The 72,089-nt window shown below is 40.6% G+C and overlaps 1 protein-coding gene across 4 annotated transcripts; it reads left to right on the plus strand.

Moving 5' to 3' along the window:
- The first annotated feature begins 846 nt into the window (after window positions 1-846).
- Window positions 847-46,412, plus strand: EIF4E (eukaryotic translation initiation factor 4E). 4 transcript variants are annotated; one of them, XM_081085701.1, is made up of 8 exons: window positions 1,027-1,050; window positions 31,784-31,808; window positions 32,844-32,950; window positions 36,142-36,237; window positions 40,236-40,299; window positions 41,097-41,210; window positions 43,144-43,283; window positions 45,145-46,412. In XM_081085701.1, the coding sequence occupies exons 5-8, from the start codon at window positions 40,270-40,272 to the stop codon at window positions 45,257-45,259; spliced, it is 399 nt and encodes a 132-aa protein (XP_080941827.1). In that variant the 5' UTR covers window positions 1,027-1,050; window positions 31,784-31,808; window positions 32,844-32,950; window positions 36,142-36,237; window positions 40,236-40,269; the 3' UTR covers window positions 45,260-46,412. The 4 variants fall into 4 exon arrangements, with proteins under 4 accessions (XP_080941826.1, XP_080941827.1, XP_080941825.1 ...); XM_081085699.1 differs by lacking the exon at window positions 1,027-1,050 and adding an exon at window positions 1,280-1,561 and having other exon boundaries at window positions 45,145-46,411; XM_081085702.1 differs by lacking the exons at window positions 1,027-1,050; window positions 31,784-31,808 and adding exons at window positions 4,563-4,669; window positions 7,673-7,778 and having other exon boundaries at window positions 45,145-46,411.
- The last annotated feature ends 25,677 nt before the right edge of the window (window positions 46,413-72,089 follow it).

A 72,089-nucleotide genomic window follows, 5' to 3' on the forward strand; every position in this document is an offset into this window, starting at 1 on the left:
AGCGTTCTCAAAGCCGGGTTGCCACCATCGCCGCGCGCCCTTGTGAGGTCAGGGCGCTCCCCGCGGCGGTGCAGCCCTCGAAGAGCCGCGGCGCGGAGTGACTCAGGCCCGCTCGGGAGCATGAGTCATAGTCGCCCGGCCTCACGCCTCCGCACGACCGGTCCAGGGCTGAGTCGGCGGGGCCCGCGTGGCTTCCCGGGCCGGCACCTGGACTTAGGCCATTTCCGCTCGCACCGCGAACCAGAGCAGGGGCACCGCGAGGGCGGGCCCTGCAAACACCCTTGACTTCCCCGCGAGCCTCGGCCCTGAGGGCTTCATCTCAGGCTCCGGGGCAGGAAACGCCGGCGGGTGCACCCCCTCCCCCCACCTGCGGCAAGTGGGTCCTGTGCGCGGTCCCGCCACCCCCTCTCGCAGGGATGGCGAGTGACCACCCGCGTTAGCGGGGCCCGGGGACGGTCGATTGCTTCAACGGCCACGCCGCTCCGTCGCCGCCGCCTCTTTGTGAAACCGAGAGAAAATGGTGGGAAGTCAAAAGGCAATGAAATAAGCACACAGGCCTCTCGTCCTAGGACCTCCGCTACACAAATGAAGCGTGATTGTGCGTGCTGAGCCTGCAGGTCCCAACCTTCCGGGGACGATGGGAGGACAGGGCAACAAAGGGCTCAGCAGGCATGCCCGGCAGTGAGCGCCACGGCAGCGACCCGGGCGCCAGGCCAGAGGACTGAGACCACCCGCCCGCACGCGGCCGCGCGCCGCGCGCAGAGCCGCGCACCTGACCCTCCGACCACGTGACCAGCCCTTTTAAAAAAAAAAAAATCTCTTTGCCCTTAAAAAAGACAGCGCGAAAGAGAGCGAGAGACTACATTTCCCAGAAGCCTCTCGTTCCCCACGCTGCCGCAGTCTTGCGCAGGCGCCGCCAAGGCCAAACGGCCACGTCCGTCACGTGGATATTAACCAGCCAACCCGGTTTGAATCTCATTTTTTTCCTCTCGCCCCCCTTCAGGAGCGGTTGTGCGATCAGATCGATCTAAGATGGCGACTGTGGAACCGGTGAGTGTTGCCTTCGGCCCCCACCCCCACCGGGCCCCGCGCTCCGTCTCCCTTCCGACTGCGGGACCCCGCGGGACGGCGTTCCCGGCGCGCACACCATCCCTCGCCGCCCCCTCCCCCTCTTCGTGGGCCTGACCTCCCCTCGGGCAACTGGGGGCGCCCCGGAGGCTGGCCGCGGCGGCGTGGAGCGCACACGTTCTGGCGGGGGCCGAGGGCTGGGGGGCAGGGTGGGGGAGGGGCGGCGCGGCGCCGCCTGCGGAGCCGCGGGGTGGCCCTCCCGGGTGGTCCGGACCCTGCGCTAAGGGTGTGGGGATCGTCTTCGGGTAGAAAGGCGCGGGGCTGGCTCCGAGCGGCCGCCGGGAGCCGCGGGGAGGTTGGGCGGCGTGCCGGCCTGGAATGAGATGGAGGAGGGAGCCCGGGCTGCCTTCCCCTCCCTCCCTCCCTCCCTCCGGCGGAGGGCGCGGGCGTGGGGCGCGCGCGGGTCGTCGCTGGACCGGTGGGCCGAGAGCCGGTGGGCGCGCGGTGCGGGCGGTGCGGGCGGTGCGGGCGGGCGTGGAGCCGCGGCACGCGCGGGGAAGCTGCGACCTCGCCGAGGGGAGTCGAGCGGGGCGAGCGCATGTTCCTCCGGCGCGCCCGAGAGTTGGCGGGCTTGGCGGCAGGGGAGGCGAGAAAGGTTTGGGGTGGGGAGGAGAACCCCGCGTCTCGCGGGAGAGCGCTCCGAGGCGGGGGAAGGGTGGCGGTGGGGAGAAGGGGGCTCACTTTGTTCTCGCCCCTCCGCGCTGGGGACTGGGCTGTCATGGAGGAGGGACGGGGGCGGAGCGAGGCCTTGCGCTCGCCGCCGCGGGTCTGGCCGCCGACCGGACCTCCCGCCGCGCACACACGCCGGCCTCCCATTCATTCATCCCTTCCGCGCCGTGCGCTCGCCGCCGAGCCTGCCGAGGAGTCCGGGTCCAGATCTTCGGAGTGTTTACTGCCCAAAGCATTTTTTTTTTTTTCTAAAGACCCACTTCACTTCACTTTGAAAATTAATTTTCCATGTGTGTTTTCTTTATCCATTTTCCTCTCCAATTAGGTACTATTTTAAACTTAGTTGAAGCAAGCAGATCCCAGAACAGAAAGTTGGGAGTGACCGCCCAAAGGAGAGGGTATCTTGGTCCCAGTTTGGGTTTGCCAGCACCGGCTCCCTGAAACTTCTAGGCCTGCCTGTGTGGCTGTTTTAGGAATGTCACACCTAAGTGACATTGCTTTAGAGGTATAATGGAGTTTATTAGCAACCAGAAATCCTTGACACTCTGGAACCAGTTCTAGACCAGGTTGCCAGATACTTTTGTATATCTAATGCTAGTTTGTGGTTTTGGTAATGGTCTACCAATTTGCTTAACTAGCCATGGGAAAGCTGTGTGTGTGTGTGTGTGTGTGTGTGTGTGTGTGTGTGTGTGTCTGTGTATATATACATATATACACACACTAAAGCTTTCCCCCCCATTACATTGATGTAAACTATTCTTACCTTGTTGCCAGAATTTAGGGGAGTTTGTCTGCTTGATTACTTGTTCTTTTATTGGTGTCAGTTTTCATTTATGTTCCTGGAAATTAGATTGACTGCAAAACTGTCTCTTAGGTTTCTGATACAATTAGCTGACTTTGGGATATTAATGTTACATAGGTAAAGACTTAGGAGAAATCTGTAAAATTTTAATTTAAATCCCTTTTAATGGGTTCTGGTGTTCACTTTTGACCGTATCTGCTGTCCTACCCACTTTACCAGTGTCATTAAAAAAAAAAAAATTACAGCTGGTAATGGTGGCAAGGCTAAAGCTTCTAAACAGTAATAATGTATTCTGTGAAATTTCAGTAACATTTAGGTCCTTCAGATTTTGCAAAATAATGCAGGTTTGTTTCAACAGCACAGCACAGAACTACAGAGTGTTGAAGGACTATTCTGAGTCAGTAAATATTTATAGACCCTGCTTTTAGAATATTGTACCAACAAAGTTATACAAGATGTGATTCTATACCTTGTTTAATGTAAATGCTTAGTGAGCTTAATTCTCAATCAGTGATACAGTATAGTGATTGTTCTAGTGCTGTCCCAGGATGATTTGGATTCTGCATTTAAATTTGGGGAGTAGTGAACCTAAAAACCTAAAGTGTATGAAAGTGGAAAGCCAGATTGAAACTAGAGTAGTTTGAGGATATATAAAATAGTGCAGAATTGTTCATTTTTGGTGAAAATGCAGATTTTTAGTACTTTTAATGCATCCTCGTCCACAAATTATTTATAATTTTTTGGACAACTTTAAATAGTGGTTTTTATTTGTTTTTAAGCAGCTGATTAGTATTGGTTGCAATTGAGGTATGCATGCTTAAGCCTACAAAGTGTTTGTTCATTGCTATTTCAGCTAGCTTCTAACTTTTCTTACTGCTTTTTTGCTGGGCATAACAGATACTTAAAAGAACCATATATTTTTTTTTTTTCCTCCTTGTCCCACCTTTCATAGGGGACTTTTTATCTGTGTACATAAAATATCAGCGATTTCTATTTGATATTGTGTGGTTTTTCTCAAGTTTGTGTATAAGTTCAGTTACATTAAATTTGTTGAGAAGCTTGATAGGGTAAATTAAAGGAAGCGTTTTCCCTCTTTACAGCGAATATCGCAATATTTTGAACATTGGGGTAAACAATACTCTTCTGTTACTCTTTTGGCATTTGAAATGTGGCTGGATTAAATTAGACTTATTAATTGGTGAAGATGGCAAGGCCGTTTCCCCAGGCCATCTTGTCTCCAGCAGGACATGTTTCTTTAGCTTTATCTTCATTCTGTATTCTTTATTATTGGGCTTTTTTTTTTTTACTTGTTCTTTTTCTTTTAAATTGATACATTTAAATGTATAAATCTATACATTTATTGTATTCTAGATGTCCCTTGTTTGTTGTTTTTTCTTTTTCCCATTGGCCCCCCATCCCCCCATACTAGTAGTTCTTTTTAAGGTAAGAGATTACATTTTTTTTTTTTTTAGTTAAATTGAAGGTATATAATTTTACTTGTTTTTACACTGTGTCTCTTCAGTATGTAAAGTTGTACATTAATTTCAAAAGTGGGATCAACTTGGACGGTCATCTGATCTGTTTCTTTTTTTATTCTTTAGAAACATGCTTTGTATTGCAGAGTTTATTTATTAAAAGTAAATAAGGCTTAAATACATATTGACAAATATGTCATATAATTCAGTGTTGTTTATTAACCAAAGACTTGATTGACAAGCAGATCTTGCAAATTAATATGCATGTTCTTGCTTTAATGAAAGAACTCAGTATATAAAAATTCATTCATAAAGCAACTAAATGAATCTGGTATTTATATGCCAAATTTCACTTCATTTTATACTTTGAATTACTAGTATGCATAATTGTTTGACACGGAGAAATTCAACTTAGAAATACACAGTTCACACACTAAAGATGTAAAATCAATTATGTAAACTTACCCAATTTGGACAGAAAACTTTAAGCAAAACATTTTAATAAAATATTCTGTTTAATTTATTGTTAAGAATACAGAAATGCCAACAGTCTTGGACATAACAAGGAACCTGTGAAATAGTTGTTCTAGCAATGGTAATTTCTACTTTTCCTTCCTTGCTACTACTGGAAATTTTCTGGTTCTTCTGGTACCTGTGACTTGTTCTGTCTTTGTCATAGAGACTCTTTTGAGCGGTGGAAACAAATACGGGTTATAGTCTAACTTAAATATCTGTATGACCTTGAAGACTGAACATTCTAAATCTAGCTAAAAAATGGAAATAAGATATCTTATAGTGATTTTGATGTTTTAATGCAGTATTCTGAGATGGCAGTTTGTCATTTATGAAGAACTAAATGAAGTTTATAGTACTCCATGAATATGTTACATGCCGGTGTATCCATGCATACATAGTGTATACACCTTTTCCTCTCTTTGCTAGGAAATTCACATAGCTGCCTTTTGATTATCAGTCCTTGGCCATTAACAAGAAATGCAAAGCTTATTTATGATCCACAATTCTCAGATACTCTTCCTACTCCTATCTATAGTGTAAAAATCACTAGTGTTTCTTCAGAAGTTCCTAATTGTCCGAAAAAAAGAATCTCATTTGTCTCTTATGTGCTGAATAAGTCACTTCCAGGAACTGAGAATATAATCAGAAAAGTAAATTTTTTTGCTCAGTTGGAACTTTTTAAAATAAAATATTTTTATTGATTTCAGAGAGGAAGGTAGAGGGAGAGAGAGATAGAAACATCAATGATGAGAGAGAATCATTGATGTCTTCTGCACGCCACCCACTGGGGATCGAGAGCCCACAACCTGCCAGTTGGGACTTTTGATACATTATCCCACAGAAACAATGGGAAGCTGTACTTCAGTCACACTGTGTTCAGTAAGTTTCTGTGGAATTATGACAAATCTAACCAGCATTGGATTTCAAGCAAATGACTTAATGAAAATGACCTTTTAAACACAGTCTGTTACATCTATTTTTAATGTAGGCAGATCTTTATTTAGCTAAAATAAAGCACTTGCAGTATATACTTGTCAGGCACCACACTAAATGCTTTTTTTTTAATTGTCTAAAGTTTTACATATGTCTCCCTTTTCCACAATTGACCCCCCCCCCCCCAAATGCTTTATATATATTAATCCTTACAAGCAGCCCTGTGAGGTAGGTAATATTCTTATTTCACAGATGAGGAAATCAAGGCACAAAGAGATTAAGTAACTTTGTGTGACTAACTTGTCCAAGATCACACAGCTAGTAAGTGGTGGGGTGGAGTTCAAACTAAAGCAGCCAAGTTCCAGATATGTGTTCTTAACCATGACACTCTTTGCAATAGGCATGCAATGTGCTTTCCTTATGCAACTTGGGAAGATTAGTTTGATAAACACTTCACTAGATATTTTGCTATAGCAATAAGATAAAATGTGTGGATATTTGTTTTTAGGCTACCACAATGTTTGGTAACTGAAGTACAGAATCATATGAAAATAAATAGCAACCCTGCATCTGAGGACTAAACGAGTAGTTATACTGGTCATATTTTAGTAATTGGTCCAGAACTTTATGCGTAGATTTCTCAAAGTGAATGGTCAATTCCTGTCTCCATTTTCTCATTTAATTTCTGGACCTTGTCAATTCAAATGATTTGCCAGTTAAAATATTTTGCTAGTGAAAACTAGTACATTTAAAAAATTTTGAGATTATGAAATTTGTTCTCCACTACCTTAGTTCTTTTAGTAATTTTGGTGAGAGGTTTGGCAAAGAGTTAAATAGTTGTTTTGAAAAAAGTTTTCAGCTATAATATGTTCCTAGTCTTAAAAGCAAAATTGTTTGGGGAAGGTAGTAATGAGACCTAAAGATTTCTCTGAAACGCATGGCTTTACAGTAATTTTTAAAGCTGAAATATACATAAGCATGTTTTTAGTTGTATATTTTAAACTTGTTACTCTAAAATGCTATACAGAAATTAGTTATAATCTTTAAGTATTAATTAAGGCAAGAAAATTTGATATTTTAATTGGAAAGATAAAACATAATTTTTTCCTAATATTCTTAATATCTTAGGATAAATACATTTTATAGGGTTCTGGCCTCAAGCTTTATTACTATTCTTTTCAAAAAAGAAACAAATTCAACCCAAACTAAAAAGTACTTTATCTTCAGTAAAACTCCTCCTACCTTAAGAATAAAGTCAATGTGTAGGTCATCATCATACACAAATAAATTAAATATAAAATCAAAACTAAAAGGATGTACCAGATGATTTATGGGCATTGGCGTAGTGGGGTGAGAAGTGATATGTATGTGTGTGTGTGTATATATATATATATATATATATATATATATATATATATGTATATATGTATATATATATATATGTATATATTTTTTTTTCATTTGAACTTGTAAACTTTTAAAAAAATAATGCGTAGGATTGTGAAATATCTTGGAGTTTGGTTTATAGTATGTAGGTTTTAATTATTTATTTTTTAATCACTAATATGTGCCCATGGCCTAAAATTTAAATAGACGTTTTTAGCAATTGTTGACGTCTGTGGTCCTGTTTTCAGAATGTTTAAAAATATTTCAAATAAAATACTTAGAATTATAAAAGAATTCAGTTACATTTATGTGTATAGTAAGAATTAAGTGAGTTAACATGAAACATTAAGGAAGCTACATGGCACAGGCTATGTGCCATCCAACATGGCAGACACTAGCCACACATGGCTATTGAGTACTTGAAATGTGACTAGTGCAACCAAGGAAATTAATTGTAAACTCTGATTAATTTAAATATAATTTTAATTACTTGAAATTTAATTTCATATGTACCTAGTGGCTACCAAATTGGATAACATAGCTCTAGAATCTACACATATTCTGGTGTATATAAACATATGCATCTGTAGTATATTTGCCTTAATTTTGTACAACGAATATGACCAATTTGGTTGGATAAGTTACTGTTTAATTCTATCCTAGGAAAACTTCTGTCTTAATCTTTCAAAGATAATTGTTTGGTCTTGTATGGAATTAAAATTGTCCTAAGGCTTTTTTTTTTTTTTTTGCTATTTAAAAACAGTGTGAATAGGGCAGTACTCTACATTGTTCAAAACTCAAATTTTGTCCAAAAGAGTATACTGCAAAGTCGTCTTAACTGATCCCATCCAGGTGGATTACCTCTAGAGGTAACTAACATTGTCATTTTGTATCTTTCTGTAGAGATTTGTATATATACTACAAGCAAATATGTATATTCTTTTTTTAAAATCCTAACCCAAGGATATATTTATTGATTTTAGAGAGAGGAAGGGTGGGAGGAAGAGAAAGCAAGAGAGAGACAGACACAGAGACATCATGTGAAAGAGAAACATCAACTGGTTGCCTCCCTTATATGCCCTGACTAGGGATTGAACCCGCAACCTAGGTATGTACTCTGACTGGGAATTGAACCCACAACCTTTTGATGTATGGGGTGATGCTCCAACCAGTTGAACCACCTAGCCAGGGCTGCATATTCTTTAAAGAAAAAGTGGTAGCCAACTGTTATGTACACTGTTCTGGCATATTATGATATTCACCTAATATGTCTTTTAGAGCATTGCATATCAACACATAAAGCTTTCTTTTCTGATGATTTGTATTACATGGTCTCTTTTTTTTCCATTTCAGCATCTTGTGATTTATTTAAACGTTATTCCCAGACACATATGTAGGGTAGCATATGTCCTCATTATTACGTAGTAACACATAACTTGATGCTCAGTGAGAATCTTCACGTGTACATGGTTTGGTCTTGATCATAGTTATTTCTATATTGATCAATGTTTAGATTATTTGCAATCATTTCCTATTTCAGTGCTCTGATCAATAACCTTTTTCTCTATATAGCATTTCCATACTTGAGGTAGTATATCTGTAAGGTAAATGTTTTTGCAACAATGTTAAAAATGTAAAAACTCAAATGGTCAAGTAAAAACACTTCTTGTCTTAGCCAATTTGGCTCAGTGGAAAGAGCGTCAGTCTGCGGACTGAAGGGTCTGGGTTCAATTGCAATCAAGGCTTGATCCCTGGCCCTGGTCAGGACAAGTGTGAAGGCAACCAATCGATGTCTCTCACATCAATGTTTCTCTCTCGGTCTCCCTTCCATTTTCTCTAAAAATCAATGGAAAAATATCCTCAGGTGAGAATTAATAAAACACACACAAAAAACAAAGAAACTCCCTTCTGTGACTATAGTTGGCTGTCAGACTACTTTTTTTTAAAGCTCCTCCCCTTTCAAATTGTGAAATGTTTATATGTAGAAAAAAATATAAAATACATACGTGCAAAAGTGTTAGAGTAATAGACTGAAGAACCATGTATCTCTGATCATTCATATTTCTTCCATCCTGACTTATGTTAATCCTTCCCTTGAATTTTTAAATGGTATAATTACAGTTTAATCCAGTGTTATATGTTCCTTTTAGCAGTATGATTTAGTTAGAAAAACTAAAAACTTACATGTGTAAGAGAAGGTTAGTACTGCTGTTGTTAAATGAAGTTCCCAAGAGAAGGTAAGCTGAACACCTTTTCTGGGTTATTGTTTGGCTTTCACTTCCTGGAATTACTACTAGAGCTCCTCTTGGGGAAACCAGTAGGTAAGATCATGAACGTGTTCTGAGAAACATAAGACTACAGTTACCTGATGGGGCTGTGTTGTGGGCCAGCTAATTAACCTTCACTTAGGAGAGAGGTCTGTGGGAGTGAGCTGCTCTATATATTTTAAGAGTTAGGTTAAAGCTGAACTATTGGGGTGTGAAATTCTTAGCTGTTCCAGGGAGCAGGGCACGGAGGAGAGAAAGCTTCGTGAACACATGGTTAAGTATAGATAAAAGTTCGGGCTAGGAAATTGGTGTGTGTGTGTGTGTGTGTGTGTGTGTGTGTTTTAAGGGTAGAATAATAGGCATCTTTGTCACAGTAGCCTTATCAAGTGAAGGTAGCTTGAATCACATTACTCTAATCTATACCACTGCTCTCTGTATCTGGTGCATACTTGTCTTTCTTGAATCTCCTTTTATTTTTCTCTGATTCTCTCTCATCTGATTTCTTCGTTGCATCTCTTCATTTTCTGTGTCCCTTTTCTCCCTTTTATTTGGTTTCTTGTTCAGTTTGGGGGATCACATCTCCAATAGTTTTTGAAAATAGTTACCAATGAGAGTTAAAGATTTTTGAGACCTTGCATGTTAATGCAGTACACACACACACACACACACACACACATACACACATACTAGTGGCCTGGGTGCATGAAAATTCATGCACTGGTGGGGGGTGTCCCTCAGCCCAGCCCCCGCCCCCTCTCACAGTACAGGAGCCTTCAGGGGATGTCCTACTGTCTGCAGTCTGGCCTCCCTCGGTGGGAAGTGACCGGGCAGATCAGGAGAAGGTGCCGCCCCCATCACCCCGCCTCTGCTGCCACTGCCAGCTGCAACAGCTGCCTGCCCTTGTCTGGAAGGACGTCTGGCTGTCTGGTCTAGTTAGCATATTATGCCTTTATTTTATATATATATATATACATACATACACTAGAGGCCAAGTGCACAAAAATTTGTGCACTCGGGGGGGAGGAGGGTCCCTCAGCCCAGCCTGTGCCCTCTTGCAGTCTGGGACCCTTCGGGAGATAACGACCTGCTGGCTTAGGCCTGCTCCCGGGTGGCAGAGGGCAGGCCCAATCCCTAGGTGCAGCCCCTGGTCGGGCTCCGAGCAGGGCCGATTGGGAAGTTGGGGTGCTGCCCCCTGTAATACACAGAGCAGGGTGATCGGGAGGTTGTGATTCCACCCTCAGTCACGCTCAGGGTAGCGCCGATTGGGGGGTTGGGGCACCATCCCCTGTCACACTCAAGGCAGGGTCGATGGGGAGGTTGTGGCGCCACCCCCTGTCATGCACAGAGCAGGGCCAATCGGGGTTGGAGCATTTCCCCCTGTCACTCACAGAGCAGGGCCCATCAGGGGGGTTGGGGCTCTGTACCCTGTCACGCACAGAGCAGGGCCAATCAGGGGGTTGGGGCGCAACCCCCTGTCATGCACAGAGCAGGGCCCATCAGGGGGTTGGGGCACCGCCCTCTATCACCCACAGAGCAGGGCCGATCAGGGGGTTGGGGTGCCGCCACTGTCACACTCAGGGCAGGGCCGATGGGGAGGTTATGGCTCTACCCCATCACACACAGAGCAGGGCCCGTGGGGGGGAGGGGGCGGTTGGGGCGCCGCACCCTGTCACGCACAGAGCAGGGCCAATCAGGGGGTTGGGGTGCCGCACCCTGTCACACACAGAGCCACAGGGCGATCAGGGGGTTTGGGCACTGCCCCCTGTCACGCTGATCCCAGTGCCGGGAGGCCTCTCGGCTCTGCTGGGAGGCATATTACCCTTTTACTATATAGGGTAGAGGCCTGGTGCATGGGTGGGTGCCGGCTGGTTTGCTCTGAAGGGTGTCCTGGATCAGGGTGGGGGTCCCCACTGGGGTGCCTGGCCAGCTTGGATGAGGGGATGATGGCTGTTTACAGCTGGTCACACCCCCTTCAGGGTGGGGGTCCCCACTGGGATGCTTGGCCAGTCTGGGTGAGGGGCTGAGGGCTGTTTTCAGGCTGGGGGTGACTGAAGCTCCCAACCGCTCCTTTTTTCTTTTTTTTTTTTTTTTTTATTCTGGGCCAGCTTTAACTTTGAGGCTTGGCTCCAGCTCTTGGGCCTCCGCTGCTGAAAGTAGGTTTCTGGCCTTTGCTTACAATGTTGCGATCCTGCTGGCTGAAGCCCGGCAGGTTTCTGGGGTTTTGTTTAGCTTCTATGTTTATTACATAGTTGCTTGCAGCTCAGAGGCCTGCAGGGGCAGGCGGGGAACGTTGGAGTCCTCCGTCACTGAAGCAAACAAGCCTCATGTTAGTTTCAAGCTGCCTGGCTGCCGGCCGCCATCTTGGCTGGCAGTTAATTTGCATATTGCCCTGATTAGCCAATGGGAAGGGTAGCAGTCGTACGCCAATTACCATGTTTCTCTTTTATTAGATAGGATACTAGAGACCTGGTGCATGAAAATTCATGCACTGGAGTTGGGGTGGGGGATCCCTCAGCCCGGCCTGCCCCCTTTCACAGCCCGGGAGCCCTTGGGTGGGAGGCAACCCAGCGATCAGAGGAAGGTGACGATCCATCACATCTCTGCTGATGCCACTGTTGGCAGCAGAAGCCTCAGCTGGCCCTGGTTACCTGAGCCTCGGGAGGCCCTGGGCAGCTGGGCAGCCGCCATCCAAAGCTTGCCTGTGCCTTGGGCCAGCCCTGGGTGCCTGGGGGGCTGAGGAGACTAGGGGTCTCCGGAGGCAGGCACGTGGAGCGGCTGGGCCCGCCTAGGGGCAGGCCAGCCTTGCCATGCACCTGCCGCCCCGGCAAGGCTTCGGGGACTGGGCGCCGCCATCTTGTGGCTGTGGGTACTGCCATATTTGAGGGCGTGATGGTCAATTAGCATATTCCCTCCTTATTGGCTGTGGGCGCCGCCATTTTTGCAGCGGCGTGAGGGTCAATTAGCATATTCCTTTATTAGATAGGTTGTGTGTGTGTGCATATATATATCTCTAGTTTAGTTGGGTGTAGAATTCTTTTAAAAAAAAATATATTTATTGATTTCAGAGAGGAAGGGAGAAGGAGAGAGAGAAACATCAATGATGAGAAAGAAACATCGATCGGCTGCCTCCTGCATGTCCCCCACTGGGAATTGATCTGGCAACCTGGGCATGTGCTCTTGACCAGAATCGAATCCATGACCCTTCAGTCTGTAGGCTGATGCTCTATCCACTGAGCAAAACTAGCTAGAGCTGGGTGTAGAGTAGAATTCTTCAGAATTTGAAGTCATTGCTTCATGGCCAGTTTCTGTTGTGCCTGTTGGTTTCTGATGGCTGTTTTTTTGTTTTTTTCTTTAATGTGACCAGTTCTCTGCCTCCCCAGAAATTTGTAAGCTCTTTCCTTGTTCCTATTTAACAATATGTTTTAGTATCAGTATTTTTAATGTTTTTATTGATTTTAGAGAGAGAGAGGAAGGAAGAGGGAGAGAGAAACATTAATCGGCTGCCTCCTATACCTGGGACCAGAACCCACAACCTGGGCATGGGGCCTGACTGGGAATCTAACTGGCGACCTTCCAGTGCATGGGATGACGCCCAACCAACTGAGCCACACTCACGAGGGCTAATATGAATATTTTTATCGGTTGTGCTGAGTACTTATTAGACTTTTTCAATATGGCAACAGCTCATATTCATCACATCTGACATTTATTATTATTAGTCACTTTTGACATTATTATTTTCCTCTTTTTTTTCTCTTGGAAACAGTTATTCAGATAGTATATCTACTGGACTGGTAACCTGACTTCAAAGATAAATTAAATCTTGCTCTCAAAATTCCTTCTCTTTTTGCTTTATTTTTGGGGAAATTTCATTTATTTTCCAACTTTTCTGCCTGATATTTTTAATTTGCAGATGTATATTCTCTCTCTCTTTCTCTCTTTCTCTCTCTCTCTCGTCTTCTGAATTTTCACTTTTATGGTTTCTTAAAATTGTTATGGTTTCTTACAATTTTTGTATGCATACAAAATCTCAACTTATTCTTTTGAAGGATACAGGTACATACTTTATTTTTATTTTTATATGTACATACTTTAAAAGACATTTTCTTTTTTGCTGTCTGTTTCCTCCAAGTCGCTTTTGAAAAAAATATATATTTTATTGAATTTTTACAGTGAGGAAGGGAGAGGGATAGAGAGTTAGAAACATCAATGTGAGAGAAACATCGATCAGTTGCCTCCTGCACACTCCTTACTGGGAATATGCCCGCAACCAAGGTACATGCCCTTGACCGGAATTGAACCTGGGACCCTTTCGTCCACAGGCCAACGCTCTATCCACTGAGCCAAACCAGTTAGGGCGCTCGTTTTTATTTTTTTATTTTTGAACCCATATGGCAGCAATCCTAGTGACTTGGAGTAGGGGGAGGGGAATTCAGGAATCTAGTTATTTCACAAACAACTCTCATATAATTCTCTTTAATTACACCCTTCCTTCACTACCCCTTTCTAAAGGTGCTGTCAGCTGCTGGACTTGAAGGATTTAACTGTGCACATTGATTAGTTACCACTTATCCTCCATCTACATTCCAGCTCTCTTAGAGCTGCTCTCCCCATAGTTGCGGGCTTAAAAAAGATGTCTTTACTATAGTTTTAGTGAAATTTTGCGAGGGAACAAAATTAGAGTCACTCATTCAAACATTTCAATGCCAGGCACTCTTAAGTGGGTAACCCAGCTCTCTGTGGACCTTACAGTTACTGCATTACTGAATAGAAAAGAAATAAAGAACAGTTACCATGACATTTTAGAAGTAACTTCTTGTTGCATTCTGATTAGAGAATACAGTGTTATATGCTTTTTCTATAACTAGGCAAAAAGTACTAGGAATAGTAAATCAAGCAAGCAATTTGCATCATTCATGTACCCAAGTGCCAGTGCCTTCAAGTGGACAGGAATTGTATATCTAACAAGTAATTTGCAGTATCCTATTCCTGTGTAATAAAAGGGTAATATGCAAATTGGCTCTAATGGTGGCACGGCCGGTCGCTATGCCACTGACCACCAGGGGGCAGATGCTGAACGCAGGAGCTGCCCCTGGTGGTCAGTGTGCTTCCACAGGGGGCGTGGAAGCCAGCTCATGGCTGGCCAGCGCAGCAGTGGTGGTGGGAGCTTCTCCTGCCTCTGCGGCAGCGCTAAGGATGTTTGGCCAGGGAGCAGGCCTAAGCCAACAGGTGGACATCCCCCAAGGGGTCCCAGATTGCGAGAGGGCACAGGGTGGGCTGAGAGATCCCCCAAGTGCATGAATTTTTGTGCACCAGGCCTCTAGTTCATAAATATAAGCTATACAACTCTACTGAGGAATGCAGTGGAGAACTTTAATAAATGAAGAATCATAATTTACTTTTGAAAAAGATTTATTATTGGAAAGATGTTAATTTTTCTTGAACGTCTAAATTCAGTACAAACTGAATCAAGAGGCCAAAATCTTTGCAGGTAGGGAGGGAACTACACTTTATACTGGATTCCACAAACTGACCTTTGGGCTATTTTTGTGTAGCCTGCTAGCTAAGAATAAATGATAGAAAGATCACCAGCCTGAAATATTTACTCTCTGGCCCTTTATAGAAAAGTTTGCAAGCGCTTGCTTTATAAAATGATTGTGAGGTTTATTTGAAAGAATAAATAAATGAGAATTGGCAGAAAATTTCTCCAAAGGAAAAGGGGCAATGGGGAACTTGTTCTACAATGAGAAAAAAACATTACTGAACAAAGATAACTTATAAACATGTCATATTGATGCATGTGGGGACTGTCAGATCACTGGAATAGAGTGAGCAGTCCAGAAGTATACTCGGGTATATATTTGGAATTCAGTATAATTTTGTTATAACAAATTTGAAACATTTAGATAGACATGAGGAAAATAAATATCAGTAATTTCAATAACAAGCTGTCCTATGGTAATACTTTGATGTACCTGTTTGTAGGTTCTTTTTTCTTACTGTATCCTTTGTGCATTTTTCTTTTCCTTTTAAATAGACTTTATTTTTTAGAGCAGGTTTAGGTTCACTACAAAATTGAGAGGAAGGTGCAGAGGGTGTTTTATGGGATGCCTCCTGCCCTCCCACATGCATAGCCTCTCCATTATAAATATCCCAGACTGGTAATTCTATTCTTTATTTTTTGAGGAGCTTCCATACTGTTTTCCATAGTGGCTCTACCAGTGTACATTACCACCAGCAGTGAGTGTGGGCCCTCTTTTTTCACGTCAGTCTCTTTGGCTTTTGAGTTCTTTCCAGTTGAACTTTTCTCGTTTGTACTTGTGTCCATCCCTCTTCGAACACTGAAGGAATCTTTCTTGAAAACAGTTGATACCAACTTAGCATGCTGTCTAATGGAGCTGCCAGTTTCTTTAACCTCATCAATGTTCTTTTGATGCTTATGAACAGTTAAATAATTATACAACACTGTCCCTTGTTGCAATTCTTTGAAGATGCCACTCTTTTTTTTTTGTCTTTCACATCTGCCTTGACTCTGCACATCATTTCCCATTCCTGCTTCTTATTAAGCTGTTTTCTTTTTTCTAGTCTCTTCTGCTTTAACTTTTCTTTTTCCTTTTCTAGCTCTTTGTTTTTGACCAGAATAGTGGGTTTACTTTTAGGAGTTTTTGTTGTTTGCTTTTTGTTAATCCTCACCCCACGATATTTTTTTCTATTGATTTTCTAGGGAGAATGGGAGGGAGTGAGAGAAGAGGGGAGAAAGACAGAGAGAGACACACATCAATGTGAGAGAGACACATCATTTGTTTTCCTCCTGCATGTACCCCGACCAAGGCCAGGGATTGAACCTGCAGCCCAGGCACATGCCGTTGACCTGGAATTGAACCCACAACCCTTTGGTGCATGGACTGATGCTCCAACCACTGAGCAGCACTGGCCAGGGCAGGAGTTTTTGGTTAATGATTTTAGCTATGCCATCAGCCCTGCCCACATTAGTTTCAATACTAGCTTCTGCAGTATTTTCATTGTCATAGTATTCAACTTATGTTCATTGTCAGCTTCTTTTTCATTTTCAGAAAAGTGGCTCTTTTCCAGTCCATACCTTTCTATAGAATCTCCAATGTTGGTAGCATCTCTGTCCTCATCTTCCAGCTCCAATGCTACAGCCCTGGCTGCCATTTTATCTTATTTTTTTAGTGACTTTTTCAGCCCCCACCCACCCCACTCACGTGAGCTCTTAATGGCCAGGGTCATATTTCCACACTGAAAGCATCCCTTCCATAGTTACTTTTACATGAGTCTTCTGGTAGCCTTTGGTTTAAGCAGATTGACATTTAATTTTTGTTCTTAGACTTGTTATCATTCTAGAGCAGTGGTTCTCAACCTTCTGGCCCTTTAAATACAGTTCCTCATGTTGTGACCCAACCATAAAATTATTTTCTTTGCTACTTCATAACTGTAATGTTGCTACCATTATGAATCATAAATATCTCATATGCAGGATGGTCTTAGGCGACCCCTGTGAAAGGGTCGTTCGACCGCAAAAGGGGTCGCAACCCACAGGTTGAGAACCGCTGTCCTAGAGCATCACATATTTATTTCTTAGATCTCTATTATCACACTCTGAATTTATAATTTTGTCCTAAGCTATATAGCTGTGCAGAGTAACTTGGTTTTTGAGATATTAGTGCTACCTTGACAGTTAGTTTAGCCTATCTAATAATAGACAAACATGGTAATTAACCATACCTCCGACACACTTCCCATTGGCTAATCAGGGCAATATGCAAATTAACTGCCAACCAAGATGGTGGCCGGCAGCCAGGCAGCTGAAGCGAACAGGAGGCTTGCTCCAGTGATGGAGGAAGCCAAGGTTCCCCGCCTGCTGCTGCCGGCCCCTGAGTTGCACTCTAAGAAACAATGTTGCAATTACAGAAGCTAAACAAACCCCAGAAACCTGCTTTCAGCCAGCCGGGCCTCGGAGCTGGAGCTGCAACAGTGTTTCAATTATAGTTGCCAAACAAACCCAGATACCTGATTTCAGCAGCTGAGGTCTCGGAGCTGGAGCCGAGCTTCAGAGCTAAAGCCAGCTCTCAGTTCCAGTGACAGCCATAGAAGGTAAATAAATCCCAGAATAAAAAAAGAAAGAAAAAAAGAAGAGGTTGGGAGTTTCAGTCACCTGCCAGCCTGAAAATGGCCCTCAGCCCCTCACCCAGACTGGCCAGGCACCCCATTGGGGACCCTCACCCTGAAGGGGGTGTGACCAGCTGCAAACAACCATCATCCCCTCATCCAGGCTGGCCAGGCACCCTGATCCGGGACACCCTTCAGGGCAAACCAGCCGGCCCCCAGCCCTGCACCAGGCCTCTATCCTATATAGTAAAAGGGTAATATGCAAACTGACCCCAACAGCAGAAGGACTGGGAATGACTGGCCACTATGACACACACTGACCACCAGGGGCAGACGCTCAATGCAGGAGCTGCCCTCTGGTGGTCAGGGCACTCTCACATGGGAGGAGCTCTGCTCAGCCACAAGCCAGGCTGATGGCTGCCAGTACAGCGGTGGTGGTGGGAGTCTCTCCTGCCTCTTCAGCAGCGCTAAGAATGCCCGACTGCAGTTTAGGCCTGCTCCCCGCTGGCAAGTGGACATCCCCCGAGGGCTGCCGGGCTGTCAGAGGGATGTCTGATTGCCATCTTAGGCCCAATCCTCCGGGGAGCGGGCCTAAGCCAGCAGGTGGTCACCCCCTGAGGGATCCCAGACTGCAAGAAGGCACAGGCCGGGCTGAGGGACCCCCCCTTCCCCCCGAGTGCACAAAATTTTGTTCACTGGGCCTCTAGTTTTAAACATAATAAGATGCCTACAAGTTTTTATAGTAGTTAAAAGTTAAGGATATGTGCATTCAAGTTTGATATGTTTTGTTAATCCTAGCCCAAGGATATTTTTCCATTGATATTTCTTTTTTCTTTTTAGAGAGGGGAAGGGAAAGGAGAGATGGAGAGAGAGAAACATAGATGTGAGAGAGACACATTGATTGGTTGCCTTCCAAATGCATCCCGACCTGCACTGGGGATTGAGCCTGCAACTGAGATATGTGCCCTTGATGGGAATTGAACCCTTGATCCTTCAGTCCGAGGGCCGATGCTCTAATTAACCACTTATCCAGACTGGCCAGGGCTCAAGTTTAAAATTGTTCAAGATCAGAAACTCAAGTGTGGCTTGTAGAGATTTTTTTATATGCTAGTAAAATGTGGTTAAGTATAGCTTGCTGTCTATCTAAAAATGTCAGTTTTTATCTATAGTGCAACAAATTTAAGCAACTATGTTCACACAAGTCTAGTGTTAGTCATTACTACTTAATTAGATTAGTGTTACCTAGTAGATTAAACATCTACATGTTGCATTTTACAATATTTTTATTTTTAATGATTTATTTTAAAACGTCTTTATTGTTGAAAGTATTAAATATGTCCCTTCTTTTTGCCCATTGACCCCCTCTCCAGCCTGCCTAGCTTCTCCTCCCCCCAGGCCTTTACCACCCTATTATCTGTGTCCATGGATTATGTATATATGCATGCAAGGTCTTTGGTTGATTACTTCCCACCCACTGCCTCTCCCCTTAGATTCTATACTGTGTTCCATGTTTCCATGTCTCTGGATCCACTTTCTTCATTAGTTTATTTTGTTACTTAGATTCCACATGAGTGACATCATGTGATACTTGTCCTTCTCTGACTGACTTATTTCACTTAGCATGCTGTCTCAAAGAGTAAGAGATTCTTTTTTTTTTTTTTTTACTACCACAGCTTTTTTTTTTCTTACCAAGGCAAGCCTGAGAGTTTATTTTCTAAGAAATGCGCTTCTTTCTCATGGGAGAACAATTCTTGAAACTAGGAGACAACCCACAAAGGAGTTTGGTGAATGCTCATAATGTCACTAAGGCCATATTGAGTCATTTGCCTCTCCTCTTCTATTAAAGCTGTAGACATAGCCCTTGTTAGTGCCTTTTTGTTTTATGAACATGCTCCATTGTGGTTCAGACCAGCAGTGCAAAAAGGTGAAAGCATTTTATTGAACTAGATGAGCAAGTGATTTCTCAGGGATTTACCCTTGATCTTTTCAAAGACAACATTTGCATAACTAAATTGGGACTTTGTGTTTTTTGGGTTTGTTGTTTTTTTTTTTTTTAAGAAAAATGATCTTAAATATAATGTTAGATGCAATAAACACCAATTATTCATGAAAAATGATCTTACATATAGTAATATTACATGCAGTAAACATTTCAAGAATGAAAGAACTTTAAGTATAATAATATTACCAAAACTGTACTAACATAGTATATCACAAAAGTTGTAGGAGATATTAAAAATCTGCAAATAACAGTATTACTTATATTCTAGTATATTTTCCCCCCATCTGGCTCTATTTTTGTTCATCAGTTTATGTTCATTATATTCCACAAATGAGTGAGATCATATGATATTTATCTTTCTCTGACAGGGTTATTTTGGTTAGCATGATGCTTTTTTTTTTTTTAAATATATTTTATTGATTTTTTTTACAGAGAGGAATGGAGAGGGATAGAGAGAAACATCGATGAGAGAGAAACATCGATCAGCTGCCTCCTGCATACTCCCTACTGGGTATGTGCCTGCAACCAAGGTACATGCCTTTGACTAGAATCAAACCTGGGACCCTTGAGTCCACAGGCCAAAGCTCTATCCACTGAGCAAAACCGGTTAGGGCCGTGGTCAGCAAACTGCGGCTCTTTGGCCCCTTGAGTGTGGCTCTTCCTAAGCCTTAGGAGTACCCTAATTAAGTTAATAACAATGTACCTACCTATATATAGTTTATAAAAAATTTGGCTCTCAAAAGATATTTCAATCTTTGTACTGTTGATATTTGACTCTGTTGACTAATTAGTTTGCCGACCACTGGATTAGGGCAGCATGATGCTTTTAAAGTCTGTTTTGTCAGATATGAGTATTGCTACTCCAGCTTTTATTTTTTTTCCATTTACATGGAAAATATTTTTCCTTCCCTTCACTTTGATCCTGTGTGTGTCTTTCGTTTTGAGGTGGGTTTCTTGTAGACAGCATATAGTTGGGTCATATTTTTGTATCCGTTCAGCTACCCTACACCTTTTGATTGGAGCATTTAATCCATTTACATTTCAGGTTATTAATGAGAGATATTTATTTATAACCATTTTAATTCTGTATGGCTAGGTTTCTCTGTTTCTTCTTCTCAGCAATCCCTTACAGCAGTCCCTTTAGCATTTCTTGTAATGCTGGCTTGGTGGTGATGAACTCCTTTAGCCTTTTTTTTTGTCTGGGAAGCTCTTTATTTGACCTTCTGTTTTGAATGATAACCTTGCTGGATATAGTAATCTTGGACTCAGATCCTTGTTTTTCTTGAGTACTTCATGCCATTCCCTTCTGGCCTGTAGAGTTTCTGATGAGAAATTAGGTGTCAGCCTTATGGGAACTCCTTTGTAGGTAATAGTTTTCTCTTGCTGCCTTTAAGATTCTCTCTTTGTCTTTAAGTTTTGGCATTTTTATTATGATGTGTCTGGGTGTGGTCTGTTTGGGTTCTTCTTGTTTGGGGTTCTCTGTGCCTTCTGAACATGTGTGACTTTTTCCTTTACCAGGTTAGGGAAGTTTTCTACCATTATTTTTTCAAACACCTTCTCTATTCCTTTCTCCCTTTCTGCCTCTTCTGGCACACCTGCTATTCTAATATTGTTATGTTTCACATTGTCCCACAGCTCCCTTAAGCTGTCCTCCTGTTTTTGTTTTTTTTCTTTTTGGTTCTCTAATTGAGTGATATTTTCAACTCTGTCTTCTAATTCACCGATTCTATCCTCAGCTTCCCCTAATCTTCTGTGTATTCCTTACAATGTGTTCTTTATTTGTGTTATGTCATTCTTTATCTCAGACTGTTCTTTTTTCATAGTTACTGTATCTTTTTTCATACTGTTGAACATTTTTACCATCATTAGTCTGAACTCTGTTTCAGATAAATTTCTTATTTCTGCTTCATTTATCTCTTCTTCTGGAGAATTCTCTAGTTCTTTCATTTGAGGGTTGTTTCTTTGTTTTCTCATTTTGGTTGTCCGTTTGGGTTTGTGACTATGTTTTAGGTAGATCTTCTATACCTCTCCATCTCTAGTGCAAGACAGTGTTAAAGGCTGTTTCTGACTAATTGGATCAGGCAAAGACTCAACGCCTCCAGAGACTGCCTCTGTCTACAGACTAATAGGATTCCAACTTGAATTGCCCCCAGGCAATCATCCTCAGGTGTGGCGAGTGTTTTTTCAACAGGGTGGGGCAGTTGCTTCTGCCTGGAAGCTAATTGTTACTTTAATCTCTCAAGTGCCCTCAGGGCAAGGTTTTTTCCAATAGGGTGTGTCCACTGTCTTCTCCCCAGGCAAGGCAGATGTCTGTGTGGGAAAGATGTCCTCTGCTGCATGAGGGAATGACTCAGCCCAGGAAACTTGGGGTGTCTGCCTTATGAGCTATATCCCTGAGACCCCAGTCCTGTGTTCTGCTCTCACAGCTCCAGTCCACTTCACCCTCTCTCTGCCAGAGCACAAGGTGGGTGGCTCCACAGGGAATTTTTGTGCATTGGCCCTTTAAGAGGGTACCCTAACTTTCAGCTGCCACTCCCTGGCTGACAGCACCCCACTGCTTTTCACAGCTAGTTGTTACGTGGGTACCCTCCTCAGTTTGATGCTCTCTGCTGGGGAGCCCAGCTTCGGGATTAGATCCCAGAGTTCTCAGTGGCACCCCCCACAGCTGAGATATCTCTCTGGGACTTCAGTTGTTGTCTGTGGGTGCCCGGCCAGCCCGTGCTTCTGCACCTCCTACCAGTCTCTATGCGGTCTCCATCTTCAGTCCTTGGGTATCAGGGTTCTCTCCTGTGAGTTTTCCATTGATTATTCAGGAAGCCTTTCTGTATTTCCAGCTTGTTCCTGGGAGCATGTTTGTGTAGCATCCTCCTACTTTGCCACCATTTTTAATCTACTACTAGAGGCCCAGTGCACAAATTTGTGTGGTGGGGAGGGGGGTTGGCCTGCCCGGCCCTCATCAGGCCCCGATCAGTGCCCAGGGTCGTGTGGGCTAAAGGGAGGGGCTGAGGGTGATTGGCCAGTGGGCCCCGCCCCCATTTGGGGTGGGGCCGATTGGGGGTGGGCACTGCCATGGGGAGGGGCTGTGGGTGGTGGGCCGGCTGCTTAGCCCTCGAATAGGGTGGGGGAGCCCATTGGGAGTCAGTGGCCGGAGGAGGGGCCGTGGGAGGTTGGCCAGCCAGCCCCACTCCTGATTGGTATGGGTGGGGCCGATCGGGGGCGGAGCTGGCTTGGGGGAGGGAACATGGGCGATCGGGTTGGTGGGAGCTGATCGAGGGTGGGGCCGGCCATGGGGAGGGGCTGTGGGTGGTGGGCTGGCCGGCCCTGCCCCCCAAAGGTCACCCCTAACTACCCTCCCCTGGCGGCCCTGTCATCCCTAACTGCCCTGCCCTGCAGGCTTGGTCCCCCCCCAAAGTGCCCTCACCTGCAGGGCCGGTTGCCCCCAACTGCCCTCCCCTGCTGGCCTAGTCTCCCCTAACTGTCCTCTCCTGCAGGCCTGGTACCCCCCCCCCCCAACTGCCCTCCCCTGCTGGCCATCTTGTGTCCACATGGGGGTGGCCATCTTGTGTGTTTGAGTGATGGTCAGTTTGCATACTGGTTGTGACTAATTAGCATATCAGTGCTAATTAGCATATCCCTCTCAGTATCGGAGTGATGGTCAATTTGCATACCAATTGTGACTAATTGGCATATCCTGTCATAACTAATTAGCATACCTGGGCTAATTAGCATGTCCCTCTCTTATTACGTAGGATGACTACCACAGCTTTTTAAAAATCTCGTCTACTGATGGGTACTTGGACTATTTCCAGATCTTAGCTATTGTAAATTGTGCTGCTAATGAACCAAGAAGCTCATACATTCTTTCTGATGGGTGTTTTGGGTTTCCTAGGATATATTCCTAGAAGTGGTATTGCTGGGTCAAATGGCAGTTCCATATTTAATTTTTTGAGTAAACTCCATACTGTTTTCCATAATGGCTGTACCGGTCTGCATTCCCATCAGCCGTGTACTAGGGTTCCCTTTTCTTCATATCTTCACCAGCACTGGTCATTTGTTGATTTGTTGATGGTAGTCATTTTGACAGGTGAGGTGATCTCATTGTCGTTTCAATTTACATCTCTATGATGATCAGTGACTTTGAGCATTTTTCATATGTCTCTTGGCCATTTGTATGTCCATTTTGGAGAAGTGTCTATTTAGGTCCTTTGCCCATTTTTTTTCTTTTCTTTTTTTTAAATATATTTTATTGATTTTTTTTACAGAGAGGAAGGGAGAGAGATAGAGAGTTAGAAACATTGATGAGAGAGAAACATCGATCAGCTGCCTCCTGCACATCTCCTATTGGGGATGTGCCCACAACCAAGGTACATGCACTTGACCGGAATCGAACCTGGGACCTTTCAGTCCTCAGGCCAATGCTCTATCCACTGAGCCAAACCGGTTTCGGCATTTGCCCATTTTTTAATTGAATTGTTTGTCTTCCTTTTATTAAGTTGTATGAGTTTCTTATGTATTTTGGATACTAACCCTTTATTAGATGTATAGTTGCCAAATATTTCTTCTATACAGTGGGCTCCCTTTTCATTTTGTTGAAAGTTTCTTTTGCTGTGCAGAAGCTTTATTATTTTGATGTCCCATTGTTTATTTTCTCCTTAGTTTCCTTTGCCCAAGGAGATGTATCTGTAAACATATTGCTATGAGAGATGTCTGAGATTTTGCTGCCTATGGTTTTTTTCCTATATTTTTAAGGTTTTGTTACTTACATTTAAGTCTTTTATCCATTTTTTGAGTTTATTCTTGTGTATGGTACAAGTTGGTCTAGTTTCATTTTTTTGCATGTTTCTGTCCAATTTCCCCAACATCATTTATTGAAGAGACTGTCTTGACTCCATTGTATGCTCTTCCCTTCTTTGTCAAATATTAATTGAGCATAATTGCTTAGGTCGATTTCTGGGGTCTCTGTTTTGTTTCATTGGTCTATATGTCTTGTGCCAGTAACAGGCTGTTTTGATTATGGTGGCTTTGTAGTAGCTTGATATCTGGTATTGTGATTCCTCCAACTTTGTTCTTCTTAAGATTGCATTTTAATAGGGATTGCATTGAATCTGTAGATTGACTTGGATAGTATGGACATTTTAATGATGTTAAGTCTACCCATTCATGAACACAGTATATTCGTCCACTTGTTTATATCTTCCTTTATCTCTTTTTTCAAAGACCTGTAGTTTTCCGAGTATAAGTCTTTTAACCTCCTGGTTAAGTTTATTACTAAGTATCTTAATATTATTGTTGTAATGGTAAATGGGATTGTTTGTTTAGCTTCTCTTTCTGAGAATTCATTATTGGTGTACAAAAAAGCCAAGACCCACCCCTGTGCCCACCGCTGCCTCGCAGCCCACAGTTCCTTTCAAGGTGCACGGATTCGTGCACTGGGCCTCTAGTTGTTTAATAACTTGCTATTTAGCCTCCATGTGTTCGAATGTTTTATCTTTCTTTTTTTTTTTTAAACTATAGTTGATTTTTATTTCATTTCACTGTGATCTGAGAAGATGTTTGATATGATTTCAATCTTCTTGAACTTGTAGAGACTTGTTTTGTGTCCTAACATGTGGCCTGTCTTTGCGAAAGACCATGTGCACTTGAGTAGAATATATATTCCTCAGCTTTGGGGTGAAGTTTTCTATAAATGTCAATTAAATCCATGTGATCCAGTGTGTTCTTCAGAGTCACTGTTTCCTTGTTAATTTTTGTCTGGAAGATCTAGCCAGTGAAGTCAGTGGGATGTTAAAGTCTCCTACTATGACTATATTGTTGTCCTTCTCTCCTTTAAAGTCCTCTAGAAGTTTTTTTTATATATTTAGGTGCTCCTATATTGGGTGCATATTTGTTTACCAGGATTATAGCCTCTTGTTGGATCTATCCCTTTAGTATTATGTAGTGATCTTTGTTGTCTCTTGTGATGACCTTCATTTTGAAGTCTATTTTGTCAGATAATGAGTATTGCTACACCAGCTTTTTTTTCCTTTTCCATTTGCATGGAAAAATTTTTCTCATCTTTCGCTCTCATCTTGTGTCAGTCTTTTGTTCTGAGGTGGGTTTCTTACAGACAGCATATAGTTGGGTCATGTTTTTGTATCCATTCAACTACCCTATGTCTTTTGCTTTGAGCATTTAATCCATTTACATTTAAGGTTATTGATAGGTACTTATTTACTGCCATTTTAATTCTCTATGCCTAAGTTTCTCCCTCTATTTCTTCTTCTCATTATAGCATTCCCTTTAGTATTTCTTATCATGCTTGCTTGAGATGTACTCCTTTAGCCTTTTTTTTTTTTTTTGATGGGAAACTCTTTATTTGACTATTTTGAATGATAGCTTTGCTGGATATAGTAATCTTGGTTTCAGATCCTTGCTTGTAGAATTTCTGATAAGGAATCAGATGACAGCCCTATGAGAGCTCCTTTGAAGGTAACAATTTGCTTTTCTCTTGCTGCCTTTAGGATTCTTTCTTTGTCTTTAATTTTTGACATTTTGATTAGGATGTGTCTGGGCATGGGCCTGTTTGCTCAGGACTCTCTGTGCCTTCTGAATTTGTGTAACTTTTTCTTTCACCAGATTAGGTAAGTTTTCTGCCATTATTTCTGCTATTCCTTTCTCCCTTTCTGCCTATTCTGGCACTCCTATGCCAATATTGTTATGTTGTCCCACAGCTCCCTTAAGCTGTCCTTCTGTCTCTTAGTGGTTTTTTTTCCTTTTTGGTTCCCTGATTGATTTTTTTTCTACCCTGTCTTCTAATTCACTGATTCGATCCTCAGCTTCCCCTAATCTGCTTTGTATTCCTTCCAATGTGTTCTTCATTTGTGCTATGTCATTCTTTATTTCCGTTTTCATAGTTACTATATCTTTTCGCATGCTGTTGATCATCTTTATCATTATTCTGAACTCTGTATGAGATAAATTTCTTATCTCTATTTCATTTATCTTTTCTGGAGAATTCTCTAGTGCTTTCATTTTTGTTTTTCTTTTGTGTTCTCATTTTGGCTGCCTGTTTGGGTTTGTGACTGTGTATTAGGTAGATCTGCTATGCCTCTCAGTCTCTACTGCAGGACAGTGTTAATCCTGTTTCTGACTAATTAGATCAGGCAAAGACTCATAGCCTCCAGAGACTACCTCTGCCTGTAGACCAGGGGTGGGCAAACTTTTTGACTCGAGGGCCACAATGGGTTCTTAAACTGGACCGGAGGGCCAGAACAAAAGCATGGATGGAGTGTTTGTGTGAACTAATATAAATTCAAAGTAAACATCATTACATAAGAGGGTATGGTCTTTTTTTTTTTTTTTTTTTTAGTTTTATTCATTTCAAACGGGCCGGATCTGGCCCACGGCTGCTGTAGACTAATTGGATTGCCTTGAGTACCTCTCAGGCAATTTTCCACAGGTGTGGCAAGAGTTTTTCCAACAGGGGCCATTGCTTCTGCCTGGAGGCTAATTGTTATTCTCATTTTCTTTTTTTTTTTTTGATTAGTTAAACCTTTATTGTTCAGATTATTACATTTGTTCCTCTTTTTTCCCCCCATAACTCCCCTCCACCCAGTTCCCACCCCACCCTCCTCCCTCACTTCCCACCCACTGTCCTCATCCATAGGTGTACGATTTTTGTCCAGTCTCTTCCCACATCCCCCTCACCCCTTTCCTTCCCAAGAATTGTAAGTCCACTCCCTTTCTATGCCCTTGATTCTGTTATATTCACCAGTTTATTCTGTTCATCAGATTTTTTATTCACTTGATTTTTAGATTCACTTTTTGATAGATATGTATTTGTTCATAATTTTTATCTTTACCTTTTTCTTCTTCCTCTTCTTAAAGAATACCTTCCAGCATTTCATATAATACTGGTTTGGTGGTGATGAACTCCTTTAGATTTTTCTTATCAGTGAAGCTCTTCATCTGACCTTCAATTCTGAATGATAGCTTTGCTGGATAAAGTAATCTTGGTTGTAGGTTCTTGGCATTCATCACTTTGAATATTTCTTGTCACTCCCTTCTGGCTTGCAAAGTTTCTGTCGAGAAATCAGCTGACAGTCGTATGGGTATTCCCTTGTAGGTAACTGCCTTTCTTTCTCTTGCTGCTTTTAAGATTCTCTCTTTGTCTTTTGCTCTTGGCATTTTAATTATGATGTGTCTTGGTGTGGTTCTCTTTGGATTCCTTTTGTTTGGGGTTCTCTGCGCTTCCTGGACTTGTAAGTCTCTTTCTTTCACCAGGTGGGGAAGTTTTCTGTCATTATTTCTTCAAATAGGTTTTCAATATCTTGCTCTCTCTCTTCTTCTGGCACCCCTATAATTCGGATGTTGGTACACTTGAAGCTGTCCCAGGGGCTCCTTACACTATCTTCGTATTTTTGGATTCTTTTTTTATTTTGCTTTTCTGGTTGGGTGTTTTTTTTTTTTTTTTTTTTTTTTTTAATATATTTTATTGCTTTTTTACAGAGAGGAAGGGAGAGAGATAGAGAGTTAGAAACATCGATGAGAGAGAAACATCGATCAGCTGCCTCCTGCACATCTCCTACTGGGGATGTGCCTGCAACCCAGGTACATGCCCTTGACCGGAATCGAACCTGGGACCTTTCAGTCCGCAAGCCGACGCTCTATCCACTGAGCCAAACCGGTTTTGGCTGGTTGGGTGTTTTTTGCTTCTTCGCATTTCAAATCATTGACTTGATTCTTGCGCTCCTCTGGTCTGCTGTTGGGAGTCTGTATAATATTCTTTATTTCAGTCAGTGTATGCTTAAGTTCTAGTTGGTCTTTTATCACAACCTCGAGGGGCTCATTAGATTTCTTGTAGGTCTCATTAAGTTTATCGGAAGTTTCTAGAAAATTCTTGAAAAACCTAAAAAGTGTGGTTTTAAACTCTATATCCAGTCGTTTGCTTTCCTCCATTTCTGTCATTTGTGTCCTTTTTCTTTGTCTCCGCATTTTTTATGCTTCCCTGTGTTGATAAAGTGGTTTTCTGTGTTAAGTGTCCACTAGGGCCCAGTGGACACTCTTGGTGCACCCCCTTGTGGTCTTTGTGCACAGTCTTGTAGTTAAAGCCTTGATTGTTGTTGGTATCACTGGGAGGAATTCACCTCCAGGCTAATTGGCTGTGAGAATCAGCTGTGTCTTCAGTGGGAGAACTTTTGTGCTGGAAATACCCCTCCGGGCCAAGATTTGCTTCAATGGGGCTTTGGTGATCACTGAGTCTGTCCCCTGAGTGTGTCCTTTATGGTTCCACGGAGCTGCAAACTGGATGGTCCCACTCTGACCTCTGGGTACCTTGGCTCCTGGATCTCTAGGGAGGTGTTAATCTAGCCTCTGCCTTAGGCTATCCAGCAAAAGCCTCCCTGCAGGGCTTGGGCAGGGTGGGTCCCACGGGATCAACAGGGCGGGGCTAGCAGTTATGGCTGCTCTCAGAGGCTCCGCTTCTCAATGTCCTGGTAATCGCTGCAAGCCCCTCCGAGAGAAAGCTGCCTTCGAGTTCCGACCAATGCCAGACAGTCCCCCTTCTCCCGTATGAGTCTGGGTCCCCAGAGACTCACCCGGAACTGGAGCTCAGAGCCTGAGACTCCCTCCTGATTGAAAACGACAACCGCGCCCTCAGCCGCCAGCCCGCTCCGTGTGCACCTCCACACCTTAGTATTTTACTTCCACACTGCGCCTCCTCTGAGTGTCGGTATGCTTTTCTCTTTCCTTCTAGTTGTAGAATTTCCACTCAGTCAGCCTTCCTGTGGTTCTGGATGATGTCCGTTCCATCTTTGAGTTGTATTTTTGAAGTGGTTGTTCGAGGCAGCAAACTCCGGTGTTTACCTATGCCGCCATCTGCTCCTTATATCTTTAATGTATAGTGCCTTCAGTTTACTGAAATGTTGGGTTTGTAACTGCAGCTGTCTTTTGCAGTATGGACATTTCTATTAATACCCCCGTGGTCTTTCCAACCAACCAAAAAAATAGTGATTCAAGGAAGGGGGAATATAAGAAAGTGATATTGGACATGGGTTACCAGTAGTATTGTTATACATTATTTGGTGCTGTGATGTTGAACTTGCCCAAAATTATACAACTGTGAATGGCAGAGCTGGGATTCCAAAGAGTACTAAAGAGTATGTGATCTAATCCAGTGCTACTTATAGTCTGTGATCTAAACCAGTGTTTCTTATACTTCAGTAGAAAATTATTTATTTTAAAACTATTTCCAATCTAATGTTTCTCTAAAATAGGATAGAGATGAAAAACTGCACGTATAGTATAAGGCTGAATTTGACATTATTGGTTTCTACAGACATAAAGGTACTGTCAAACGACTAGAAAGCTTTCTAGATGTTTACTTCCTACTGCTATACTTAATCTGGCTATCTATAGATATAAAAGCCTAAGTGACCATTACTACTGAATGACCGGTTGACCAGTCGCTATGACGTGCACTGACCACTAGGGGGCAGTCGCTCAATGCAGGAGCGTCAGTGCGCTCCCAGAGCCAAGCCAACCTCCCGGAGGTGGCTCTTTCCCCCTGGCCACCCCGCCCGCCCCCATTTGTCCCAATTGGGCTGTCTCGCAAGGGAGTGGGACCGCAGGAGGTTGGCCTGCTGGCCCCTCCTCCGATGGCCCTGATCGGGGGGCGGCAGGCCAACCTCCCGGGTCCGCCCCCCAGCTGGCTGGCCCCCAGTTAGGCTTCGATTGTTGGCCAGGCTGAGGGACCCCACCTGTGCACGAATTCATGCACTGGGCCTTTAGTACAAATATAACCAGCAGAAATCTGTGGACCACACTTTGAGCTACTGCTTCAAACCTTTATTAGTGTCCGGAGAACAATTTATTTTTGCATACTTCAAATTAAGGCTTAGGTGATGTCCTAACCTCCAGAAAAAGTCCTGAAAGTTCTTAGTTCTTAGTAAATATATTTGTTTAGTGAAGTAATAGAGGACACAAATTGGGTGTCCTGAGGGGAAGGCTCATTATTTCTGGAAAAGTGTGTGGGTTGAGGGTTGGAGAGAAATTGAATGTTCATAACCATGGAAGAACAACACACCATGGTTTTGGAATTTAACCCATGTAAATTTGAACATGGTGAGAAGAAGAATCTAAACTTTAGTCTGGTGTTTTAAAAACAAACCTATGTAAATTATCCTAAATTTGGAAACTGTCTAGCTTTTTGATATTAGGATTGTCCCACAAGGTTAATATGCCTAATACATGTGTTGATTTTTGCAGAATGTAAAAATCTCCTGAGATTCTTTGCAACTGATTATTAAACTGATTGTCCTACCCTTGCTCAACATTTTTCTTCCCCTTTAGCTATCTTCTATTGCTATGACAGCTACTGAACCCCAAGACCACTAAATTATAAAACTGTACAATTTTTATTTGAATCTCATAAGCTCAGCAAATCCAAAACCAGGTTTAACATTTTGCATTCAAACTGGTTGTCTTTTTTTTTTTTTTATCATCTGTATTTAACCACTTTGACTTGTCAGTTATTGGCTTCTGTTGCTCACAAGATGAAAGGTACACTTTTAGCCTGATCTTTGAGGCCTTTTACAATCTTACTCTCGCCTACCATTCTAGCTTTGTCTGATTTCAAGAACCTGTTCTTTCAGTCTTACTGGTGCTTTACCATCTGGATAAACACACTGCACCATCTCATGACTTTACCCATTTGAAATGTGTTATACAATGTGTTTCAAGTGCAGATTCTCTTTTGAGTCAAAAATGTATTTGGCCAAGCCGGTGTGGTTCAGTGGTTGAGTGTCGACCTATGAACCAGGAGGTCATGGTTCAATTCCCATTCAGGGTACATGCCCAGGTTGTGGGCTAGAGGGGGGTGTGCAAGAGGCAGTTAATCAGTGATTCGCCCTCATCATTATGTTTCTTTTTCTCTCTCTTCCTCTCTGAAATAAAAGTATTAAAAAACTAAATAATGGGTTGTTGAAATAACTAGATCTAATCATTACAAAATATGACTTAAAAGAAAATTTATACTGAGGAACTATGCCCTTTTATATAGTTTTTAATATTAAAATTTTCATAAGCAATTTGTCATAATTTCTAAATCTTACTAGATTTGGTGTATGCCATGTGAAGGAGTATTTTCAGAGAGTACTTTAGTATTTTGCATACCATCTTAAGAGCTCATTGAATGAGTAAGAACAGACTGAACTCAGCAGAATGCAGAATTGGTGAAGTCAAAGATAGGCCAAAAGAAAAGATTCAAACAAACACAGAGAGGGAGGAGGAAAGAATAGATGGTAAGAAACAGATGGGCTCTGGCTGGTGTGGCTCAGTTGGTTGAACAATGTCCCCTGCACTGAAGGGTCACGGGTTTGATTTCTGGTCAGGACACATACCCAGGTTGTGGGTTTGGTCCCTGGTCGGTGTGTGTATCGGAGGCAACCAATCAATGTTTTCTCTCTCTCCCTCTCCCTTTCTCCCTTTCTCTCTCTAGAATCAATGAAAGAACATATCCTCAGGTGAGGATTAAAAAAAAGTTAATCAAGTTCTTGGGTGTAGCACTGTGATCATTGGCATTACAATTGTGAGCAAAATCAAGACATAGTCCCTGCTATGAGTGTCTTTAGGCTAGTAGAAAGTAGTTCCTGGGCAGGTCATTTTGATAAGAAAAATGTATTTTGTAAAATATGTACTTATTGCCTATCTGCACAGATCTTTTAGATGATGCATCTCTGATTTGCATGAACTCGACACTGTGGACCTATATTGTTTTGCTACTTCAGTTTAAATCTGATACCAAACGCTTGTTGTAGTGTGCCCCCTCTACTCCCCCTTATTGTATCAGCTTCCAGTGACTTTCCTTGGCTCTCTGTTTTGTTGACACAAATTTATAATAGGATGAAGTGTTACATGGAGCAGTGTGGAGAACATCTGTTATCTCCAGGCTCCTTTCTTTTCTGATATTAGATGACAGTATTAATTATGTCTAACGTAGAAAAAGATGCAAGTACAAGCCAATGTCTAGCTTTTTTTGCATAGGTCCAATTGGAAAAGACAGAAGTTGCAGAACTTTTAAGTTTCCATATGTCATAACAATATGATATGAAGGCTAGGTCCTTCATGTGTAGTATTGCTTAATAATTTTTTGAAAACTTTTCTTTGTAATATAGTTATATTCTCCACACTTTAGTTGTATTTTCCTTACTCCTCACTTTCATATACAGTAGTTTAATGTAATGTAATGTTATGAAAGTTAGCTGATTTGTTGTATGGTTTCTAACAATCTTTCTGATATTAAACTGTGTAAGTGGAAGATAACCATATATAGTATTATTGTTATGCTTTTTAATTTGAGAAACTGTTTTCTGTTAATGAAGATATGCTAGAATGGAGGATTTTGAGCTTTTTCCTTAGAGGTTGATCTGTTTTATGAAGTGTTTCTGTAATGTTTTCTTTAAAAGATAATATTGGCACTATTGGTTAAGTTTATTTAGAGTGTTGCTCTCTTAGATGTCTTAAGAAATTTTAAATACTGTTTTATTATTTTCCACTAGGAAACCACCCCTACTCCTAATCCCCCGCCTACAGAAGAAGAGAAAACAGAATCTAATCAGGAGGTTGCTAACCCAGAACACTATATTAAACATCCTTTACAGAACAGGTAAGTTTTCTGACAGTTTTCTGACTTCAGGCAGCAAGGTAAGTAAATGGTGAATAGGATAGGTTTGGAGGGAAAGGTTAGATGAAACACTAGTTTTAGATATGTCAGGTTGAGGATTCCATTTTCACTGAGATGACCCATCTACACGAATAAAAGAGAAAGATGCAAATTGACTGTACCTTTGTGATGCCCAACAGCCAATCAGGAGTGAGTATGCAAATTAGCTCAACAAAGATGGTGGGTTAATTTGCACATGCAGGTGCTGAGCGGCCTGGTGTGGGATGGGACGCTTGCGTTGTCGCTGTGCCAGGAGGCCATTTACCTAATATGCTATTCCATACATAACCCTATACTGTATACTTTATGAATCAATAAAAAATTTACATTAATTATAAGCCTGTGTTTTCTATCAAAATTACTTCTTGCGTGAATTTTGGGACACGCTTTAGTTCTATTTTTAATTTTTTCTTTTCTTTTTTAAAAAATACATTTTTATTGATTTCAGAGAGGAAGGGAGAGGGAGAGAGAGATAGAAACATCAGTGATGAGAGGGAATCATTGATTGGCTGCCTCCTGCATATGCCCTGATTGGAATCGAACCCTGAACTCCTGGGTTCATAGGTTGACGCTGGGCCACACTCGCCTGGCTATTTTTAAATTTTGAGGAAAGACTAAAATTAAATTATAGAAACCCAAAGTACAGTACTTGAACTTGTATGTGTTTTTAATATATTTTCTGCCTTTGCTTTTGGTATTTTTGTTAGTGTGTTGGCAAATACAAATTATCAAATAGATCATAACATGTATCTCTTTTATGTTTGAGATTATCAAGCATTAGTCAAAGAGTTGATGAAATATGTCCATTTGGAAACCCTGTGTTCAGACAACATTTTTATCAGTGAGAAAATGAAGTTTCTCTGAGTTATCTGTGGTATAGCAATTTGGTGTATATAATTCTAAAGATGAAGATGATAACATTTAAGTCTAACTTTGTTGTAACGTGTGTTTATCTTCAAAGTATTAGAGTAAATCTTTTTAAGGGAATTATAAACATATATAGAAGCTGATATACATTATTGCAGAACATATCTGTGGTAGCATTACTCAATAAGTCCCTTATGTTGTTATTTTCCCATTTGTGAATTTGAGTAAACAGAGTCACATTTAATAATTTTGCCTTTTCCTAGCACTCCCTTTTCTTCCTCTTAGGGTATACTCTTGTTTCTTTGAAAACTCCACTTTCTGTTCTCCGTTTTCCTTTCAGGTTAAATGCTTCTGCTCTGTTTTTCTTAAATAACTATGCTTGATTATCCCAGCACTTACCATACTGTAATACTTTACTAAAGTTCTGTGAATTCACCTTAGATGAGCCTCAATGAGTCTCTGTATAGAGAATGTGGTATGTATAAGGCATAAAACACATAACCTTTTAAATGGAAAAAAAAAGAGAAAACTACTCATTTGCCACTGTAATAACTACCCTTTCAATCTACATTAATACAAGACGAACAGGCAAATTGACCATACCTTTGCTATGCCTTAAGCCACGCCCACCAGCCAATCAGAGCGACTATATGCAAATTAACGCAACCAAGATGGCGGCCGGCAGCCACAGAGCTGGAGCAAGCAGGAGGCTTGGTTGCCCCAGTGATGGAGGAAGCCAAGCTTCCCACCGGCCGCAGCCGGCTCTGAGCTCCACTCAAGGCAACAAAGTTTCAATTATAGAAGATAAATAAACCCAGATACCTGCTTTCAGCCGGCCATGGCCATGGAGCTGGAGCAAGCAGGAGGCTTGGGTTGCCGCTGGCGATGGAGGAGGCCAAGCTTCCCGCCTGCCCTGGCCGGCTCTGAGCTCCATTCAACGCTACAAAGTTTCAATTATAGAAGGTAAATAAATCCCAGAATAAAAAAGAAAAAGAAAAAAAGGAGAGGCTGGGAGTTTCCATCGCCGGGGGGCTTGGCCAGCCTGAAAACGGCCCTCAGCCCCTCACCCAGACTGGCCAGGCATCCCAGTGGGGACCCCCACCCCACCCTAAAGGGGGTGTGGCTAGCCTGAAAACAGCCATCAGCCCCTCAGGCTGGTCAGGCACCCCAGTGGGGACCCCCACCCTGAAGAGGGTGTGACCCGCCTGCAAACAGGCATCAGCCCCTCACCCAGGCTGGCCAGGCACCCCAGTGGGACCCCCACCCTGATCCGGGACACCCTTCAGGGCAAACCACCCGGCCCCCACCCATGCACCAGTCCTCTATCCTATATAATAAAAGGGTAATACGCAAATTGACCCTAACAGCAAATCGACTGGGAATGACTGGTCACTATGTTACACTGACCACCAGGGAGCAGATGCTCAATGCAGGAGCTGTCCCCTGGTGGTCAGTGTGCTGTCACAGGGGGTGCTCTGCTCAGCCACAAGCCAGGCTGATGGCTGCCAGCACAGCGGTGGTCGCGGGAGCCTCTCCTGCCTCCTCAGCAGCACTAAGGATGTCCAACTACAGCTTAGATCTGCTCCCTGCTGGTAAGTGGACATCCGCCGAGGGCTGTCGGGCTGCCAGAGGGATGTCTGACTGCCAGCTTGGGCCCGATCCCCCCAGGGAGCGGGCCTAAGCCAGCAGGTGGACATCCTCCGAGGGGTCCCAGACTGCAAGAGGGCATAGGCTGGGCTGAGGGATCCCCCCTGAGTGCACCCCCTTGGGCCTCTAGTTTATTAATAATTTCATAAAATACACATAACATAAAACTTACATCTTTTAAATGTACTGTTAAGTGCATCCTCATTGTTGTGCAACTAGTCTCAGGAACTCTTTTTCATCTTGCAGAACTAATACTTCACCTGTTAAACAACAATTCCCCCTTTTCTTTCCTTAGCCCCTGGCAACCACCATTCTTTCTGTCTCTGAGTTTGACTACTCTAGGTACCTCATACAAATGGAATCATATAGTATTTGTGGTTTTTTGTCTTATTTGATTTAACATAATGTTCTCATGATTTATCCATGTTGTAACAAGTGTCAGAATTTCTTTTCTTTTTAAGGCCAATTAATATTGCATTGTATGCTTTTACCACATTTTGTTTATTATTCATGTATCTGTGGACACTTGTGTTGCTTCCCTTTTTTGGCTGTTGTGAATAATGCTGCAGTGAACGTGGATGTAAAACTGCCATTTTTTGACATTGGCTTTTTATTTTTAGATGGGCACTCTGGTTTTTTAAAAATGATAAAAGCAAAACTTGGCAAGCAAACCTTCGGCTGATCTCTGAATTTGATACTGTTGAAGACTTTTGGGCGTAAGTAACCCATTCATTTTAGGATGTTTGTTGTTGTATTAATATGTAATTTTAAGTCACATTTACAAAATGAAGGTTAAAGTGAAAAGTTAATAAATATTTGTCTATACAACCTTTTTGTTTGTCTCCTCACAACTGTTTGAATTGGTGATTATTCCTTATCAGTTTTAGAACGCTTCAGTCTTGTAATCTTTTAGCCTTTCATGTTCTTTATTCCTTGTTTTGAGAGATCCTTTGCTTTACTACCCCTAGAACTTTTGACAACTTGTTGGAACTTGTCCCCTTTCTTTGATGCCTGGATACATTTGCCCCATACTTGGGTATTCCAGAGCTTTGTTATTAGATCTTCATTTCTGTAAATTATTTCAGTGTAACATCTGGGATTTCTTGTTATAAGAATTCCGAGGCCCGCAAAGACCGGTTTGGCTCAGTGGATAGAGCGTCGGCCTGCGGACTGAAGGGTCCCAGGTTCGATTCCGGTCAAGGGCATGTGCCTGGGTTGCGGGCACATCCCCAGTGGGAGATGTGCAGGAGGCAGCTGATCGATGTTTCTCTCTCATCGATGTTTCTGGCTATCTCTCCCCCTTCCTCTCTGTAAAAAATCAATAAAATATATTTTAAAAAAAAAAATAAGAATTCTGAGGCCCTGTCCGGGTAGCTCAGTTGGTTAGAATGTTGTCTGCATATGCCAAGGTTCCAAGTTCAGTTCCCAGTCAGGGCACATACAAGAAGCAATCAATGAGTGCATAAATAAGTGGAACAAGCCCTAGCCGGTTTGCTCAGTGGCTAGAGCAGCCGTGGGCAAACTACAGCCCGCGGGCCGGATCCGGCCCCTTTGAAATGAATAAAACTATTGAAAAAAAAGACCGTGCCCTTTTATGTAATGATGTTTACTTTGAATTTATATTAGTTCACACAAACACTCCATCCATGCTTTTGTTCCGGCCCTCCGGTCCAGTTTAAGAACCCATTGTGGCCCTCGAGTCAAAAAGTTTGCCCACCCCTGGGCTAGAGCATCAGCCTGTGGACCAAAGGGCCCCGGTTTGATGCTGGTCAAGGTCAACGGGGCCCCCCGCCCCCCTCCCCCCAAAAAGTGGAACAACAAATTTCCCTCCCCCCTCTAAAAAGTCAATCAATAAATAAAAAGAATTCTGAGATTTCAAAGGCTGAAGTGCTAAATATTTAGGATTTGTCAAAGAATGACAGTATCTGTGAAGATTATTTGTAAATGTCCTCACCTCCAAAAATAGTTGAACATTTTTTTGAGATTTTGTTTTAGATTTAGCAAAAGTTAAGATTGGGGGTCATAAACTTGTGCATGGCTTCAAAATAAAATACAGTGGAACCTACTTTCTAGAATGTCTCCCATCTTGAACAGTTTGCTTCTCAACCTGACAACCCTTTTATGCTGATACCTGTATGATCAGTCACGCATCTCTCAGGTGACAAAGGAAAGAACGTGTGAATATGAGTCATTTTACCACTGTTAAAATCTCAGAATATTGTGCTGTGAATATTTTTATGTTTTTTTCTTTTGTTGTTGTTTATAATTGTTAAATTTTCATTTTACATTTCATGTCCTTTAAAAAAAGTGTTTATAGAGTAAACTACAATATACATGTACTGTATATAAGAAAGGTTAAAACGGAATTATTTGAAGGTCTGAAACAGATTAATTCAATTTACACTATTTCTAATGGGAAAAAATGATTCGGTTTTTGAACAGCCTTCTGGAACGAATTAAGTTCGAGAAGCGAGGTTCCACTGTATAAAGTTGTAAAGTCTTTTTTCAAGAAGGTGTGGAATATTGATTCTGTAAGAACTAAGTTAATTTAGTATGCCATACTTGAAAAATGTATAAGGAGAAAATATTTGAGAATATGAAAACTAAAAATTGTTAAAAACATTTTTAAAAAAAATATATTTTATTGATTTTTTACAGAGAGGAAGGGAGAGGGATAGAGAGTTAGAAACATCCATGAGAGAGAAACATCGATCAGCTGCCTCCTGCACACCCCCCACTGGGGATGTGCCTGCAACCAATATTCTTCTGTATATTTTAGTGCTTTGCCCATCATAGACATTTAGTATGCATTTGAATCACTGAAAACTACAAATTGTCAGCCACTTTGCTCACTTTTTATTGAAACATTTTTTTAAGTAATAGAACTACATTTAAGCCCCACCAATTCATATGTCTAGTTCTTTAACTGGGATTATTCTGTTTTGCCCTTCATCAAAACATTTTGTTTTCCTTCTCTAATTATTATTTATTTAAGAGTACTGCAGTCTATGGAGGAAGAGGAGCAAGAGTCTTGAACAATTTTTCCCATTGAATCAGATTTGCATTTATCTAGTTTATTTGGTTTTTACCAGTATATGGTAACTGTGAACATGTAAAGTGGCCCCACACTTTAGTTTTGTGTAAGTGATGTCATTGCATAGTAGACTTAAAAAAAAAAGCTCACTCCCTCATCAGAGGGTATGCTTTGTATTGATGAGTGGGGGAGTGAGGAAGAGAAAATGAGAGGGAGAAAGAGAGGGAAAGAAAAACATTGATTGGTTGTCTCCTGTACCTGCCCCCAATTGCAGATCAAACCTGCAACCTGGGTAAGTTCCCTGACCAGGAATTGAACTCGACACCTTTCCGTTCATGGGATGATGCTCTAACCAACCAAGCCACACAGGCCAAGGCTGCATAGTAGATTTTTAAACGATAATTTAGAGATATGAAGGAATCCTTCAGCTTTCTATAAGTATCTAAATAGCTTCTTAATTTCTGTCTTTTTTTCTAGCAGATTTAGTGGTAAACAACCATTGAATCCTTTTGGATTTGTCTAATCTGTCTGTAGTGTTAGGGTTGTCTTAAATGTTCCATTACAAATTCTCATAAGTTTGTTACTATGGACCTTAGGGCACCATCAAGAAGAAAAGAGACCTTTTCTACCTTAAGTGCCATTAGAAGGTCACTTCCACATTATCCATTAATTTTATAAAAATGGTGGTGGCTAATTTTATAGTAAACTTAATTTTGTTATCTAGTAAAAGCTGTCAGTGACAATGTAGTTCGGGAAGAGTGATCATTAGGTTCAACAACTCGAGAAACCTTATTACTTGGTCTCACATTGTTTCACCCAGATTGGGTTTGCATGTTATCCTGTGGAATGTGATCCAAAGGATGCCAGACTTCCTGAAAACTGTTTTAAATACTTCTAGACTAGGTTAAAATACACAAGAAAATCTAACTATGGATCAATTATATTATCCATGGTCTATCATGATTTCTACATTTTTACTGTTTCCAATTTTATAACAAGTTTGCTCTTTAGCCTTCTACCTTCAGACTGGTGGACATCTAAGTCACCCCAAATGTTATTCTCTTTCACTGATACTTGGGGAATAGTTTAGAAATACAGATTTCAGGTTTCTCACCCATCTTTAAGGGAGTAAAATCCCAAGGAGTAGGGGCCTGGGACTGGTGTCTTGTTTGTTTGTGTTTTAAAGCTCTTCAAATGATTCTATGCTGACTAACTAGTAACAGTCTGTGGTGCTTGGGAACCATTGGTCCGTTCTACTCTTGGATACCTTCAAGAATGATAATGGTGGCTTATTTCAGTCATACAATGCTGATGGTCAGGAAATTCATCTTGCTTTCTCTTGATTTGTATATTTAAAACTGCTCATTAGCCTCAAATTTTTTCATCTACTTAAAGGCACCTCATACCTCTATTCTCAGTTTGCTATATATACATATGTATGCATCAAAATATATTGTCAGAATAAAATTAAAGATATTTTCTTAAATCATCATATATTGATTCTTGAACTGACCATTATTAATATCTGTTTGGTCCATTTCAGAAATTGAATTTATAGAAAAACAAGTGATGAACACATACTTTTATCTTTTTATTCTTATAATATTTTTAAATGTTACATAAGCACCTACGCTCTGCATTACTATTCTATGTTTATAACTGTCCTTTTCTTTTACCTAGTCTGTACAACCATATCCAGTTATCTAGTAATTTAATGCCTGGCTGTGACTACTCACTCTTTAAGGTATGATGCTTCATTGATGATTTCATATATATGTATATTACAAGACTGGACCATTCAGGTATTCTTGAAATCTTGCCACAAACTTAGGAATAGGAAATGCTCTGATGCTTGGAGAAAAATTAAATAGCTTTACTAGGCTTAGCATAAATATATTTTGCCTGTTTTAGTATAAATAATTGAAATTACGTGAAACTCTTACTTTGTGGGCATATACTGTGATTGATTTCGAAGAGAGCTTTGATCATCCAATCCAGTCTCTATATATATTGAATAGATTGAAGTCCAGAGTTGTCAGGAATTCTTTTTTCAATTATAGTTTACATTCAGTATTACTTAGTATGGCATTATTGACTAGATTTCCTATGGTGTATTTTAAACCCCTATGTGTCAGGAATTCTTAACATGGGGTATGTGGGTCCTGATACATTTACAAATGGATTTTGTCAGATGGTAGGAGACGGGGCATTCATTAATTATCTGATATTGTGTAAGCTGTGCATAAATTTTGCATACATCTTCTAGATATAGAGGTGTATCTAACTTTGAGAAGGTACAATACTCAGAATGTTTAAGAACCTCCAAATTAAATGAAACCCAAGATTTAATAGCTAATAAGTCCCTAAGTCAAGATTCTTCTGCAATTCCATGCCTCTGGCATTAAGTCCTGTTTGCCTTTATTCCACTACATCATTCATGGGGAATCAAGTGAAATGTTGACAGAATATTGCTTGCTGTTTCGAGAAATGATCTCTTAAAGTAACAATATTGTCTAATATTGTTGTCTTCTAACATTGTAGGATGGTATTAAACCTATGTGGGAAGATGAGAAAAACAAACGAGGAGGACGATGGCTAATTACATTGAACAAACAGCAGAGACGAAGTGACCTCGATCGCTTTTGGCTAGAGACAGTAAGGTTTTAAAATTATAAAACAGTTTGGAATACTAAATCTAATTTACATCAGTTACTTAATCAAAGAGAATAAAAAAATGCCCACTCTAGAAAATCTAAGCCGGCAATTAATTTTGTTCTATCATGTGAGTTTGTATATTTTACATACTAGTACAGTGAAACCCTCTACCACATACAAATCAGATACAATTGACGTGACCTTCCTCAACAAACTCATTCTGATATTTACATTAAATTCAAAATGATAGGTCCTCACATTTTGTATAATGTCTTTACAACCCTCTCGGAGTATTGTTTTGTATACTAAACTTTGTAGACCAACGAAGCAAACAATAAGTTGTAGTTTCATCATTCAGTTTGTTTATTGTGATATAACCTGTAACTGTTGGCTTCATATATATACATATACATACACACACACACACACACACATATATGAAATATGAGATAATAGGCATTTTCTATAGTGAGAGATTCTAAACCCCATGTTTTTAGGAGAAGAAATCATAGTCTCTCTTGTATCTCTAGCACTTGGCACATTGTCTGGTTTATAGTTAGCACTTAAGTGAAGCAATCTATAATAATAAAAGCGTCATATGCTAATTAGACCGGACAGCCGAACGACCGTACGGATGAAGCCATGGCTGCAGGGGTGAGGCAGAGGGAGGGGCGATCAGGCAGGCAGGCAGGTGAGTGGTTAGGAGCCAGCAGTCCTGGATTGTGAGAGGGTCCCTGGATTGTGAGAGGGTGCAGGCTGGGTTGAGGGACACACCTCCCTCTCTCTGCCGGCCCCCCCCCCACCCCCCCAGCACGAATTTCATGCATCGGGCCTCTAGTTAATACATATTTGAGTGATTGATTTTTTGTTGTTGTTAATCCTCAACCGAGGATATTTTTTTCCTTGGTTTTCAGAGAGAGTGGAGGGGAAGGATAGAGACGTAAAGAAACATTGATGTAAAAGAGACATTGATTGGTTGCCTCCCGCATGCACCCCAACCTGGGCCAGGATGGGGATGGAGCTTGTAACAGAGGTATGCGGGCCCACCATACCCCTTTCAGTTCATGTGCCCACGCTCTGACCACTGATCCAAACCGGGGAGGGATTTTTTCTTTTGTTTTATTTGTTTTTTTTAAAAAGAAGAGACTTAATTTTGCTTTTGGGAGAGATTATCAGTAAATACCATTTTAGATTTCTACACTGAAAAGTTGTTTTAGTTTTGCAAGATGACAAAAGTTCTAGAAATAGATGGTAGTAATGGTTGTACCATGTTGTGAATATACTTAATGTCACTGAACTGTACACTTAAATTAAACATTAGAAAGTGTTCATGAAAAACAGTAAGAAGCAACAGCATAGTGAATTAATATTAATAAAATAACTCAACTTTCATAGGGGTCCTGATATCATTTGCCCAATTTGCTGAGGAATTTTCTTTTTTACTTTTTTTAATACATTTTTACTGATTTCAGAGAGGATGGGAAAGGGGGGGAGAAGGGGAGAGAGAGAGAGAGAGAGAGAGAGAGAGAGAGAGAGAGAGAGAGAGAGAGAGAAACAAACATCAATGATGAGAGAGAGAATCATTGATCAGCTGCCTCCTGCACATCCCCTACTAGGGATCCAGTCCACAACCCAGGCATGTGCCCTTGACTGAAGCCAGGACCCTCCAGTCCACAGACTGACACACTATTCACTCAGCCAAACCAGCTAGGGCTGCTGAGATATTTAAAATGGCTGTAAATGTTCTTGATATTAACCAGAGAAACAAAGGAGCAAATGAAAACATTAAAACATAAATATAATGTAGACATTCAAAAAGTCAACTCGATTTAAACCTATTTCTTTTGTACATATACAAATAATGAGACATTTGCAGTGGAATAAGCTGTTTTTAATCTATTGGATGTAATTGAGATTGTGTTTTGTTTTTAAGCTGCTGTGCCTTATTGGAGAATCTTTTGATGACTACAGTGATGATGTATGTGGAGCCGTTGTTAATGTTAGAGCTAAGGGTGATAAGATAGCAATATGGACTACTGAATGTGAAAACAGAGATGCTGTTACACATATAGGGTAAGTTTTGCTCATTGTGTATTTCTTTTAAAATATTAAGATAATCAAAAGCGGGGTAGTTTTATTTGTAGCTTTAGAAATACTTGTATTTGTAGATCATTATTTTCCTCATATTGTTTTCATGAACACTTTTGTCTACTTTGGCATGTAGCATATTAATTTATCAATGAGAATATAAGTTTTTCTATTTTAAAATTGTACTGCTAAGTGTATAATCTCATAATAATGCAGTGAGAATTGGTGAATATTATATGTGTATTTTGTGCTTGTGTGTACATTGTACATAGAGTTTTTATTGAAATTTAAGTGACACTATCTTGGTTTTGCCCATATTTAAAACCCACATGTCTAAGCTTTAATCTTTTTTTGGTAAATATTATTCTTTATAAAAATTGCCTGTCTTTGTTTTTTTCTTTCAAACATCAGTCAGTTAACTAGGATTTTCTTTTTACTACCTTTAAATTAGTAAGATTTGGTTTTAAGCCGTGTTAAAATTAGGTATTGGCCATAGGTCATAAAATGTTTGGTTTGCCTTTTGTGATTTTTCAAACATTAATTCTCTGAATCCTTCTGAATTAAAAGATATGATTATGCTCCTTGTTTTATTCTGTAGGTTTCTGTAAGAGAAAGGAGATGATTGTTGATTTGTCATCATATTTCTCATTTTTCTGTTAGCATCAAAACTTAATTGGGAATTTTATATGTCTTTGAAACAAGTTAAAAGAAATTAAGTGTGAAATTTTTTTCCTCAGACAATTTTGTATTTGTTTCAAAGTTTTGAAATCTTTATAATTTGACTTCTCCAAGGATAGAATTTTTCTCCTTGTTTTGTTTTTAACCTCTCCAAGTTGTGTGGCTCAGTGCTCTTGTTTTCTGGCATTTTTAATGATCTGATATAATTTACAGGACTATATAGTGTCATAATGTAAACCTGATGATAATGGTTATGATTTTAGTTATCATAAAATTATTATTAGATGCCTTCATCAAGGGAAGGTATTGAAATCTTCTGGAGGTTGGAGTATAAAGTAAAACTGTCTTAGTGTCATATTGGAGTATTTAGCTCCATGAAAATGTATGTCCCTTTATTTTTATTTAATTTTGGTGCTTATTTTTAAAATTTTGATATTTTTTTCTTAAAGATCCATTTTCCTTGTCACCTTTATCTCTCATATTCACTTACCCTCTTAGTTGTAGCCACACAGCCTTATTTTTGTTCCTCAGCCTTCAAGATACGCTTCATTCTCTTGGCATTATACTTTTGACCTCATGACTTTTAAAGGGGAAATTTCTGTAATTTCACAGATGAGATTAGTACCTTATTATATAGTAACACAGCCCCAATACTTAACCCTCTTTGGCACTTAACACATTTTGTTCTTAAAATAGTGGCACATCTTATTTGAAAGGTAGGTTGTAGAGTTAGTATATAAGGCAGAAATCATGGGTGTTCTAGATTGTCCAGTAGATATCATAAATTGCCTTAAATTTTTGTCTGTGCAGTCATGTAGTAGGTATAGTAAGTGTAATTGTGCAGTAATATATAGTATTTACTAGGGTTTATATGTAACAATTAGCATTTTAGACCAGAGAATGTAAAAACATGTTCATGTAATTTATTTTATTTTTATTTTAATTATAATGTGTTACAGCTCTATCGTGCATATTTGTGATTATTTGTTTATAAATAATCAAATACTATAAATACCATGCCCAGGGACTGTTCCTGCTGTGCTTATTGATTTATTAATAATTATCACAGTACCTGATACATAGTAGACTCAAATATAAGAATAATAATACTGAATTTGATGTGTGCATGAATAAAAATTAATGGCCACTTTTCTTTTTCTTCTTCTAGGAGGGTATACAAGGAAAGGTTAGGACTTCCTCCAAAGATAGTGATTGGTTATCAGTCCCATGCAGACACAGCTACTAAGAGCGGCTCCACTACTAAAAATAGGTTTGTTGTTTAAGAAGACACCTTCTGAGTATTCTCATAGGAGACTGCGTCAAGCAATCGAGATTTGGGAGCTGAACCAAAGCCTCTTCAAAAGCAGAGTGGACTGCATTTAAATTTGATTTCCATCTAAATGTTGCAAAGATATAAGAGAAGTCTCATTCACCTTTGTCTTGTACTTCTGTGTTCATCTTTTTTTTTTTTTTTTTTTTGGTTAGAATGTCCACTGTCCCAATCAAAGAATTACAGTACACATCATCCCCAGAATCCATTAATGTGTTTCTGGCCTACTCTGTAATAGCTTAGAAGAATTATTATTACAAACATATTTTACCCATCCACAATGTTAAAAAGGAACTTGCATTTCTATACCTTACAGGAAAAGAATTCTGTTTATGTTCCATTGTATGCAGGAGCATATTTTGCTGGTTTGAAAGTATGATGCATACAGTTTTCTAGCAATTTTCTTTGTTTCTTTTTACAGCATTGTCTTTGCTGTACTCTTGCTGGTGGCTGCTAGATTTTAATTTATTTGTTTCCCTATTTGATGACATTAGTGATTCTGATTTCACTTTTTATTTGTTTTGCTTTTGTTTTTTTCCTCATGTAATATTGGTGAAGGATCCAGGAATATGACACAAAGGTGGAATAAACATTAATTTTGGGCATTCTTTGGTAATTTTTTGTTTTTTTGTAACTACAAAGCTTTGCTACAAATTTATGCATTTCATTCAAATCAGTGATCTATGTTTGTGTGATTTCCTAAACATAATTGTGGATTATAAAAAATGTAACATCATAATTACATTCCTAATTAGAATTAGTATGTCTGTTTTTGTATCTTTATGCTGTATTTTAACACTTTGTATTAGGTTATTTTGCTTTGGTTAAAAAAATGGCTCCAGTAGAAAAGTGGTCCCATTCATATAAAGACAGTGTACAAAACTGTAAATAAAATGTGTACAGTGAATTGTCTTTTAGACAACTAGATTTGTCCTTTTATTTCTCCATCTCTGTAGAAGGAATTTGTAACTCTTACTGCCAGCCAGTCTCTGTTGTGTCTTCTCCTGCAGTGTCTTTCACGTGAACAGTAGAAGTTTGGAGCACTAGTTTGATTATGTTTATTACGATTTTTAATAAATTGAATAGGTAGCATCATATATGAAATTAAATCAATGTGGCTATCTCTGTGTTTTATAAAGTAAGGCACAGTCCCTCAGTCTTAGGTAAATCATGTACTCTTAACATGTTATAACATGTTATAACTCTTGAGAATTGTGATCTTGGTGCATCACTGTTTGGTAGGATAGTCGTTGTAAACTTGATTGCTGAATTGAGATGTTCTTTTGTAAGTAGCATAGGGAAAGAGTACAGGTGATGGGGCATATGTATTAAGAATTTTGTTAGTGCTGCTGTTTAAATAGAATGGAATAAGACATTTATATTGGTAAATTGGTGTGGTATGGTTTTATGTAAATTTGAAAATTTGATCTACTCCTTGTAGGCATCATTTGAAAGCAAATTTGAAGACATGTTGCCTATAATATATAATTAATAGATTTCAGATTCCATGAAATGAAATATGGCTATAATAGACAATTTAAGCTGAACTAGGTAGAATGAAAATCATTAGTTGAGAAGAAAATTTGTTTTTAACTGAAAACGGAAAAGCTTGACAAAAATCCTATATAAAATAAACATGAAATTAATAGTATTGATTTCATTGAAGACTTTTAAAACCATTTTAAGGGTACCACAAGCTACCTAATCTGAGTCTTCTCAATATTACAACTCTTATTCACTGTTCTAGAAATACTGACTTACGTTTATAATCCCAATTTATTGTACCTAATATCTGCGGCTTAATCTTGAGTGATTAAGGTGATGTATTGTCTGTTGATATGTGTAGTTGGTTGTGATCACTTCAAGAGCTTGCTTAAAAGTGGTGGTGGTGTGTTGTCAGTGGGTGGGATTGGAGTTAGCATATCTATTAAATATGAATGCTCTTCTAAGATGCAGTCCATTTTAAGAAGCATCTGCTTTCAGGGGTGGAGGAAGAATAATACATTAAATGTACACAGTTCTAAATTTTTAAAAGCTCCGACTTAAAAGTATTTGATTATCCCATCATTGCTATTTTAGAATCAGTCTATTTTAAATATTTTTTTTCCCATTGGGGAAGAACGGTAAATTATCTGAGTCACTTTTGCAAAAGTATTACAGCAATGTGCAACTTTTCATAACTACGTTAGCATCTTTTCTAAATATAAGATTAGACTACATGATTTTTTTACTTTTTCCTCCCTACCCAACAGAATATTATAAGTGAATATATTTTCATAATAGAGAATTAAAATAATCTTTAACAGATGAATATTAATTCATTGTAGGGATGTGATATATTAATTTGTTAATCCAAATTCTACCAAAGGATTTGAAGGTATGGTATGTAAGAATTAAATAGTTACAACGCTTATATAGTACTATCTGCTAGGCAGTGTTCTAAGCACTTTACATGCACTTTAACCGACCTGATAATTAGCTGCTGTTATCCCCATTTTGCAGATGAAACAGATGAATATGGGATTTAAGTTACTCCATAGCTTGTAAATTGCAAAGTGTGGGTTTGAGTCTGGAAATTTGGTTCCAGAGACCCTGTAAATTACATTATACTCTCAATAGTGTAGATCCTATCTGATAGGCTATAGTAAATTGTACCCGATTATAGTCAGTTTATAGGCCAGATGTATGAACATTTCATCTTCCTTTGGTAATTAAATTTACAATGGATTTAATTTCTCTGGCTAACTCTGTTAGCAATCAACTATTCACTTGGGGAAATTTTGAGAAATGGAGACAGGTGGAGGGGTTTGTAGGTTAAGTGAATATTTTCATACAGTTTTTGTGTCTGTCCTATTCTAAGATAAATGACAAAGCAAAATTTTCAGGTTGATAGCAGTTGGGATTCTTAAATGCTAACGTTTACATTTTAAAAGAATAATTTTAATTTACTTAAAACACGTACGTTTTATGTTTCAAAATTAAAACAAGTTAATGACAAGTATGCTACTTACCTCTAATTGTCTGGGTTGTCTTCATTTTTGTGTAGGGGAAGAAAAAAACTGATTTTTTTCAGATTCAGACTACAAATGCAAGATTTTAGGTCAGATTGACATTAAAAAAAAAAACTAGGTCAGTACTATCTAGTGACTCTGAATACAGAAAATGAAAGTGTCTAGAAACATACGATAATTCGATATTGCTGTGATATTGAAGTATTGATCATTTTTCTAGTAATTTTTAAAAAATATTTTACAGAAGTATGCTTTTGACAATGTAATTTGAGAAATACTACTCTTAGGTTGTTTCCTCAGTAGTCAAAGCCAGCTCATTTGGCCATTAATCCCTAAGGCAACTTGTGTTGTCTCTCCATTCCTCATTTCCTCTCAACGAATGGACTTGGTGTCAAAACTTTAGTCCTAATCTGTAGCATTTTTCAGTAATAGTCTGTGGTATCCTGCTTACTGTGAATTGCAAAGTAGATGTTAGGCTGCTTTCCTAGTACCATAGTAGTTTTAGACGTTAATATTCTGTAACTGTTCCTTCCATTGCTGGAAGTAAAAATGAAATTGTGGGCATGCAGTCACATGACTTTTTTTCCAATCCAGAGGAATCAATTTTCACATCTTAATTTTGCCTCTTTTACTTTAGAATTTATAATTCCTCATAGTTTTGCATTCACATGCACTTTATGTTCCTACTTTTCCTCCAAAAAATTGTATTGAGTACCTCTATTTACTGTGCTCTAGGTGCTGAGCAGAAAACAAAATGGACTGGTCTCTGCTCTAAGCTTTTAAAGCAGACATATATTCAAAATAAATAAATCTCTTTATAAGGTTCTACAAATAGTTTTGTAATAGAAGTTTTAGGGTTTGTATTACTGCAGATTAGTCGTCTAAAGGTAAATATAAAATGAGTTTGTTGGCTCTGAAGACCCAGCTCTGGCATTGAGTCTAAACAGATCGTCACATTATGGGAGGATTCAGCCAAAGACTCACATAAAATTATAGCTTTTGTGAGACTTAATTTCTACTTTATATTACTGAACTCCATATGGTTTTCCAAGTAAAGTTATGTGGCTCTTTTTTGGTTATGTGGTTGCACTTATTAAAAATATCACCATTTCATTTAACATACTCTTTGAGCATGATGAAACATTTTAAATGGGTTTGTATCTGCATTGGTGTGGTTTTAGAGATAGCAATCCTTTCTCTAGCCATCTTCCCAAAATACTGTGTTTTTTTCTTTAATGTTTGACTAAACATAATCTGTGCTTATTTTCACTATAGAAAAGTAGGTGAAAATTTCCTGTCTCCTTCAATTCTACTAGTTTTCAAGGTACCACTCAGATTTCTTGTAAATGTTTGTACATTTTTGTGATTCACCCAGATATATGTGTGTACATGTGTGTAATTTTTTCTTTGGGCACAGTTTTGCTAGCACTGTTTTCTCATTTAATAATCTTGGACATTTTTACACGTCACATTGTAGCACACGTAGAACATTGTTTTTAATTGTCTAGTGATTTATTATATGAATGTATGCCTTGTTGGATGACTGTCTCCCTCCCTCCCTCCCTCCTTCCCTCCCTCCCTCCCTTCCTTCCTTCCTTCCTTGTCATTTTGTTTTTACAGTCCCCCAGCATAAGTTGTAGTCTTGTCTTCGTGCAGTCCTTTTTTGTTATGTATAAAGAAAAGTTTTTCTCTAGCAGTACTAAGTGGCACTTATTTTCTACCCCTTCCATATCCAGATCATTTTAATTCACATACATGAATCATCATCCATTTTATAATTGTGTTCTTCAGTACTAATTTGCAAGTTTTGCAGTTTTGGTCCTTGTGATGTTTTTTAATTGGGTTTTAGTTGCTTTTTTTCCTTTTAATGAGCCAACATTGTTATAAATATGAGTAATACAGTTTATTTGCTAAGTTGTGCTTTTCCTAAAGATAAGAATAAGTTAGTAATTACTTCTATTTTAGGTTTTTAAACATTGAAAAAGCTTGAATCAAGTACAATGTTATTGGAGCTAGCTTGTTTTTAAGCCTTGTAATGAATTTAACTTCACAATTTTTGAAATGAGTACACTTCCCAAGCCTGTCTTTATATTGTAACCACTTTAGCTTTGTTTTTAAAGCTATTATTATTTTGCTTTAGTTTTGTCTTCAGCCTTTGGGCTCATTTTTGGGTGAATTGTCTGCCATTTTGTTTTGGTATAGGGTACTCTGTAGGTGCAGCATAAAGTTAGTCCCAGCTTGACCCTGCTTTGCCTTGTCTTGTTACATCAGAGTGTTAACCTATTACATACACATTTGGTGCTTTAAATATTGCAGTGTCCTGCAATATTTAAAGTATAAAGGATTTATAATTGGGCCAGAATGATATTTAAGGGAATTGTAAGTTCTTATTTCATACTTTTTTTCCTTTCAGGAAACAACTACTTATTTACCTCATGCATTTTTGTGCTGCTATTTATGTCTGTCTTTAAAAGCAACTAAAACCCAATTAAAAAATACCGCAAGGACCAGAGTTGCAAAACTTGCAAATTAGTACTGAAGAACACAATTATAAAATGGATGATGATTCAGTCTCTCATCTCTACTATTTTTAGGTTATCCTGTCACTTTGTGACAGTGATTTTAAATCTCTGTCCTTAGCTTTGACCTTCCTCTTGTGCTTCAGATCCATGTTTTCCCCTGCCTATTGGACCTCTATGTCAGGGGTCAGCAAACTAGCTTGTAGGCTTTATTTGTCCTGCATTCTGATAATTTTAATAGTAAAGTTTAATTAAAGTATGGTCTCATGCTTTGGCCAGTGTGACTCGGTTGGAATGTCATCCTGTGCACCAAAAGGTTCCGGGTTCGATTTCCAGTCAGCGCATACCCAGGTTGTGGGTTCAATCCCCAGTTGGGGTGCATATGGGAGGCAACTGATTGATTTTTCTGTCACGTTGGTTCTCAAATCGGTGTTTCTCTCCCTAAAATCAATAAAAACATCTGATGGAGATGAATATATATATATCCTCACCCATTTGTTTACATATGTGTATGGCTGTTCTTATGCTGCAGTAGCAGAGTTGGCTAATTGTAACATACTGTCTGGCCTGCAAAGCCTAAGATATTTATTACCTGGTCTTTTATAGAAAAAGTTTGCTTACCCTTACTCAGTGTTTTGTGGTGATGGTATTGACAAAAACCAAGGATCTTATCCCTTTTCCATTTCCTTTTCACTTCCAGCAAAAAAACCATTTCCACCTGGTGGCTACAGTTGACTAAGTGATTTGCATTGTTATTACTTCCTCTCACCATCCACATAGGCAGTGTCTCTGAGTCCACGGCAGTTGCTTCTGATTGTCCCTGTCACTGTCTGGGTTCTTACGCCGAAAGACATCCCAACTGACCTCCCTAGTTTTTGCCCAAGTCTTCAAATGGTTATTGTTTATCTGCGAGTTATCTTTTACTGCTCTTTAGAAAGCAGCCAAGATAACCAGGGTTCTCTCAAACTGGGATATACTGGATCTTATGTATTTGTTATCAAAGTAAGTGACAGTGTTTTGAATTATAAAAATGATTGCAAAGTGATTTCTGAATTATCCAACAAAGCTTGTTCTCATTCTGTAGGACCATCTTACTAATATATTTCCTGTGTTACCTAATTAGCATGTGGTATGTATTTGTTCCTTTATTACAGAAAGTAAAAATATGAAGGAAGGGGGGGAATGTGAGAAAAGATTTAGCCAAAAGTAAGGTAGTATGCAGAGTGCATTCCATAAAGCTCATTCTAGTGACCAAATTGCCAATCATGCTTGGGCAACTACCGTATGGGGGACATAATTTTTGGTACAAATTATCTAAAGGCCAAAAGAAGACACAATCCAGTAGATAGTCCACAGTAAGATTAAAGGGGAAAAAACAATAGCCATCTGCTTCAGGAAAGCGCACACATGCTCTTAGAGACAAGCTGAGTTCAAATGCTAATTCTGCCATCTATTGGATGTGTAAACTTAGTCAAGCTAAAGTTGTCATTGTACACTGATGAAATGATGCAAATTACAGTTCTGTAAATGTAATTGGGTTTGGCGCCCCACCACTCAGATCCAAGTTTATAATCCAGCCCAATATATGCAGTCTCAACGTCATGTAATGGTTCTTAATCTAATAGTGTTTGTGTGGAATAAAGTTATGTGTTATCTCCCCAGGTGGCTATGTATATCAAATTGTATGTACTTTTGGGGAATTCTGTTGCTCTGAAGCTACTCCATGGATTCCTTAGGCTGAGTGTCCTTGTGTTCCTCAAATAAGGGCCTCTGATCTGGGGGTGGTGGTGGTTAAATCTGTGGTTCTTAAATCTGTCAGACAAAGCACACTCTCCTCCCCCCCCCCCCCCCGCCCCCAAATGAATCATTGTACACGCTTATCCTGAAGTGCAATTCATGGATAATTTAACTTGCTTATCCACTTAAAAAAAATAAATTTCCTAACTAGAGAATAACAGAGATGATAATAGGATAAGTGAGGGGAAATTAGAAGGAAGTAGTTTTTAGTAAAATTACTGGAGCCCAAGTGTAACTGCAGAAGTATATGTTACTCTAAAATAAAAGCTATTATGTTACTTTGAAATGTTGAACAATATTAAGTAAAGTTCTGGACAAAGAGTATCTTCTCAATTTTCATGTGGTATTTCTGGAAAAATTCAGAGGATACTAAGTTTTTGCAAAAGATTACTTGGGGTTAGGTAATGTTAGACAATACAGTTAGACTTAAAATGTCAACATAATAAAAGGTTTTTAAAAATGTACATGAATGTCAGGATATTTGAATGTCATTTGGCTTGCTGGCTCAAGTGTGTAGATCTGCTGTGTTGCTCAGCCCTAAAAATGCCAGTGCTATTGTGCCCGTTGAGAACCAGTCTTTTAGGTTGGTTTTTACTTTTGTGTTTAGATTGGTTTTTAGGTTGGTGTTACTTCTGTATCATATTTGTTAGGAGCAGAGTGTAGAGTAAGATTGCCAAATCTTCAAAGATGTGTCTAGGTCAGCTGTGGGCAAACTACAGCCCGCGGGCCGGATCCGGCCTGTTTGAAATGAATAAAACTAAAAAAAAAAAAAAAAAAAAAAAAAAAAAAAGACCATACCCTTTTATGTAATGATGTTTACTTTGAATTTATATTAGTTCACACAAACACTCCATCCATGCTTTTGTTCCCGCCTCCGGTCCAGTTTAAGAACCCATTGTGGCCCTCGAGTCAAAAAGTTTGCCCACCCCTGGCCTAGGTTCTATTGAATGAGATCTAAAGCACAAAAGGCATTTTTCAAAATATTCTTATTACAACCTACAATAAGAAATACTTAAATTGTGGCTCTGTGTATGTATTCATCACAAGTTTCATGAAGGTGTCCTCTACGAAATGAATGCATTCTGAGATTTTCCTATGCTAAATCCTTTAAAAAAAAAAAATTCTGGTGACTAATCACAATCTGCATTTTGAAAAAATAATCTTAAAAAGTATCCCTGATAATGTGAGCCTATTAAAATTATAAAGCAGTTTATACCAATTGGCCATAAAAAAGTCTTCTTAAAGACTCCATTGCTTGTTTATTCTTAGTTATTTTAACTTTTAATTACTTTCTAACATAAATAGAAAATATATTTCTAGATAACTGAGTGAGTTATCTTGCCACATGGCACTGTTAACTCTTAACCAGTTAAATAGTTAAGACATTGCTAAAAGTAGTAATGCTGGCTTTAGATCAGTGCTCTGAAATATGTTTTGTGGTGAGGGTCAATAATTATGTTGCAAGGCTAATTGCCTATTTAAGGCCACAATTCAAAACAGTAAACGCATATCATCTGTAATAACATGAATGCTTACCTTTATAGTAAACTAGAGGCCTGGTGCACGAAATTCATGCGCTTGGGTGGTGTGTGTGTGTGTGGGGGGGTGTCCCTTCAGCCTGGCCTGCACCCTCTCGCAGTCCAGGAGCCCTCGAGGGATGTCTGACTGATGGCTTAGGCCCACTCCCTATGGGCCTAAGCACTGTCATGGAGGCGTGAGAGCTCTCTCCACCACCTCTGCTCTCACCAGCCAGCCGTGAGCCCTGCTTCTGGCCAAGTGGCACTCCCCCTGTGGGAGTGCACTGACCACCAGGGGGCAGCTCCTGCATTGAGCATCTGCCCCCTGGTCAGTGTGTGTCATAGCAACTGATCGTTCCACCATTTGGTTGATTTGCATATTAGCCTTTTATTATATAGGATGAGCCCATATTCATCTTATCCTAGTGTGGTGTCATCTTACTAAGTTATAAATTAAAAAGAAGATAGAGGGATTATGTATATTAATATTTTGATCCCACTGGAATTCTGCTGTATTAAATATTTGTTATTATTCAATCTCCCACAAGTATTAAAGAGCAGATTCATATTAGTCTTCTAGCAAATATTTATTGAGCACCTATTATGTGCTAGCCATTGCTAAGTGTTGAATAGACTAGAGAACAAAATAGACATTGTTCCACTGTCGTGAAGATTTATAATCTGTAAGTTTATATAATGTAAATGTGAAAATACGTTTATTAAATGATTACTATATGCTAGGCTGGTTAACACTAGTGACAAAGAAAAATCTCACCTAATGAAACTTTTGTTCTAATACAGTATGGATATATTCATCTTCCCCCTTGTATTTCTAACAGTTTTGCATTAAACAATTCCACATAGTTATCTGATGCTGAAAGATGACGATTTTCATAGTTACATGCTTTATCCTGCAGAGAAATTGCTACAATTTTTCTTTGCAGTAGACATCACTGATATTACCTGCCCCGAATCCCTTCCCTCCAAGAATATTGCTTTCTATTCCCTGAAGTACATATGGCTTTATTGTAGGTTATAGACAAGTAAATGGAGTTACCTTTGTATGAACTCTGGATAAGTGATTTTTTAACTTTTTGTTTTGACACAATTTCAAAGTTACAGAAAAGTTGTAAGAATAATACAAAGAATTTCTATATACTCTTCACCCAGTATTGTACCATATTTTTTCTGTCAAAATGATTTTTCTGAACCTTTTGAGAATAAGTATCCTTTGCCTTAAATATTTCAGTGTGTTTCCCAAAATATTTAGTTATATTTCCTAAAAGCAAGAGTATTCTTATACATAACTATAATGATCAAAATGAGAAAGTTTGCATGAGTACAGTAGTATAATTTATAGATCTTACTCAGATTTTATCAACTGTCCCAATACCCTGGATAGCAGATGGAAACCAGTGTTTATGTGTCATATTCAGTTGTCATATCCTGTTAGTCTCCTTAATCTGGAACAGGTCCTCAGTCCTTTTAAGAACAGGTCCACATTTCTTTGATGTGATTTACTTTTGGGTACAAAAGTGAGTCCCAGGCATGTCTTGACATCTTGATCTTTCTCTGCTTCAGTCCTGAAATTTGTGATTTCTCCATGGAGCAATGATTTCTTTAGTGGAGAATGGAATTTAGTAACCATGATCTGGACAGTTGGTATACTCATTGCTACTGAGGTGTCAATGCATCTAAGTTCTCACAGCAGACAGATGGAAAATAGATGCACATGTACACAGACACACACACACACACACCTCTTAAATAATTTTTAAAAGATTATAGGTTATTTTTTTCTATAATTCTTTATACATATACATCTTAAATCCATGAGTTAACACTGATATCTCTAATTCCAACCAAATATCAGGAGCGTCTTTCTGCTCTCTTTGCATATGTGTAATTCTTTTGTGTGTACAGTATGAAAGCAGGATATCCCCAACATGCTTGTTCAATCCTAGAATAAACAAAATAGTTTTATAGTTGCTAGCCTGTGTGTTTGTAAGTTAGAAGCCTAAGAATTCAAGGTATGTTTATTGGGTTCATTTTATCTTTAGAATTTAGGGCATTTAATTCAGATACTCTATTCCAAACCTAAGTTCTCCATTCCACTCATCCCTTCCTTCAGTGTAGCTGTTACCACTTGAAATACCATTTCATTCGTTTCTTTATATTCCAGCTAGAGGCCCGGTGAACGAATTGATGCACAGGTGGGGTCCCTTGACCTGGCCAGTGATCAGGGCCCATTGGAGCCTGCCAAGCCAGGGAGAGGGACTGCGGGAGGTTGGCTGGCCTGGGGGAGGGACCAAGGGAGTTTGGCTGTGGGAGCGCACTGGCCACCAGGGGGAAGCTCCTGCATTGAGCATCTGCCCCTTGGTGGTCAGTGCGTGTCATAGTGACCGGTCGTTCAGTTGCTTAAGCTTTTATATAGTTAGGTCCCCTGCCCCACATTTCCTGTTTCTCTCCTACCCCCTTCTTTTTTCCTCTTTTCCTTTCCCATCTTGTCTTCCCTCCTCTCCCTTCCCCTTCCTTCTCAGTCTCTTCTCTTTTCCTTTCTTTTCTCCCTCCTGTCCCCCTTTCCCCTCTCTCCTCCTCCCACTTCTTCCCTTTCTTCTTCCTTGCATGTGTAAAACATTAACATGGCTCTAAAAGTCAGTATGGTTTATAAAGTTTTATCAAGAAAAATAACATTCTCCTCTCCCCCTAATTCCTTCTGTCCTTTCTACCCCATTCCTATTCACTTCCTGTAACCAAACTTGTGCATCTTGTGGTTTATCCTTTATTTCTTTTTGCACAAAGGAATAGATACATGTATATTTTATTTTCTCTCCTTATACAAAGGGTAACATACTACAGATATCTGTGGCACTTTATTTCACCTGACAATGTACCCTGGAAATTGTTCTGTATCAATTCAGAGAGATCTTAAGATCTTACAGCTATCAAGTACTCCATTGTGTGTCCCATGGTTTGTTCAACCCCTCTCCTATGTATGACCATATGCATTGAAATATATGCAATTACAAAACTGCTGCCATGAATAATCTTGCACAGTTAAATTTTCATGTATCTTTAGGTTAAACAACTAGAAATGAGATCAAGGTAAGTGTACATAGTTTTGCATCAATTGCATTATCACAGTGTATGAGTACCTGTTTCCCTGTGGCCCCAGATTATGTTGTTAATACTTTAATATTTGTCAATGGAAGAGGAGAAATGCTTTTTTAATATGGTTTTAGTGTTGTTATTTTTTTTAATATATATTTTATTGATTTTTTACAGAGAGGAAGGGAGAGAGATAGAGAGCCAGAAACATCGATGAGAGAGAAACATCGATCAGCTGCCTCCTGCACATCTCCCACTGGGGATATGCCCGCAACCCAGGTACATGCCCTTGACCGGAATCGAACCTGGGACCTTTCAGTCCGCAGGCCGACGCTCTATCCACTGAGCCAAACCGGTTTCGGCGGTGTTGTTATTTTTTATTTTGAGTGATGTTGAATGTATTTTGAGAACTAGGTGTGTGTGTGCTCACACACGCACACGTGTGCTTAAAAATTGTGCCTTTTACCCATTTATTGTAAATTTTCATTCTGGTAATTTTGATAGCTCCTCAGTTACCAAGTAGTCAAATGTGCAGCAGGGATTGAAAATTGCTGCTCTGTTTATATCAAACTCCACTTTGGTCACATTTATAGCCCCTTCCCAAGGCGTGTGTGTGTGTTTGTGTGCGCTGAAGTCGAGAATGTGAAACCTGGAGTTTTTGGTTTCCTTAAGCCCATATATTTTTCTTCTTCCTACTTTTCATTAATGATTTTTGCTTTGTGTGAGCAAATAAGTCCCCCCACCCCCCTTTTTTTTTAACTTAATTGGTTTTCAGTGGCTCCCAGAATAGCCTGAAGAAAATAACCATTTTATTCTTGTTTGACTATAATTTTTATATTCTCTGAAGGAGTAGTTTTCATTTGTTAGTTTTGCTGTGTGTGTGTTCTTTTTCTGTTTTATTTCTGATAGTATCTTTGATGTCCCCATTTAAAAAGGTTAATGAATTGAAATGTTTGTATTTTCCTGGGATTTCTCACATTTTTGTTGCCGGGCCTGCTGGATACCATTGAGCTCCCTTTTGCCTGTGGCAGCGCTGGTTATTGTAAAGGTCTGCGTTTTAGGGTGCAGCTGTATTTGGCTAGTGCTCTCAGATCTGCCACCACTGGGTGGTCTCTGTTGATTTCTTCTGTACAGTCTCAGCGGCAGAACTTACCTATGTTTTGGTGTCTATGGATTATACTTTGTTTCAATGAGAAAGGTCACAAGATTTACCTCCTCCCTATATTGTTTTTGTCCAGTTTTTAGGAGAAAGGGAAAGATGCTGATTTGGACAGCTATGTCACTTCAGAAGCTCTTATTCCTCTTTATTGTTATTTCATTACGATTATGGAAAGAAAAGGAGGTAAATTTATCCTGTCTATTAGTGTCAGTTGGAAACAAATTTTGGTCATTTTTAATGCTTTCTGAGATCATCTGTCTTTAATACAGAAGATTTATTATTGTAGTTTATATCCTTGGTAATAGTCATCTTTTAGTGTTTTTTTTTTTTTAAATGCTTGCTTGCTACTTTTTTTAGTGTTTTTCTCTAATCTATTTGCTTTTGTCTTTCTAGAATGTGTATTTTATTTTAAAATATGTTTTTATTGACTTTAGAGAAAGAGGAAGGGAGAGAGAGAAACATTGATGGGCTGCCTCTTACACAACTCCTGCTGGAGATCAAGCCCAAGACCTGGCCAAGTGCCCTGACTGGGAATCGAACCAGTGACCTCCTGGTGCAACCAACTGAGCCACACCGGCCAGGCGAGAATGTGTGTTTTATTTTTGATTCATGTAGTGGATATCTTAAGTTTTCAGACATTCTTAAACTTGTGTTCTTTGTCAGTGTTGACCATTCCATGACATGTAATATTTTAACCCCTCTTGTTTAAGAAAATGCTTCAACTCTTACAATGCTTAGTCTTTGCTCAATTATTTTTAATACTTTTTATTTTTTAAATAGCGACTAGAAATTTTGACAATTTGTAGTTTTATTTATTTATTTTTTAATTCTTTATTGTTGAAAGTATTACATGTTACATATCCCCCTTTTTCCTCCACTGACCCCCTCCCGCCCATCCTGCCCCCCACAGGCCTTCACCATCCTATTGTCTGTGTCCATGGGCCATGCATATATGCATACAAGGTCTTTGGTTGATTACCTCCCACCCACCCACCTTCCCCCACCTTCCCTCCATGATTTCTCACTGTTTCATGCTTCCATGTCTCTCGATCCACTCCGTTCATCAGTTTATTTTGTTAATTAGATTCCACATATGAGTGAGATCATGTGATACTTGTCTGTCTCTGACTGACTTATTTCACTTCACATGATACTCTCCAGGTCCCTCCATGCTGTCTCAAAGGGTAAGAGAGTCTTCTTTTTTTACTGCTGTATAGTATTCCATGGTATAATGTACCACCACTTTTTTATCCACTCATCTACTGATGGGCACTTGGATTGTTTCCAGATCTTCAATTTGCACTGTTTCATAATCACATTTACAGCATTTAAATTTATCTCTTTTGTCTATTTCCTGCCTGACCCTGAAGTTAATTATTTTTAAATATAATGAAATCAGCTGTATTATTTTTATCTGACTATATAAGTGATTTGGTTATTAAAACTTTAAACAATGTATAAAAATATGAGGACTCTTAATATTTTGATGGTTAGCTTTTCATATATTCTGAATATCCACATAAACATATGGCTACTCAATATGTTGGGCTGCAGTGGACCCAAATACTTGACTAAAAGTAATGTCAATAGTAGAGGTTTATTAGTTATGTATATAACATATAACAATGCTGGGTGCTGCCAGTTACAGGGTTTATAGCAGCTTAGCAAAGTCGGGGCTTTGGTCTGGCTTCTTTTGGTTTCCTTGGCCTTCCTATTAAGAGTTATAAGATGGCTCTCACAGCTCCAGCTGTAATGTCCTCAGATAACTATGTTCAAAAGCAGGAGCCAGGAAAAAGCTGGTACTCCTTGTGTCTCTCTTCATGGAGAAAAGCGATCTTTCCTAGGAGACCCTAGCAAACGTTTACATTCATCAGGTTACAAGGTCACATCTCAACTGCGGGGGAAGCTGGGGAAGAGTGTTTCTGGCAGTTTTGGCATCTGTTGAGACGTAGACTTTGATGGCAAGAAAGACTGACAAGGAATGACTGTTAGACAACCTACAGTCTGTCACATGTACAATGGTACATAAGTGGGACATGTCTTCTGTGTGTTTTGATGTGGACATTTTGAAAAGAATTTAATTTTTCCTAACCATACCTACACCCTACATAACCATTATAGTATTACAATTGGTTACTCACCATTCACTCCGCTTACATATGCACGCATGTACAGAGTGGAGGTTTAGTATTGTTTTAGGAAATGGGCTCACATTTACATTTATCTGAATTTTGCCTCTCTTGCTTTCTATATAGTACACATCCTTCTAAGTCAACAAGCATGGATCTAATTTCAGTTACTTTAAATCCTGCACAGTTTGTGCTGTGTATGCACCACATTTTATTCAAGCATGTCCTTATTGATGAGCATTCATTCTTGTTTCTATTTTTTCCCTCTTATAGTATTGCCATGATAGACATCCTTCTTATGAACACGTCCTTATATTTTGGAACTTTATTTAGTAGACTATGGGGCTGGTGACTCATTGCTGTGTTAAAGAGAATGTTGTCATACACATGCATAATTTTACATAATTTAAACCTGCTATTAAAAATTTACATATCTCACAAGGGTAGAAGAGCTCCGTTTTATTAGTACCGTTACTAGTGGTAGGTGTTTGCTCATTGTATGTTCAATCAGTCAATAAATATTTATTGAGTGTCTCTGCCATGTGTCTTATTTCATGTACTAGAATGAAAAAGTTTCTGCCCTCTTGGAGTTTAGAATCTACCAAGGGAGACAGGCAATGAACAAACACAATGCAATAAAACTAATATGTAATAAAGTAAACATTGCACAAATACATAAAACAATCCATTACACTAGGTAACTGATGGTGGTGTAAAGGAAAACAAAGTAGTTTAAGCAGATGGAGCATTATGGGAGGGGATTCTATAATAGACTGGGTCATCAGGGCAAATTTCTGAGCAGCTGACTTTTGGGCAAAGACCTGATCTGAGTGAAGAGCAGCCATGGTAATATCCAAGGAGAGAATGTTTCCGGCAGAGAGGACTGTTTTTGTGTTTGAAAATAACTAGCTGGACAGTGGGACTTGAGTGGAGCGATAGGGATGAGGGGAAAGAAAGAAGGTCAGGCCCTGGCTGGTGTGGCTCATTTGGTTCGAGTTGTCCTGTACACCCAAAGATTGCGGGTTCAATTTCAGGCTGGGACGCATTTGGGAGGTCATATTCATTCATTCTCTCTCTCTCTCTCTCTCTCTCTCTCTCTCTCTCTCTCTCTCTCTCTCTCTCTCTTCCACTCTGTCAAAAAGTCAAAAAAAATAAAGATACTAAGAAAAAAGAAAGGAAGAAATGAGGTCAAAAGGGGTAGTCCATAGTAAGGACTTTGGTAAAGTTTGATAAGGTGTTAACTGAGGCTCTTAATTCTTGATAATCTGATGGATGTAAAGTGATATGTCATTGTTAATATTTCTCTGTTTAGTAATGTTTTAAAAATATTTTCATATTTGTATTTGGATTTACTCTGCTGCTTATTAATATTTACTCTAATGCATGTTTATAGTCCTAATTAATTTTTCTGTCAAGTTGCCTTTTACTGTTGTTTTCTAAGAGTTATTAACTATTTGTTTTACATTATACATACTTTTATGAGTATATCATTTAATGATTTGAATTATGGTAATTTTTCTGATCCACAAATTTTTTGAAATCAAATCTATGTATATATATTGTTAGTGCTTACAGATTTATGGCATATCTGCATGAATTGCTTTTTATATAATGTCTCTTTGGCTTATGGCTTTTAATATTGTATTGCACATTGGCTGATATTAGCAGAAAGAAAAGGTTTTGCCACTAACCAGCTTGTAACTTTGGGCAAGTTTTTAAACCTCTGTATGTCCATTTCTCACCTGTAAAATAGGGATTATAAACAGCATCTACCTCATAGGGTTGTTAAGATGAATAAAAGAGTTAATACTTCCAAAATACTTAGAGTAGTGTCTGCCACACTACATACTATACAAGTGTATATTTCCCAGCCAAGATATCCTTTACTTGCTCAATGAAAAAATATATTCCCAGATAGGGAAATATTCAGAGACTATTGAGATGTGAAAAGGAATCCATCTTAGCAACAAAGGCCACAGATGTGATTAAGAAAGAAGCTAAACTGATTATGTATTGTTAGAGATTTTAAACACATTCAATACTGATCTTTTTGGGGGAGTGGGGTGGGGCGATGATTCCTATTCTCTTCCTCTCCCCCCACCCTTTAATTCTAGAAGCTTATATGATTTTATTGTTGACAGAGTTTTGTGAAGCTAATCTAGGTGTGCACATTTTCTCAATCTGATGGGCCAGCCTCTCCAATCTATAGAATTAAATTTTGTTTAATGATCATCTTTCCTTCGTCTGTATTTCATGGCACTCCTGTGATTTTTTATGAGATGCTTTGGATCTGCCCAGGTAAGTTGTCACCTGTTCCCTCGAGTTCCATTCTTCTGCATGCTTGCCCAGTGTTTTGAGATAGGCCTCTGTGTTGACTTTTAATTAATGGAGATCAACATAGTAACTGTTCTTTGCTTGGATTTAACTACTTAAATTTAAAAAAACTTAAATCCTTGGGTTGTGATTTGTAATCAGATTTACTTAAGCACTTTTGCCTTATATGTGTAAGGTGGCTTCTTTGCCCCTGATTAGTTCCAGGAGGTCATCTCTGTTCTGGCTGTTCTGCTTGTCCTTCCTCACTCTGGCTGCTAGTTGGGGGGCCTTGTTATTTTCCTTTCTTTGCTTCCACTGGGATCCACCCTTGTGCAAGGCTTAAGTCCTGCTGCTGCACCTGCAGTGTAACTCTCTAGTTCTGAGGCACTGGCTTTTTCTGTCTTGGAGCCTGCTGAGAACTCTGCTCCCTGACTTCTCAGGTTCTGGGGCAGGAAGGACTGAGCCATACTGTTAGTTCCCACTCATCCCCCAGGGCCAGGGGTGTGAAAAGGAGTAGTCATAGCATCTGGCATTATCATATCTCAGTGACTCCAATCCTCAGCCCAGGGCACTTGCTCTTTACGTGGGACCCAAGGTTTCAGCTGGCCTTGAAGGGCAAGTCTTGAGTTCACACTCTGAAGAGATCTAAGCATTATTGAGGGTTAGCTCATGTACTCTGCCTGCCTGCTTGGGGGAGGTAGGTAGTGTTTAGAGTGGAGTTGAGAGAGTTGAGCTGTAGGAATGCATTCATATTGCCATCTTCCCAGAAACCTCCCAATCTTGAGCTCTTAATTGTGGGTCAGTTGGTAGACATGTTTATGTAACTTTTCTAAGAAGGATTATTGGATGGCTAATTGTCTCAGCCTTTGCATAGCTGAAATGCTCTTTTTGTTTCTTTTTACATGTAAAGTACACTTGAATAGATATGAATTGTTTAACATTCTAGTGTTACAGGGTTTTCTCTTTGAAAACTTTATAGATACTAATTATTCTTGAGATTTAAAATAGTAGTCAGGCCCACCTATAATGTTTACAGGGCCCAAGGCAAGAGTTCAAATGGAGACCCACATACAATATGTCTAAATATTTGAAATGTTTGAATAAAGCTAACAAAATATACTCCATGGTCTTGGCAAATTTTCTTCACAATGAAGTAGAAAAAAGATGGGTAGCATTATGATTTTAATATGACAAAATGCAAAATATTAGAGATAACTAGATTTAATTATTGAACACTAGAGGCCTGGTGCACGAAATTCGGTCTGGGAGCCCTTGGGGGATGTCTGACTGATGGCTTAGGCCCACTCCCCACGGCAGTCAGACATCCTTAGTGCTGCCATGGAGGCAGGAGAGGCTCTGCGCTCGCCAGCTGTGAGCCCGACTTCTGGCTGAATGGCGCTCCCCCTGTGGGACACACTGACCACTAGGGGGCAGCTCCTGCATTGGGGGGGCTCCCTGACATTCCCTGAGGGGTCCTGGATTCTGAGAGGGTACAGGCCAGGCCGAGGGATCCCACCAGTGTATGATCTGGACTGGGAGGGACATGGGAGGTTGGCCAGCTAGGGAGGGACCATAGGAGGGCTCTAGGGCCTGTCCGTCCCATCTCACTCAGTCCCAATCGGCCAGACCCCAGCAGCAAGCTAACTTACTGGTCGGAGTGTCTGCCTCCTGGTGGTCAATGCATGTCATAGCGACTGGTTGACCTGTCGACTGCCCCCTGGTGGTCAGTGCACATCATAGCGAGCAGTTGAGCAGCCTTAGCATATCACTAGCATACTAGAGGCCCAGTGCACGGAATTCGTGCAAGAGTAGGCCTTTCTTCCCCCGCTGCCAGCACTGGCTTCCCTCTGATACCTGGGACCTGGGCTGGCTTCCCTCTGGCTTCCCATAGGCATGGGGGACCCGGGCTGGCTTCCCTCTGGCCCTGGCATTGTCTGGAATGACATCCGGCCTAATTAGCACATTACCCTTTTATTATAGACTAGAGGCCCGGTGCACAAAAATTTGTGCACGGGGGGTGGGGTCGGTTGTCCCTCAGCCCCACTTGTGCCCTCTCACAGTCTGGGACCCCTCGGGAGATAACAACTTGCTGGCTTAGGCCCACTCCCAGGTGGCAGAGGGCAGGCCCAATCCCTAGGTGTCTGCCCTGCAGCCCCTGGTCGGGCTCAGAGCAGGGCCGATTGGGGAGTTGGGGCGCTGCCCCCTGTCATGCACAGAGCAGGGCGGATCAGGAGGTTGCGATGCCACCCTCAGTCATGCTCAGGGTAGGGCCGATTGGGGGGTTGGGGGGCCGCCCCCTGTCACACTCAAGGCAGGGTCGATGGGGAGGTTGCGGCACCATCCCCTGTCACGCACAGAGCAGGGCGGATCAGGGGGTTGTGGTGCCACCCCTGTCACATACAGAGCCGGCCGGTCAAGGGGTTGGGGTGCTGCCCCCTGTCACGCACAGAGCAGGGCCCATCAGGGGGGTTGGGGCTCCATACCCTGTCACACACAGAGCAGGGCCGATCAGGGGTTGTGATGCCACCCTCAGTCACGCTCAGGTAGGGCTGATTGGGGGGTTGGGGCACTGTCCCCTGTCACACTCAAGGCAGGGTTGATGGCGAGATTGGGGCGCCGCCTCCTGTCACCCACACAGCAGGGCTGATCAGGGGGTTGTGGCGCCTCCCCCTGTCACCCACAGAGCAGGGCTGATCAGGGGTTTGGGGTACCTCCCCCGTCACACACAGAGCAGGGCCGATCAGGGGGTTGGGGAGCTCCCCTCTATCAGGCACAGAGCAGGGCCGATCAGGGAGTTGGGGCGCCTTCCCCTTTCACGAACAGAGCAGGGCGGATAGGGAGGTTGTGGCCCCGCCCGCTGTCACACACAACCGCAGGGCGATCAGGGGGTTTGGGCACTGCCCCCTGTCACGCTGCTCCAGGGGCCAGGAGGCCTCGTGGCTCCACTGATCCCGGTGCTAGGAGGCCTCGCTGCTCTGCTGATCCCCGTGCTGGGAGGCCTCGCTGCTTCACTGATCCCGGTGCTGGGAGGCATATTACTCTTTTACTATATAGGATAGAGGCCTGGTGCATGGGTGGGGGCTGGCTGGTTTGCCCTGAAGGGTGTCCTGGATCAGGGTGGGGGTCCCCACTAGGGTGCCTGGCCAGTCTGGGTGAGGGGCTGAGGGCCGTTTTCAGGCTGGCGGGTGACTGAAGCTCCCAACCTCTCCTTTTTTCCTTTTTTTTTAATTCTGGGATTTATTTACCTTCTATGGCTGTCACTGGAACTGAGAGCCGGCTTTAGCTGTGAGACCTTGGCTGCTGAAAGCAGGTTTCGGGGCTTTGGTTACCTTCTGTATTTGAAACTTTGTTGTGACTCCAGCTCTGAGATCCTGGCTGACTGAAAGCAGGTTTCTGGGGTTTTGTTTAGCTTCTATATTTGTAACAATGTTTCTTAGAGAGAAGCTCAGAGCCCAGCAGCGGCAGTCGGGGAACCTTGGCTTCCTCCGTCACTGGAGCAAGCAAGCCTCCTGCTCGCATCAGTTGCCTTGCTGACGGCCGCCATCTTGGTTGGCAGTTAATTTGCATATCGCCCTGATTAGCCAATGGGAAGTTATGGCTAATTACTATGTTTCTCTTTTATTAGATAGGATTATGCTTTGATTGGTTGAACAGACGACTGGACACTTAGCATATTAGGCTTTTACTATATAGGATATCTGGGTGTTGAACAGCAAGGTTTGGGTGAGTGATAAAAACATCTATGTCTGTGATTAATGCTTCTCTTTCTTTTGTTCAGGTCTCTCCATCAGGAACACTGCTTATTTTTATTATATTCTTTATGTATTTAGCTACTCTTCCTTTGTGTTTGTCTTGTCTTTTCAAAATTCTTATTTGAAGAAACTTAGACATTTGTCTTGCCTTTATTCTAGCAAAATCATTATTTATATTCTTATAATAAGAATTTTCTCATAATTTCTGCTGGCAGTAATATGAATTATAAAAAATGTATTCCAGATGTATAATATTTAAATATCTACACTAATAAAAGAGAAACATGGTAATTGGCATACGACCGCTACCCTTTTCATTGGCTAATCAGCGAAATATGCAAATTAACTCAGCCAAGATGGCGGCCGGCAGCCATGCAGCTTGAAACTAACATGAGGCTTGGTTGCCTCAGTGACGGAGGAAACCAATGTTCCCTGCCTGCGGCTGCAGGCCTCTGAGCGGGCAGTTTAAGAAACTCTGTAACATACCGCCGGACTTCAGCCAGCAGATTCGCAACATTGTAAGCAAAGGCCAGAAACCTACTTTCAGCAGCGGAGGCCTAATTGCTGGAGCCAAGCCTCAAGCTAAAGCTGGCCCAGCATTAAAAAAAAAAGGAAAAAAGGAGCAGTTGGGAGCTTCAGTCACCCACAGCCTGAAAACAGCCCTCAGCCCCTCACCCAGACTGGCCAGGCACCCCAGTGGGGACCCCCACCCTGAAGGATGTGTGACCAGCTGAAAATAGCCATCATCCCCTCACCCATGCTGGCCAGGCACCCCAGTGGGGACCTCCACCCTGAAGGATGTGTGACCAGCTGAAAACAGCCATCATCCCCTCACCCAGGCTGGCCAGGCACCCCAGTGGGGACCCCCACCCTGATCCAGGACACTCTTCAGGGCAAACCAGCCAGCACCCAACCATGCACCAGGCCTCTATCGTATATAGTAAAAGGGTAATATGCCTCCCAGCACCGGGATCAGCGTGACGGGGCAGCACCCAAACCCCCTGATCACCCTGTGGCTCTGTGTGTGACAGGGGACGGGGCCACAACCTCCCTATCCACCCTGCACTGTTCGTGACAGGGGAAGGCGCCCCAACCCCCTGATCGGCCCTGCTCTGTGGGTGACAGGGGAAGGCGCCCCAACCCCCTGATCGGCCCTGCTCTGTGGGTGACAGGGTACAGAGCCCCAACCCCCCTGATGGGCCCTGCTCTGTGAGTGACAGGGGGCGGTGCCCTAACCCCCTGATTGGCCCTGCTCTGTGCATGACCGAGGGTGGCGCCGCAACCTCCCTATCGACCCTGCCTTGAGTGTGACAGGGGACGGTGCCCCAACCCCCCAATCGGCCCTACCCTGAGCATGACTGAGGGTGGCATCACAACCTCCCGATCGCCCTGCTCTGTGCATGACAGGGGGCAGCGCCCCAACTCCCCAATCGCCCCTGCTCTGAGCCCGACCAGGGGCTGCACCTAGGGATTGGGCCTGCCCTCTGCCACCGGGGAGCAGGCCTAAGCCAGCAGGTCGTTATCTCCCGAGGGGTCCCAGACTGTGAGAGGGCACAGGCCGGGCTGAGGGACCCCCCCTCCCCCCCGAGTGCACAAATTTTTGTGCACGAGGCCTCTAGTATTTAATAAAAATGAAAATTAAAATATTTAAATTATTTTTGTTTTCAAAATAGTTATCTTAAATAGTCAAACTGATTAAAACTTAGAGGCAAAATACAAATATAATTGATGTGTTTATTCTAAATAAAAATTTTTTAATTTTTTGAAACTTTAATCAAATGTTATTAAATGATTTATATAAGTAAAACTCTTTACAGTTCAATGTTCTCTTTGTTGTCAATGTAAAGAACTAGTTATCCTAGCCAGTGTGGTTGGAGCATCATCCCATAGACCAAAAAGTGGCAGGTTCGATTCCCAGTCAGGGCACATACTTAGGTTGTGGGTTCGATCCCTGGTCAGGGCACAAATGGGAGGCAACCGATCAATGTTTCTCTCACTTTCTCTCACACTCTTCTTTCCCCTCTCTCTAAAATCAGTAAAACAAATCTGTGGGTGAGAATTAAATAATTAGTAACATACTTCATATATGTCATATCTACTTTTTATACACAGATGTATGAATAATAATGAATTGCTTAATATCACAAAGTTTTGCACTTTTTGTGCCTGGTGTGAATATCTTACTATTTGTGAACCATTATGTCTTTTTATCTTTTGAAAAAAAATTTTTTTTTGTATTGACTTCAGAGAGGGAGGGGGAAGGAGAGAGAGAGATAGAAACATCAATGATGAGAGAGAATCATTGATTGGCTGCCTCCTGCACATCCCCCACTGGGGACCAAGTTCACAAAGCAACTATGTGCCCTGACTGGAATCGAACTGTGACCTCCTGGTTCTTAAGTTGATGCTAACCCAGACGAGTCATTATGTCTTCTTAAAATCTAGTCTCATTTAACTTCTTTTTACCTGGAAGAGCTCTGCCACTTTTCCCCCTTGACATTGCCAATTAGGAGAAACTAGATCAGTTGTCTTGTCTGATGGCCTACACTCTGGATTTGTCTGATTGTTTAATTTGTTCTTTTATCTCCAATATGTCCATTAACTAAAGTTTGGCTAGAATCATGTTAAACTTTTTTGGCAAGAATGCTTCATGGTTAATGCTGTGTATTTCATATTGCCATCCCATCAGTGAACACATAATGCCAAGTTTGACCACTTGCCAGATCTCTCAGTCATAAAATATGTTTTTCTTTTGCAATAAGCAATCTGTGGGATGATACTTTGGTTGTATGCCAATTTCATCTTCTTGAACAACCTCTTGCCCAGTGGTTTTAATATCCTTGTCTGAATTATTTAAGATTTGCAGAAAGATTTTTCTAATTAAGTAATTTCTTTTAAATACTTTCTAATTAAATAATTACATTTATTAGCCAACACTTTCGTAGAGAAGCATTTTCCTTCCTCAACAGGAGATAAATGATAGTTCTTCTCCAAAGGTAAGGATAAATGTTTAATTCTTGCCTTTACAGAGTTAAAGAAATGGTAACCTAGAAGGGATGAAGAGGGCAAGCTTCTCTGAGTATAACCTCTTATACAGTTTTGAGTTTCTTTTACCAATGTGTTTTGTATATTAAAAAAAAAATTAGGAGGCATGTAAAATGTAAACACCCAAATTTAACTCCAACAATTAAGCCCATTTTTATTTCATATTGGTAAGATCCATACAGAGAAAATAATTATTCAAAGTGAATGTTGAATATAATACTCCATCTGTACACCCTTAACAGGATCTATTCTAAGAACAAAAATTACTACAAAGAAATTTTAAAGCTTCACTAGGTAATTTTATTGCTGATAGCAGTACTAGTATTAGAATTCATCAGGATCCAAGAGTTTCACTGACAGAAGAAATAGATACAAATATAATACCAAAAGTTCAGAAAGATATCTGTATAGTAAATATCTTATATAATAAGAGACGGATATGCTAATTAACCTGGATATGCTAATTAGCCACGACTGGATATGCTAATTAGTCATGACCAGTATGCAAATCGACCATCACTCCAACACACAAGATGGCCGCTCCATGTGGTCAAAGATGGCCACCACAAGATGGCCTGCAGGGGAGGGCAGTTGTGGGCAATCAGGCCAGCAGGGGAGGGGCAGTTAGGGGTGACCAGGCCTGCAGGGGAGGGCAGTTGGGGATGACCAGGCCTGCAGGGGAGGGCAGTTGGGGGCAATCGGTCTGGCAGGGGAGCAGTTAGGCATCAATCAGGCTGGAAGGGGAGTGGTTAGGGCGCGATCAGGCAGGCAGGCAGGCGAATGGTTGGGAGACAGCAGTCCTGGATTGTGAGAGGGATCCCAGATTAGAGAGGGTGCAGGCTGGGCTGAGTTACACCCCCCCCCCCCCCGTGCACGAATTTTGTGCACCGGGCCTCTAGTAAATTATAAAAATTTGAACTCTTTAAGAATATTTCCTAGTTTTGACTATGGAAAGAGGCTAGTGTTGACCTAGTTGGTTTGGCTCAATGGAGAAAGCATCGGCCTGTGGACTGAAGGGTTCCAGGTTCAATTCCTGTCAAGGGTACATTGCCTGGGTTGCAGGCTCGATCCCCAGTAGGGGGTGTACAGGAGGCAGCTAATCAATGATTCTCTCATCATTGATGTTTCTATCTCCCTCTCCCTCTCTGCAATCAATAAAAATATATTTTTTAAAAGAGAGGCTAGTGTTAATTATACTCCAACTGGTAAAAATAAATATATGATCTCATAAAACTTACACTTACTCTGTGGCAATGCTGCAAAGCTGGTTAAATTGGGTGCTTGCACCTGTGCAGCTGGATGGCACTGTAGAAAAAAAACAACCACACTAACTACATTCATCCCCCTAACTTGAACCGTCCACAATTGCTACCTTACCCTCCTGGTTGTGTAGATCCTTGGTCCATTCACTGTGCTACTTTCTTGATTATATCACCTCTCTTTTTATGTTTCTATGTTACTTTCTCTATCCTGACTGTTTTACTTCCTAATTCTATACAGTTACATATATTCTGTCTTCTTATCTGAAACTATAAAGCAGTGGTTCTCAACCTGTGGGTCACGAACAATGAAAATCCTGCATATCAGATATTTACATTACGATTCATAACAGCAAAATTACAGTTTTGAAGTAGCAACGACAATAATTTTATGGTTGGGGGTCACCACAACATGAGGAACTGTATTAAAGGGTCACGGCATTAGGAAGGTTGAGAACCACTGCTATAAAGCTTCCCTTTCCTCCATGTAGGCAGAACATCTCATCCCCTCCCACCCTGATGAGGGACATTACTCCATTCTCTCCATCATCAGTTGTCCCTTGCTACTTAATTATTCCTATTAGCATATAAATGTTACTTCCCCATCCTCTAGGAAACTTCTAACCCCACTTTCTCTGCCCCCTACTGCCCTTTACAGCGAAACTCAGAAGAGTTCTCTATAGGGTCTATGAAAACATCCATATACATTTATAGAACATCTTTTTTCCAGGTTTCCTCATGTTCCTTCTAGTCAATGCCACCATCTAAAAGTAATTACTATTCTGTCTTCTATCATTGTGCCTGAACTTAAATTTTATATAAATGCATCGCTTAATATAATGTCTATAGTATTCATCTATTTTGCTGCAAGTATCATTAGGTTTTTTTTTAAATTACTGTGTAGTATTCCATTGTGAGACTAGTCTGTAATTAATTTTGTTCTCTTGATGGACATTTGTGCTTCCAGTTTTTTTACCATTATAAATAACACTGATGTGAACATTCTTATAACATATTTTGGTGGACGCATGCACTCATGGGTATGTACCTTGGAGTAGAATTTAATTTTGTAAATCATATTTGTAGGGACCAAGTTTTATTTTGTTCCATAAAACTGTATGTTCCAATACCAATTATTTTATTTTTTTAAAAAAATATATTTTATTGGTTTTTT

This window comes from Myotis nattereri (genome assembly GCF_964212035.1).
Source record: "Myotis nattereri genome assembly, chromosome: 1".
Lineage (NCBI taxonomy): Eukaryota > Metazoa > Chordata > Mammalia > Chiroptera > Vespertilionidae > Myotis > Myotis nattereri.

Coding starts and splice junctions, on each gene's coding strand:
- EIF4E (XM_081085699.1), top strand. CDS start 1,452: ATGGAGGAGGGAGCCCGGGCTGCCTTCCCCTCCCTCCCTCCCTCCCTC. Junction 36,238..40,235: donor ACTGTTGAAGACTTTTGGGC/GTAAGTAACCCA, acceptor TCTTTTACCTAG/TCTGTACAACCATATCCAGT. Junction 43,284..45,144: donor GATGCTGTTACACATATAGG/GTAAGTTTTGCT, acceptor TTCTTCTTCTAG/GAGGGTATACAAGGAAAGGT.